Source organism: Eretmochelys imbricata, chromosome 1 (assembly GCF_965152235.1).
Source record: "Eretmochelys imbricata isolate rEreImb1 chromosome 1, rEreImb1.hap1, whole genome shotgun sequence".
Classification (NCBI taxonomy): domain Eukaryota; kingdom Metazoa; phylum Chordata; order Testudines; family Cheloniidae; genus Eretmochelys; species Eretmochelys imbricata.
Window position 1 is genome coordinate 3,495,620 of NC_135572.1, and position 72,089 is coordinate 3,567,708.

Sequence of the window (72,089 nt, forward strand, 5' to 3'; positions counted from 1 at the left end):
AAGAAGCGATGAAATGGATAAGACAGAGTCCGTCTGGGCAAAAATTACATTGGGGAAGAAAACTATTAGAGCGTCCCCTGGGATAGTGCTTGGGGTATGCTATAGACCGCCAGGATCTAATTTGGATATGGATAGAGCGCTTTTTAATGTTTTTAATAAAGTAAATACTAATGGAAACTGCGTGATCATAGGAGACTTTAACTTCCCAGATATAGACTGGAGGACGAGTGTTAGTAATAATAATAGGGCTCAGATTTTCCTAGATGTGATAGCTGATGGAGTCCTTCAGCAAGTAGTTGCTGAACCGACTAGAGGGGATGCCCTTATAGATTTGGTTTTGGTGAGTAGTGAGGACCTCATAGAAGAAATGGTTGTAGGGGATAATCTTGGCTCAAGTGATCATGAGCTAATTCAGTTCAAACTGAACGGAAGGATTAACAAAAATAAATCTGCAACTAGGGTTTTTGATTTCAAAAGGGCTGACTTTCAAAAATTAAGGAAATTAGTTAGGGAAGTGGATTTTACTGAAGAATTTATGGATCTAAAGGTAGAGGAGGCCTGGGATTATTTTAAATCAAAGCTGCAGAAGCTATCAGAAGCCTGCATCCCAAGAAAGGAGAAAAAATTCATAGGCAGGAGTTGTAGACCAAGCTGGATGAGCCAGCATCTCAGAGAGGTGATTAAGAAAAAGCAGAAAGCATACAGGGAGTGGAAGAAGGGAGGGATCAGCAAGGAAAGCTACCTTATTGAGGTCAGAACATGCAGGGATAAAGTGAGACAGGCTAAAAGTCAAATAGAGTTGGACCTTGCAAAGGGAATTAAAACCAATAGTAAAAGGTTCTATAGTCATATAAATAAGAAGAAAACAAAGAAAGAAGAAGTGGGGCCGCTAAATACTGAGGATAGAGTGGAGTTCAAGGATAATCTAGGCATGGCCTAATATCTAAACAAATACTTTGCCTCAGTCTTTAATAAGACTACAGAGGTCTCAGGGATAATGGTAGCATGACAAATGGGAATGAGGATATGGAGGTATACGTTACCATATTTGAGGTAGAAGTGAAACTCAGACAGCTTAATGGGACTAAATTGGGGGGCCCAGATAATCTTCATCCAAGAATATTAAAGGAATTGTCACATGAAATTGCAAGACCATTAGCAAGATTTTTTAATGAATCTGTAAACTCAGGGGTTGTACCGTATGATTGGAGAATTGCTAACATAGTTCCTATTTTTAAGAAAGGAAAAAAAAAGGGATCCGGGTAACTACAGGCCTGTTAGTTTGACATCTGTAGTATGGAAAAAAATTTGAAGGGGAAAGTAGTTAAGGACATTGAGGTCAATGGTAAATGGGACAAAATACAACATGGTTTTACAAAAGGTAGATTGTGCCAAACCAACCTGATCTTCTTCCTTGAGACAGTAACAGATTTTTTAGACAAAGGAAACGCAGTGGATCTAATTTAGCTAGATTTCAGTAAGGCATTTGATACGGTGCCACATGGGGAATTATTAGTTCAATAATACTAATTATTAGAGAGGGTCCTACTGAAAGGTGAACTGTCAGGCTGGAGGGAGGTTCCCAGTGGAGTTCCTCAGGGTTCGGTTTTGGGACCAATCTTATTTAATCTTTTTATTACTGACCTCGGCACAAAAAGTGAGTATACACTAATAATGTTTGTGTATGACACAAAGCTGGGAAGTATTGCCAATTCAGAGAAGGACCGGGATATCATACAGGAAGACCTGAATGACCTTGTAAACTGGAGTAATAGTAACAGGATGAAATTTAATAGTGAGAAGTGTAAGATCATGCATTTAGGGATTAATAACAAGACTTTTAGTTATAAGCTAGGGATGCATCATTTAGAAGTAACGGAGGAGGAGAAGCACCTTGGAATATTGGTTGATCATAGGAGGACTATGAACCGCCAGTGTGATATGGCCATGAAAAAAGCTCATGCGGTCTTGGGATGCATCAGGAGAGGTATTTTCAGTAGGGATAAGGAGGGTTTTGGTACCGTTATACAAGGCACTGGTGAGACCTCACCTGGAATACCGTGTGCAGTTCTGGTCTCCCATGTTTAAGAAGGATGAATTTAAACTGGAACAGCTACAGAGAGGGGATACTAGGATGATCCGAGGAATGGAAAACTTGTCTTACGAAAGAACACTCAAGGAGCTTGGCTTGTTTAGCCTAACTAAAGGAAGGTTGAGGGGAGATATGATTGCTCTCTATAAATATATTTGAGGGATAAATACTGGAGAGGGAGAGGAATTATTTAAGCTCACTACCAATGTGGACACAAGAACAAATGGATATAAACTGGTCATTGGGAAGTTTAGACTTGAAATTAGATGAAGGTTTCTAACCATCAGAGGAGTGAAGTTCTGGAACAGCCTTCCAAGGGAAGCAGTGGGGGCAAAAGATCTATCTGGCTTCAAGATTAAATTCAATAAGTTTATGGAGGAGATGGTATGATGGGATAACATGATTTTGGTAACTAATTGATCTTTAAATATTCATGGTAAATAAGCCTAATGGCCTGTAATGGGATGTTAGACGGGGTGGGATCTGAGTTACCCAGGAAAGAATTTTCTGTAGTATCTGGCTGGTGAATCTTGCCCACATGCTCAGGGTTCAGCTGATCACCATATTTGGGGTTGGGAAGGAATTTTCCTCCAGGGCAGATTGGAAGAGGCCCTGGAGGTTTTTTGCTTTCCTCTGTAGCATGGGGCACGGGTCACTTGCTGGAGGATTCTCTGCTCCTTGAAGTCTTTAAACTACAATTTGAGGACTTCAGTAGCTCAGACATAGGTGAGAGGTTTTTCGCAGGAGTGGGTGGGTGAGATTCTGTGGAGGCTTTTGGAGCCCTAATAGGATTTTAATTAAGTACCATGTTTTGTTTGCATTTTTTTTTTCACCTCTTCTCCAATATACACTGCACATGTCTGGGAAAATGCACATTCCTTCCACAGTTTAGCCTCCATAACATTATATTAGCCATATTAATTTTACACAAGGTGTAACTGCCTCCCCCGTGCCCACAGAGTTCTTATGCACACCCACCAAAGCGACAATCTGATCCCCCAGAGCCTCCCCAAGGCTTAGTGTTCTCATTCTGGCTCTGGGAGAAGAGTGGTGGTTGTTACTTGCTCCTGCAAACCCTGCCATTCTGCACTTTGAAACCCTTTTTTTTTTTCTTCCTTTCTTTCTCTCCACTCCCCCAGGACCAAGTCCCAACTCGTCTCTAAAGGTCATCTGTTAACTCTGCTTTTGACTTTAAACCCTGTTGTGCCAAATCATCTTTAACCACCCCTAACAAATTTACAAGCCTTCAGCAGCCCTTGCTGAAGCAGCACCAAACTTGAAAGATTCCTGGCAGCTTCCCATAATGCTGCCCTTACTTCAAACCTCTCACATGGGGACTGAAGTGCCTCCTTTCCCTGGAAGGCATCCAGTCTCCATGGGCATGGACCTTCTTCCACTACCCATATACCAAGGAGGGTGGGCTCCTCAGCCACCCCCATCCCTCTGGGTCCCCTGACACTTCCTCCATTTCCTTTTTAATCTCATCCCAGGTTGACCCCTGCAGTTGGTATGGACCCTGGTTCTTTCTTATCCATTTATCCAAGAAATCCTTTACCCTGGCTTGCCAGAACCCACAACTACCATCACGAGAGTTTGTGATACCCCCTCCAAGCAGCTGCACAGACTGTTGGGGAGGGGGACTTACAGGCTGCTACTCACCTATCAGATGTGATGTATCCAGGTCACAGCACCAAGATGTTAGGGGCTTGTTCTTTCACCCACTCACTTCCCTGGTCCTTCTCACATGAACAGAGAGCAACAATACCCCAAGTCCGAAGGTGCAAACAATTTGATGTTTATTGGGGTGAACTTCCAACAAGCATGATTCCAGTTTCCTTCCTTAGTGTCCCCCTTCCCAACTCTGATACCACAGAGCCTTACACCTGTGTCCCTTTTCCCATTCCTCCCCTTAGCAAAACGTGATTCCAATTTCCCCACCTCTATTCCCTGTTCCCATTACCTCCCCCCCAACTTCCTGACTGACTGCAGACTATATAGTAAAACTTGAGTTCTGCTTAGATATACCTTAACCAATCATTTTACTGAAATTTAACTAACCAATCCTAACATATTGTAACATGATTATTTAACCAATTATATTCCACCACCTTAATTAGTTTACACCCAGCAAAATTAATTATACAGCAGACAGGAACAATCACAGAAGCAGACAGAGATTATACAGACAAACAATAGGGAAATGGGGACTACAATGATAGAACAACACAGAAATGAGGATTTCACATCCCAGCTATTGATAAGTGAGTTCTTGCCAGACAGGATGCTATCAAACTAAGTTTCCTTTTACATCCTCTAGGCTCTTCCCTTTCTCTGGAGGTGATAGATCAGATCCCCTTTCTAACAGCCCAATAGCACCTTCTTTCAATGTGACTAGTTTGGAATGTGAGGAGGTGTCCGGTCGCTTCCCAGCTTATGGCTGCCTCTGCTGCTTAGCCAAAGGCCTTAGCCTAAGCACAGGGCCTCAGACTGTCACAGTGAGAGGAGGCCCTTACACTGGCAGACAGTGATTTTGATTCTCTCTTTTATACCTCTAGAACTAGCTAAGTGATAAGAATACACCTACATTCTTAGAGTCTAGGCCTTTACAGACAGGCCTGAATATTTATATCCTAACATCCTGTAAAACACAGGTCATTACATTTTACCCAGTTACCCCTGTATTGAGCCCAAAGACTTGTGTTTAACTAAGGACTGGTCTTCATTAGGATTTTACAGCATAAAACTATAAAACCACAGGGTAATCGAACCTAGCCCCCTGCTGAGATGCAGGATTTGTTGTTTGTAAGCCATCCAACACAGTAGGTTATCGAGCCTCCTTTTGACACCCTGCAATGAAGGCGTTTCCAAAACCTCCGGAGGCATCTGTTCCATATTCCTCCTGTTCTTACTGTTAGGAAGTTTTTTCCTGAGATTTTATCTACATCTGCTCTTCCGTCGTTTGAACCTATTGCCTGTTGTCCTGCCCTCTATGACCACAGAGAACAATTTTTCTCCATCTTTTTTATAGCAGCCTTTCAAGTATCTGAAGACCGCTGCCACGTCCCCCCTCAATCTCCTCTTTCCCATTCTAAACATACCCAGTTCCTTCAGCCTTTGCTCTTCTGGCTTGCATTCCATCCCTTTGATCGTCCTTGTCACTCACCTCTGGATCCTTTCCAGTTTCTCTACATGCTTCCTATACACTGGTGACCAGAACTGGGCACCATGCTTCAACTGAGGCCTGACCAGCTCCAAGCAGAGCAGTGCTATCACCTCCTGCGACTTGCATGCTCTGCCTCTGCTAGTGCAAAAGAAAATTGCATTCGCTTTTTGTGCAACAGAAAACAATCCACACCCATCACAGATGTATCCATATCAACCTAATCCCAGGGTAGACAGCATGAGGTCAACGGGAGAATACTTCCATCGACCTAGCTACCACCCCTTGGGGATGTGGATGAACTACGCTAATGGGAGAACCCCTGCCGGCACTGTGAGTCCTGTTTACACAGAAGTGCTACGGCAGAGCTACTGTAGTGTTTTAAACGTAGACAGGCCTTCAAGCAGATCTTCCAGAAAAGCATCCTCTCTGGATCTGCTGGCATGCGGAGTTGGAGAATCCACCACTTCCTTTTGCAGTTTGTTCCAATTGTTAATCATCCTCAGTGCTAAAAATTTGGCCCTTATTTCCAGCTGGAATTTGTCTGGCTTCAGCTTCCAGCCATTGGGTCTTGCTCTGCCGTTCTTGTCTAGATTACAGAGCCCGTTAGTACCCGCAGTTTTCTCCCCATGAAAGTCTCTGTTTGATCGTATTTTTCACAAGATAAGTAGATGAAGATCTTTAACTCTCTCTCGCTCTGTGAGGCATTTTCTACAGTCTCCAATCATTTGTGTGACTCTTTTCTGAACCCTCTCCAAGTTTTCAACATCCTTTTTGAAATGTGGACCCCAGAATTGGATGCAGACATTTTAACCAATGCCACATGCAGAGGTAAAGTTGTTCCCAGGTTTCCAACTCACACCTACCCTCTGTATGCATCCATGGATTGCATCAGCCCTTTTGTCCCCAGCACCACACAGGAAGCTCATGATGAGTTGGCTGTCCACAATGACCCCTGAATACTTTTCAGGGTCCCTGCGCTCCATAATACAGTGCCCTAGTCTGTTGGTCAGGCCTGTATTCTCTGCTCCGAGAGGATAACTTTGCATTTGACTGTGTCAAGGTTCCTTCCACACTCTGAACGCTAGGGTACAGATGTGGGGACCTGCATGAAAAACCTCCTAAGCTTATCTTTACCAGCTTAGGTCAAAACTTCCCCAAGGTACAAAATATTCCACCCTTTGTCCTTGGATTGGCCGCTACCACCACCAAACAAATACTGGTTACTGGGGAAGAGCTGTTTGGAAACGTCTTTCCCCTCAAATACTTCCCAAAACCTTGCACCCCACTTCCTGGACAAGGTTTGGTAAAAAGCCTCATCAATTTGCCTAGGTGACTACAGACCCAGACCCTTGGATCTTAAGAACAATGAACAATCCTCCCAACACTTGCACCCCCCCCTTTCCTGGGAAATGTTGGATAAAAAGCCTCACCAATTTGCATAGGTGACCACAGACCCAAACCCTTGGATCTGAGAACAATGAAAAAGCATTCAGTTTTCTTACAAGAAGACTTTTAATAGAAATAGAAGTCAAGAAATCCCTTCTGTAAAATCAGGATGGTAGATACCTTACAGGGTAATTAGATTCAAAACATAGAGAATCCCTCTAGGCAAAACCTTAAGTTACAAAAAAGACACATAGACAGAAATAGTTATTCTATTCAGCACAATTCTTTTCTCAGCCATTTAAAGAAATCATAATCTAACACGTACCTAGCTAGATTACTTACTAAAAGTTCTAAGACTCCATTCCTGGTCTATCCCCGACAAAGACAGACTATAGACAGACACACAGACCCTTTGTTTCTCTCCCTCCTCCCAGCTTTTGAAAGTATCTTGTCTCCTCATTGGTCATTTTGGTCAGGTGCCAGCGAGGTTACCTTTAGCTTCGTAACCCTTTACAGGTGAGAGGAGTTTTCCCCTGACCAGGAGGGATTTCAAAGGGGTTTACCCTTCCCTTTATATTTATGACAACTGTATTAAAACATTTTGTTTCCATGGGCCCAGCTCACCAAAGGCTCCAGATCAATCAGTGTGCCCCTGGGCTGCTCATTGTAAACACTCTGCCAGTCTTTGGATCGTCTGCAGATGTTATCTGCAGTGATTTTCCTTCCACATCATTGATGAAAATTTTGAATAGTATTAGACCTAGAAATTATATCTGCAGAAAACCACGTAAAACAACCCCATTCACTGACAATAGCCCATCGACAACTGCTTTCTGAGATCTCTCAATTAGCCAGTTTTTAGTTCCTTTTACACCTGCACTACTGATATTGAAAAGTGTTCATATTTTAATCTGAATATTTTCCCCTACGAAATCAAATGTCACAGAGAAATCAAAGGTTATTGCATCTGTGCGGTTCCCTTGATCAGCCAAACATGAACTCTCATAAAAGGGTGAAATCAGCAGCATTTGAGAAGATGTGTTTTCCATAAACCATGTTGCTGACTGGCATTAATTATATTCCTATGCTATTTTTTAATTACTCCAATACGATCTTTTCCATTGTTTCCTAACCTTCCCAAATATATTTTTTTAAAATGTTCCCTTCATATTTTTAATTGTTTACATTTATATACAGAAGTGTCCTGTGTTTGTCTTTTTTTTTTTTTGTCTTGGTTTTGGTTCTGCTGCTCTTTGATTGCATAATCGTTCAGAATGAGATTTGTGGTTGATCGTTCAGTTCGTAACTCTAAGGTTCAACGGTAGACGTGGTGCATGTTGTGTCTCATATTAACATTATGTCTCCATCCAGGCATTTGTCCTGTGACCATCATCCTAGACCCTAGGCACATAAAGGAAGTCAAGGGGATGCATGGTATATGGAGGATTTCTCCCCTGCTCCATGTCAGATTCTAACACAACTGAATTCACCAACCCCTCCACATTCATCCTTCTGGACACTGCGCATGTCTGGATCTCGATCCCCTTCTGCACCATGTATGTCATAGCCATTTTGGGGAACTTCACCATCCTGTTCATTGTGAAGATGGAACTGAGCCTCCATGGCCCCATGTACTATTTCCTCTGCATGCTGGCTGTCACCGACCTGGTCCTGTCCACGTCTACCCTGCCCAAAATGTTGGCAATCTTCTGGTTCAATTCCAAGGAGATCAATTTCAGTGCCTGCCTCACCCAGATGTACTTCATTCACTGCTTTGTAGTGATGGAGTCTGGGATCTTTGTGGCCATGGCTTTGGATCGCTATGTGGCCGTCTGCCATCCCCTGAGGCATTCCACCATCCTGACAAACCATGTGGTGGCCAAGATTGGCCTGGCCATAGTGCTGCGTGGAAGCATGCTCGTACTGCCCTATCCCTTCCTGGCGAGTCAATGGCCATATTGCAGAACCAACATCATCCCCCACTCATACTGTGAGCACATAGCCGTGGTAAAGCTGGCCTGCACTGACATCCGCATCAGTAGTTACTATGGCCTCTTCGTGGCATTTTTGATGACCTGTCTAGATGTATTTTGTATCACCATGTCCTATACCCAGATCCTCAGGGCCATCTTCAGCCTCCCCACCAAGGACACCCGGCTGAAGACTTTTGGGACCTGCAGCTCCCACCTCTGTGTCATCTTAATCTTTTACATCCCATCTCTCTTCTCCTTCCTAATGCACCAGTTTGGGCACAATTTGGCCCTGCATTTCCACATGATCATTGCCAATCTGTACCTCCTCGTGCCCCCCATGCTAAACCCCATCATCTATGGGGTGAGCACCAAACAGATCCGGGACAGGCTTCTCCAGCTCTTTACTCATAAATGGACTTAAAGATTTTTCTCCTTGTGCTTTGACTCTCAGACTGAGCTCCACTGACTGGTGACATGGTGCCAGACTCTCTTCCCTGCATCACTGACTGGACAGCCAAAGAGACATTAAATCCTTTCCTGAGCTTACTGTGCTCTGTCAGCATGACAAACTGAGGAATTTGTCTATGTGCAACTCATAGGGTTTCCACCTTATAACTGCTGGTAATTGGAATATTGAGACCCCGCCTCTTAACCTGCCTCTTCCACCAAGGTCTCCCCTGCCCCACCTCCTCCCTCAGTGCCCCTTCATCTGAGCCACCTAGTCCATCAGTAGCCTAGGGACTCACTCCTCTCCTCCCCTATCACTCTGGATCATCTCCACCTCCCTCCCCACCCAGGCTTGGCTCCCTCTGCTCCGGGTCTGAGACAGGCACTCCTGCAGCCAGACAAGGAGCCTTTCTGCAGTTAGGAGACAGCCCAGGATGATCAGGGGTGGCATGAGTTAATGACCCAAGGCCTCCCTCACACTGCAGTAACTGGACCCTACCAGATCCCCTTTTTGACCAGACTTTCTGGTTGAAAACTGGGTACATGGCAACCCTAAATGACACCCAGACACAGAAGACAAAAACCTGACTGTCTCCATTAAACCCAGATGGGTGGAAACTATGTTAACTCATGTATGATTGAATGAACTCTCTGTATCCTTGTGTCTTTGGGCTTTTCCCATACTCTTCACTCAAACAACTTGTGGAAAGGGGCAGGAGGCTGGGGCGGAGGCATCTGTCTGTAAATAGGTTGGTCATTTAAGACTCTCAGCACCTAACCAGATCTCGCCAAGACCGAAGAAGGGAATAACTGCATTCTAGATAAAAGCCAGTTTTCTACAGCATCTCTGCAGAGGGGAGGGCGTGGAAGGAATGGAACCTCCCCAGAAAAGGGGACAGAGAGAGGAGGGATTGGGTCCAGCCCTTTAAAAACACAAAGACTGGGTGAGCCAGAAGAAGCTGGGGCAGGAGAGAGGCACAAGGGCAGCAGAGGGGACTCTTGGGTTGCAGGGCTCTGGCTGCAGTACAGAGACAGGCTCCATCTGAAGGAGAAGCCAGGAGTTCCAGGAGGTGGCCGCTGGAGACCCCAGAATTGCTCTGACTAAATCCCAAAGAACGCTCCAGGGTGGTGAAGGGACAGATGCAGGGAAGGGCATGCAGATGTTCTATTCTGTTTAACTAGATCTGGGTATCTCCTGTGCTTTTTCAAGTAGAGGAATTGTTTTAGCAACCCCTTTTGGAAGGCCTGGGTGTGTTTGCTTTAACGATCCTGCGCCCTGAAAGAGAGAAACTGGAAACAGAGTGTGCCCAAGCGGGAGCTCTGGGAAGGGTGTGCTGAAGCAACTGGAGAGTCTGGGGAAGTTGAGCCAAAACTAGTCTCAGGGTCTTGGTGTGCAGGTCTCAGGTCCCAGACGCAGGTGTTAGAGGGGAAGCTGCACCCCGAGAGTGGGCCTAGAAGCCCAGAGCCAGAGGCAGGGCCTGAACACTGCTTCGACTCCAGTGTTGGGGACCCAAACCCAGCCACCTGGTGTGTGTCAATCTGCGGGAGCTTGTGCAGGGCTGTGACAACAAACCTGGAGCTGCTGCTCGGGTGCTAGGGGACTATGAGTGGAAGTGGAGATGGGCTGGGCGATCCCAAACTTGAGGGGAGGTGTCCACAAAATGCTCTATTCACCCACATGTGGCCCACTCTCCGCTGCCCTCGGTGTTTCCCCGCACGCTCTGATTCCCGGACTGATCCAACCAGGTTGCCCTGAAGTAAATGTTCCCTGAACCAGGCAGTGACAGTTTGGGTTCAGGAAGGTCGTTTGTCTCTCCCTTGGAAACTCATAGAATCATAGAATCATAGAATATCAGGGTTGGAAGGGACCCCTGAAGGTCATCTAGTCCAACCCCCTGCTCGAAGCAGGACCAATTCCCAGTTAAATCATCCCAGCCAGGGCTTTGTCAAGCCTGACCTTAAAAACTTCCAAGGAAGGAGATTCCACCACCTCCCTAGGCAACGCATTCCAGTGTTTCACCACCCTCTTAGTGAAAAAGTTTTTCCTAATATCCAATCTAAACCTCCCCCACTGCAACTTGAAGCCATTACTCCTCGTTCTGTCATCTGCTACCATTGAGAACAGTCTAGAGCCATCCTCTTTGGAACCCCCTTTCAGGTAGTTGAAAGCAGCTATCAAATCCCCCCTCATTCTTCTCTTCTGCAGGCTAAACAATCCCAGCTCCCTCAGCCTCTCCTCATAAGTCATGTGTTCTAGACCCCTAATCATTTTTGTTGCCCTTCGCTGGACTCTCTCCAATTTATCCACATCCTTCTTGTAGTGTGGGGCCCAAAACTGGACACAGTACTCCAGATGAGGCCTCACCAATGTCGAATAGAGGGGGACGATCACGTCCCTCGATCTGCTCGCTATGCCCCTACGTATACATCCCAAAATGCCATTGGCCTTCTTGGCAACAAGGGCACACTGCTGACTCATATCCAGCTTCTCGTCCACTGTCACCCCTAGGTCCTTTTCCGCAGAACTGCTGCCTAGCCATTCGGTCCCTAGTCTGTAGCGGTGCATTGGATTCTTCCGTCCTAAGTGCAGGACCCTGCACTTATCCTTATTGAACCTCATCAGATTTCTTTTGGCCCAATCCTCCAATTTGTCTAGGTCCTTCTGTATCCTATCCCTCCCCTCCAGCGTATCTACCACTCCTCCCAGTTTAGTATCGTCCGCAAATTTGCTGAGAGTGCAATCCACACCATCCTCCAGATCATTTATGAAGATATTGAACAAAACCGGCCCCAGGACCGACCCCTGGGGCACTCCACTTGACACCGGCTGCCAACTAGACATGGAGCCATTGATCACTACCCGTTGAGCCCGACAATCTAGCCAGCTTTCTACCCACCCTATAGTGCATTCATCCAGCCCATACTTCCTTAACTTGCTGACAAGAATACTGTGGGAGACCGTGTCAAAAGCTTTGCTAAAGTCAAGAAACAATACATCCACTGCTTTCCCTTCATCCACAGAACCAGTAATCTCATGATAAAAGGCGATTAGATTAGTCAGGCATGACCTTCCCTTGGTGAATCCATGCTGGCTGTTCCTGATCACTTTCCTTTCATGCAAGTACTTCAAGATTGATTCTTTGAGGACCTGCTCCATGATTTTTCCAGGGACTGAGGTGAGGCTGACTGGCCTGTAGTTCCCAGGATCCTCCTTCTTCCCTTTTTTAAAGATTGGCACTACATTAGCCTTTTTCCAGTCATCCGGGACTTCCCCGGTTCGCCACGAGTTTTCAAAGATAATGGCCAATGGCTCTGCAATCACAGCCGCCAATTCCTTCAGCACTCTCGGATGCAACTCATCCGGCCCCATGGACTTGTGCACGTCCAGCTTTTCTAAATAGTCCCTAACCACCTCTATCTCCACAGAGGGTTGGCCATCTCTTCCCCATTTTGTGATGCCCAGCGTAGCAGTCTGGGAGCTGTCCTTGTTAGTGAAAACAGAGGCAAAAAAAGCATTGAGTACATTAGCTTTTTCCACATCCTCTGTCACTAGGTTGCCTCCCTCATTCAGTAAGGGTCCCACACTTTCCTTGGCTTTCTTCTTGTTGCCAACATACCTGAAGAAACCCTTCTTGTTACTCTTGACATCTCTCGCTAGCTGCAGCTCCAGGTGCGATTTGGCCCTCCTGATTTCATTCCTACATGCCCGAGCAATATTTTTATACTCTTCCCTGGTCATATGTCCATCCTTCCACTTCTTGTAAGCTTCTTTTTTATGTTTAAGATCCGCTAGGATTTCACCGTTAAGCCAAGCCGGACGCTTGGCTTAACTCTCTCTCCCCATGCATTTTGGTCCATCTCTCCCCTTTCCTCTGTAACTCACCCCCCACGCCCTCCCCGCTCCTTCTCTCTGATACTTCTACTGTGCATCCTGTCTCGAGGATTCCCCTGTAACCCCATATTCCTCAGTGTGCGGGAAGGAAGGGTGTCTTGGCCCTTCTTTGAACAGAGTCGGGGAGTGTTGGGATACCTTAGGGTTAAGTAAAGACCTAGGAAGCTGCTTGTATGCTGATATGGCATTAGGGAATAAGACACAAGCAAGCAGCGTTTCTTTGTTTGATAAATAAGTTGTCATCTTTTCCCCTTCACTGTTGCTTGTTGAGAATTGATAAGCCTTGCAGCTGCATAAGAAATGTAGCTGTCCAATGAATACCCTTTGTGTAAAGAAGTGTTCTCTCCCCCTCCCTTCCTTTCCCAGCTACATAACAAGCTCAGGGACATGGCTCCTTCCTCCCTCCCCTGAGAACTGCTGATTAAGGGAATTTTTAGCAACAAATTATTGCAAAGAAATGTATTTTCAAGGTAAACATGCCTGTATGACGTGTAATTCTGTGAACAATAGATGGGGTGGGTATACTAATAGTGTGGGTGTTTCTATTACTAACGGATGTAGGTGTGTACATACTAACCTAAACAAAAAGAGTGTGCTGTAACTAATCCAGTGCTTACTCGACAATTGGGTCGGGGGAACAAGTACCGCAATAAAGAAGCCCGTACTCAGATCTGCCTCTGGGTCAACCTGCTCCTTCTTCTAACAGAAAGTGAGGGGGAGACTTTCAGGGGGTCACGTATTGTGTGTGTGATGGGTAGTGGGGAAAACACTCTTTCATTTTCCTTTGCTCCGTACCTCGACTTGCTTTTCTCCTGTGGTACAGACGAAAATGTAGTCTTTTCCAGGACATGGATGTATGTCATATAAAAATACAAAATTAGATGTCAGAGAGCTCTTATTCTACAGATATATTGCTGTAATTTCTCTACCCCAAAGCAACACCCTGGCACCCCTATATTCACCAACGTTATGTATTTGCAACAAATCTTGCACAAAATATGTCATGTAAGGTGTCAATGGAAAAGTTATGGTTTGTATCGTATTTTATGCGTGTCTATTTTCTGTATCTGAACTTATGAATATTGTCTATGTACCTGTATTTCAGATGTGTTTTCTCTTGTGGTAACTCTGACAAGGTAGTTTATACCCAGTCTAGCCAGCACATTGTGAATAGACTATTCAAGTTGATGGCCCATCAAAGAACACAGGGAGCCATGAAGAAGCTTATCCACACCTGAAGGCCTTTCCTGGGGACATTCTAGCCAGAATATGGGTAATGGCTCCTGCTATGACTCATCAAAGCATGTAAGGACATGTGACCAGCTCATGTGACACTGGACTCCATCTTGTGTCTGGTACTTTTCCACTAACCATGCTGGGGGCGTTGTTTGGGATAAAGAAGTTGAAAAAGACTTAAGACTGGGGAGGTGATTGGAGAAATCCCAGCCTGGGTATGGAAGACTGGTGAAGTGCTTGTACCATGAGGGTGAGACCCTGCTTGATTCAAATCCTGTCTCATTCATAGAACTCAGATTGCGATTTTGCTTTATTTCTTAGGTAATCTACTTTGATCCGTACACTTATTACATACAATCCATTAAAATCTATATTTCTGTAGTTAATAAATCTGTTTTATATTTACATAAAACAGAGAGTTGTTTGAAGTGTAAAGGGAAATCTGTTCAGGAAAAGGGGCTAGTGCATTGTCCTCTCCAAATTGAGGGACAGATGGACTGTGTAATAAACTTACACTGGTCAGGCTTCCGACCAGGGTAAGACAATGCAGCTCTGCGGTCCTTAGCTGGGGGGAACTAGCTGGAACCTCTCTATTGTTAGCACACGAGTGGCTGCGTGTGACCCTGCAGGTGAATGTTTGTGTGAATGGAGTACCTGGAATGGTTTGCAGCTTGTCACATTATCACAGCGTGAGAGGAGGCCCAGATTGGTATGCCAGAGGGATCAGCGGTACCTCAGTTCCAGGTTACATCCCAGGGAAGTCCATCAGAGTGGCACAGTGAGCAGTGTGAAATGCACAGCTTGTTGTTCTGAGTGAGACTGGCACTTCATGCACTGGTGTAGAGATTTTAAGTGAGACATTAAGTATGGTGGCTGGAGATCACTCAAAGAGGTTATCAATTTATTTTCCATTTGCTTATTTTGGAAAAGGGAAGTAGGGACAGAAACGGAGCAAGATGGGTGAAAACAGTGAAACAATTGTGAATTTGGAGGTATTCAGGTTGCAGGCAGTAGAAAAAGAACATAGAAGAATTTTGGAGCTAAAGGAGGCAGAGGCCGCCAGAGAGGAAGCTGAACCCAGAAGGGCTATGGAACTAAAGCGAAAAGAAACTGAGGAGAAAGAGGGAAAGCGGAAACACCTATTGGACTTGCTGGAAAATCAGAACCAGAACTTTGCCACTCCACTGAATCCCACCTCTCTAAAAATCAACAAATAGGGACAGCCGTGTCTTGCATACAATGAGGCAGGTGATGTTCCTGATTACTTCACTAGGTTTGAGAGGCAGTGTGTGATTCATAATCTTCATGATGACCAGAAGTTGCTGATTTTGGTAAAGGTCTGGATATATTCAATAGAAGAGCAATTAAGAATGCTTTCTATTATTGCAAATTCAAAGAAATAGTTTTGAAACAATTTCAGATACCCCTGAAAAATATAGAGTGAAATTTAGAAATCCTAACAGGGGTGCTGGAATAAGTAATGTGGAATATGTAAACAATATGAACGATTTGATGGGAAAGTGGTTAATAGGCAAAGGTGTTACAAGCTCTGAAGGAATGTTTGAACTTGTTGCTCAGGAGAATTCCTTGAACATAAGTAAAGATGATGTAAAACAATGTTTATGGGACAAAAAGGGGAAAACCGTGGATGGGAAGGCTTCTTTAGATGATGCCTTTAAGCAAACACAGTTCCCCATATCACCTGGGGAATGAATGCCCCATGCTGGGAGGAAGCAGGTAGCCCATCTGAATGCTGTGACCTTGAGCACAGAAGCCTCTCAGACACCTGTCACTTCTCATACTGGGTTTGTAAAACTAGCTTCTGCACCACCAGGCATGAAGCACATCAAGGGTATTAGTATTAATGGCAGGGAACACCTTGGTGGGAAGATACAGGGGCAGAAATTTCTTTGGTTAGACGGAGAATAGTGCAAGAGGGTGACATTACTTACAGGACAGATTTGTGAGCTTTCATGAGTAGGATGTTACACAATCTTTGTGCCTTTGGCTAAAGAGCACATAGAAACTGATAGTTTAGAAGCTGTATTATCAGTGGGAGTAATACACCATAACCCTATTGATATGCTAATTGGCAATGATTTCTTCTGTGTAGTTCCAGGTGTTAAGGCATCAGCCTGCAGCAAGAAGGAACACTCTGCTGGGACCCCAGAGGGAAAGAGTAAAGTCCCAGGAACGGCTGAGGGAATGGGAGAAAGTCTTCTTGATTTCTCTGCAGCAGGGAGAAGCTGCATGTTTCCAGAGGTGGGGGTTGTTGAGATCAGCTCCTAACCTGCAGCTGAAGGCAGCATCTCCTCAGAGAGGGAGGCATGTGTAATGCCTGCCAGGGAGAAAAATGTCCAGATTGCAGCTTAGTGAGGGACAAGCCTCATGCTCAAGAGCACAGGAAGATGTTTCCCGGAGGGGAGCTCAGAGAAGGGTGATGGAATTGTATAAACCACTGCGGGTATATAAGGGTTCCTTTAACAATGAAGCAGGAGGCAACACCACCTCACAAAGGGAAAGAGTGAAGTGCCTGCCAGTGAAACAACTGTCCAGGCTGTTAGCTGTGAGACCATCACAGATGAACAGAGGATAGATCCCACTCTAGAAAGCATAGTTGTATGGGTCCTAGAAAGGGGTACAGAGGAGAAAACTGGGGCAGGAATAATGGGAGTACAGGAATGTCTCCTCACTGGTCACATGGGGCAGGATGCTCAGGACAGAATGTCTGGTTCAGCATCTGTGCAGTCATGCACCCAACTAGTAGGTAAGGCTTTGAGAGGGAACTGTGTAACTGACCTCCCAGAGGGAAGCAGTCACACAACTGACTGCTCAGGGGTAGAGTGATGGGTGATGGAGAATACCCAATGTTAGAATATAGATATCTAGGACTGCCTGTAAAGGCCTATACTTTAAGAAATTGGTTGTATTTTTATCACTTAGCTAGTTACAGGGGTATAAAACAAAGAATCAAAATCACAAGTACACCTGTATATGGACCTTCTCTCCCTGTGACAGTCTGAGGCCTTGTTCTTAGTCTAAGTCCTTTGGCTAAGCAGCAGAGGCAGCCATAAGCTGAGAAGTGACCAGTCACCTCCTCACATTCCAAACCAGTCACATTGAAATAAAGTGGTATTGGGCTGTTAGGAAGACGAACCTGTCCTGATAATGCCTATCGCCTCCAGAGAAAGAAAAAGATCTTAAGATGGTTAAAGAAAACTTAGTTTGATATCATCCTGTCTGGCAAGAAATCACTTATCAATGGCCTCCCTCTGGATTCACACGTACCCATCTCTTGCTGAGGAGGTCACATGCTCAACAAACACAGCACAATGGGTGCATGATGGGATAGAGAATAGGTCTGTGATCCTTTCCACTATGCACAGACAATAAACATCCCAGGGCCCTTGCCATAGGAGATGACTGTACTCCAGAATCATGGGCCCAAATGTCCTTCTTTCATGTGCCTCCCCAGCTGATGGCCTCCACCCCTAAGGTGGTTGCATTTCAGTGGCACAATGGATCCTTCAGGATGAAAGGTGTTAGTAGGTGGACAAGACAAGGCCAAATTCTGAGGCCCTGGCCTGTAGTTTGCTCAGGACTCACGAAGGCAAAATTCTTCTTGGAATTAGAACCGAGTAAACAACTCAAGAGCCAGCTGTGTGTTAATGCACAGAGACTGTCACCACCTCCTTTTTCATTTCAGGATTCTGGCTGTTAGTGGGGCAGGGCAGCGGGGCTGTTACCAAACTTTTATTTGCTGGAAAGCATGGAGGTGCTAGGGCTCCTCACTGGAACAATTCTAAGAATATTTCAGCATGGGCAAGACATCTTCTCTCCTAGCTTCATTCGAGAAGTTGGCTGAACTGTTATGCCTGCAACTTTCAAAAACCAATTCAGCTGGAGCAAACACAGAGCGTGGGAAATTTCAGTTCAAACGGTTAAAGTTTGGCAAACTTATAAGCAACTGAAAATGAGGTCTCTTAATAGAAGGTGTCAGACAGCCTTAACTCACTGTGGTGTTACCAGAACCACCTACAATGGCCAATCCATTTGTGAATCCTTTTCGTCTAAGCTCTTTGCTCCAATAATGTCTGTGGCAAGGAGTTCCACAGGCCAAATATGGATTATGTTAATTTTCTTTTCTCAATGTTATTTGTTCAGACTTTCAATGTACTTGAATGTTCCTTTGTTCATGTTTTCTGAGACACAGGAAATATATGCCTGATCTACTTTCTTTATCGATAGATTCATAGGGTAGAAGGCCAGAAGTGACCATTAGATCATCCAGTCTGAATTCCTGTATGACACAGGCCACTAAATTCCATGCAGTTACCCCAGTATTGAGCTCCATAACTTGTGTTTGATTAAGGCCTGGTCAACTCTAGGATTTTACATCATAGAATCATAGAGCCACAGGGTGAGAAGGGTCCGCAGTGGTCATCTAGTCTAACCCCTGCTGAGATGCAGGATTTGTTGGGTCGAAACCATCCAGGACAGATGGCTCCAGCCTCCTTTGGAAAACGTCCAGCGAAGGGGCTTGCACAACCGACCTAGGTGACTGTTCCATTGTCCTCTTGCTCTTACAGTTAGGAAGTTTATCCTGAGATTTCATCTAAATTTTCTGTGCTATAGTTTGAACCCTTTGCCTCTTGTCCTGCCCTCTGTGGAAAGACAGAACAACTTTCCCCCATCTTTTTTTATGGCAGCCATTCAAGTATTTGAAGACCGCTGGCATGTCCCCCCTTAATCTCCTGTTTTCCAAACTAAACAAACCCAGTTCCTTCAAACATAGCCAGTTCCTTTGTTTGTATGGCTTGTATTGCATTCCTTACATCACCTACTGTGACTTGCATGTTATGCCTCCGCTAATGTAACTTAACTTTGCATTTGCCTTTTTTTAAACAGCAAAATAATCCACACCACTGAGAAAAGTAGCTATATCAACCTAACCCTGGTGTAGACAGCATGAGGTGACGGGAAGAATCCTTCCATTGACCTAGCTACCTCCCCTCAGGGAGGTGGATTATCTATGCAGATGGGAGATCCCCTGCTGTCGGTGTAAGTAGTATCTACAGAGAAGCGCTACGGCAGCCCCGCTGTAGCGTTTTAAGTATAGACAAGCCCTCAAGCAGATCTTACAGAAAAGCATCCTGTCTGGATCTGCAGACATGAGGAGGTTAAGAATCCACCCCTTCCCTTCTCAGTTTGTTCCAATGATTAATCACCATCAGTGCTAAACATTTGGCCCTTATTTCCATCTGGAATTTGTCTGGCTTCATCTTCCAGCCATTGGGACTTGCTCTGCCTTTCTCCACTAGATTACAGAGCTGGTTATTACTATTTAATAGAAATAAATGAAACTCTATAAGACTCTCACTCTCTGGAATTTTATCCAGCCTCTAATAATTTTTTGGCTCTTTTCTGCACGTTCTTCAATTCTCAACATCCTTTTTGAAATGTGGACCTCAGAATTGGTCACAGTCAGTTTCACCAATGCCATGTGTAGAGGTAAAATCCTTCTCCTGCTCCAACTCACCTTTCCCCTATTTATGCAGCCAAGGATCGCATCAGCCCTTTTGGCCACAGCATTGCACTGGGAGTTCAGGAAGAGTTAGTTGTCCACAATGACCCCTAAATCCTTTTCTGAGTCCCTGCATTCCATAATACAGTGTCCTAGTCTGTGGGTCAGTCCTGCACTCCCTGTTCTGAGAGAATCACTTTGCATTTCACTGCATTAAAACATTTTGTTTCCATGTGCTCACGAAAGCTCATGCTCAAATAAATTTGTTAGTCTACAAGGTGCCACAAGTACTCCCTTTCTTTTTTACTATTAAGGCACGCCAAACCAGACAGACAGAGAGGACTTCGGTCTTACCCCACTGGTTAACCATAAGTCACACGAGCAATTCCCTTAGGCACTCCAGTTTCCCAGTATCACCACCAGCACTGCTCCTTATGGGGATGACTGGGAATCAACTACATACAGCAATGGCAAAGTTCTTGGTTCACTATTGTAGCAGTGATGGAATAAACTGCAGCTTCAAATCAAGTCTCTGGAGAACATCCATTGCTTGGATGGGTCATTCAGTCCTTTGTTCAGAGCTTCAGTGTAGAAAAGATCCTCCAGAGGTAAGAAGCAGGATTAGAGACAAAATGGCGGGGTTTCCAGGGCCATTTATATCCTCTGCCATGTGGAAGGACACCCCTTTGTTCATACTGTGGAAAATCACAGCCACAAGATGGAGTTTGGAGTCACATGGGCAAGTCACATGTCCATGCATGACTCAGTTCTTTACAGGGAGAGCAGCCATTGCTCACATGCTACCTTGAACATTCCCAGGAGGACTTCTCATGTGGATTGGAGTCTTCCAAGGTCCATTGTTATTTAAATGTTTCTTGATTGGGCACTTAATCTGAAGAGTCCCTTTTCAATAAGATTGCCAAATGCTTCATTGGTGGGACTTAGAATCAAACTCATTAAGATACAAGTACATAGCCAATATTTATAGCTTCAAATACAAACATGATTCATGCATACAGATAGCATAATCATAACCAGCAAATCATAACCTTTTCATAGACATCTCACTTGACAACCTTTGTACAATATTCGCTGGCAAAATATAACAGTGGGTTGTAACAATGATCTATACGGTCACAGTTCATGTCAATAACGTCATATAGGCATCTGAAAATTCTTTTTGTTTTGGGCACTGCTGCAAATGAGCAGATGTTTCCATGGAGATGCTATCAATGACTCCCAGGTCTTTTCACTGAGTTATTTTCTAGTTGTGATGTTTCCCCCGGCACATGTCTTGGTATAGATTTTTTCCACTCCCAGTTTTGAGCAACTAGGTCAATGGGGAACTCCCTACAGCAGTGGTTCTCAAACTAGGGCTGCCGTTTGTTCAGGGAAAGCACCTGTCATACCGAGCTGGTTTGTTAACCTGCCGCATTCGCAGGTTCAGACAATCGTGGCTCCCACTGGCCACGTTTTGCTGCTCCAGGCCAATAGGGTCTTCAGGAACGGTGGCCAGCACATCCCTCGAGCTGTGCCGCTTCCTGCAGACCCCATTGTCCAGCCATTCCCAAAGGTGGGGGATATTCCAATACTTAGATTTACCAAACCAGCCTTTCATAGCTTCTGCCATGTAGAGGGAACTTCATTGTCCCAAACAAAGATCCCAGCATAGTGAGTGGAGATGTTCAGGCACAAGATGGAGTCCAGTGTCACAGGAGCTGGTCACATGCCCTTGCATGTTTCAATGAGTCATAACAGGGGCCATTTCCTATTCTAGCTAGAACATCTCCAGAAAATCCCATCAGGCGTGGATGAGCTTCTTCCATGGCCCACTGTAATCATTGACGTGCCATCAACTTGAATAGTCCATTCACATTGTGCTGGCTAGACTGGATGTAAACTACCTTGTGGAAGTTACCATAGAAGCAAACACATTTGAAATACAGGTACATAGTCAGTCATAGAATCATAGAAGATTAGGATTGGAAGAGGCTCAGGAGGTCATTTAGTCCAACCCCCTGCTCAAAGTAGGACCAATCCCCAACTAAATCATCCCAGCAAGGGCTTTGTCAAGCCTGAGCTTAAAAACTTCTAAGGAAGGAGATTCCACCACCTCCCTAGGTAACGCATTCCAGTGTTTCACCACCCTCCTAGTGAAAAAGTTTTTCCTAATATCCAGCCTAAGCCTCCCACACTGCAACTTGAGACCATTACTCCTTCTTCTGTCATCTGCTACGAATGAGAACAGTCTAGATCCATCCTCTTTGAAACCCCCTTTCAGGTACTTGAAAGCAGCTATTAAATCCCCCCTCATTCTTCTCTTCTGCAGACTAAACAATCCCAGTTCCCTCAGCCTCTCCTCATAAGTCATGTGCTCCAGTCCCCTAATCATTTTTGTTGCCCTCCGCTGGACGTTTTCCAATTTTTCCACATCCTTCTTGTAGCATGGGGCCCAAAACTGGACACAGTACTCCAGATGAGGCCTCACCAATGTTGAATAGAGAAGAACGATCACGTCCCTCGATCTGCTAGCAATGCCCCTACTTATACATCCCAAAATGCCATTGGCCTTCTTGGCAACAACGGCACACTGTTGACTCATATCCAGCTTCTCATCCACTGTAACCCCTAGGTCCTTTTCTGCAGAACTGCTGCCGAGCCATTTGGTCCCTAGTCTGTAACAGTGCATGGGATTCTTCCGTCCTAAGTGCAGGACTCTGCACTTGTCCTTGTTGAACCTCATCAGATTTCTTTTGGCCCAATCCTCTAATTTGTCTAGGGCCCTCTGTATCCTCTCCCTACCCTCCAGCATATCTACCTCTCCTCCCAGTTTAGTGTCATCTGCAAACTTGCTGAGGCTGCAATTCACGCCATCCTCCAGGTCATTTATGAAGATATTGAACAAAACCGGCCCAAGGACCGACCCTTGGTGCACTCCACTGGATACTGGCTGCCAGCTGGACATGGAGCCATTGATCACTACCTGTTGAGCCCGACAACGTAGCCAACTTCCTATCCACCTTATAGTCCATTAATCCAGCCCATACTTCTTTAACTTGGTGGCAAGACGACTGTGGGAGATCGTGTCAAAAGCTTTGCTAAAGTCAAGGAACAACACGTCCACTGCTTTCCCCTCATCCACAGAACCAGTTACCAAGTTCGTAACTTCAGCTACAAAATGAGACATAAATACAGATAGGATAATCAACTTCAGCAAACCATAACTTTTCCATTGACACCTTACATGACACACTGTGTACAAGCTTGGTTGCAATTATATAACAGTGGTGAATTTGGGGTTTCCAGGGTGTTTCTTTGGGGTACAATGTGTCAGAGCAATATATCTATAGAACTACAGCTCTCTGAGAACTAATTTTGTATTTTAATGTAAGACATAGACCCATGTTCTGAAAAAGACTACATTCTGCTCTGTAGCACAGGAGGAAAGAAAGCCGAGATACAGAGCAAAGGAAAATGAAAGAGTGTTTTCCCTGCTACCCATCACATGTGCAATACCTGACACCCTGAAAATGTCCCTCTAAGTCCTTGTTTAGTGAGAGTCACCTGCACTTTCTGTTAGTCAGACCTCACCCTCACACACATTACTGGGTCAACAGATACTTTTCCACAGTATCTGCGGAGCTATTCTGGTCTGGTCAGTCATCATCATCATCTTCATGGAAGATCCCAAAGGAATGTAGCCTCCTTGCAAACTGAGCACTGTCCAGATCAATCTCTGGAAAGGTGTTCAAGATGGTCAGGTTGTATGTTCGCACAGTGGCAGTCTTCTTGTGCGACTAAAGTTTGGCACAAACATGATCACTGGCCTTGTAGTGGCATTTCTCAGTATGCCCACTTCAGAATTCCTGGTCTTTCACTCTCGTAATGTGTCCCCTGCTTGAAAGCTGCCAAAACTGACACAGCTGATGAGGGCACTTGCTGGATTCAACATATGCTGACTCCTGATCTTGTGCTACCCCTTGATATGGACCAGCTGCTGGAGATCACGAGCAAACAGAATGTTAGGATTCATTGAAAAAGAGATAGAGAATAAGGTGAAGAATATCTCATTGCACTTTTATAAATCCATGGTACACCCACATCTTGAATACTGCGTACAGATGTGGTCCCCTCATCTCAAGAAAGATATACTGGCACCAGAAAAGTTTCAGAAAAGGGCAACTAAAATTATTAGGCATTTGGAACGGGTCTGTCAAGGTTCCTTCCCCACTCTGAACTCTAGGGTAGAGATGTGGGGACCTGCATGAAAACCTCCTAAGCATACTTTTACCAGCTTAGGTTAAAACTTCCCCAAGGTACAAATTAATTTTACCCTTTGCCCTTGGAATTTCCACTGCCACCACCAAACTTTAACTGGGTTTACTGGGAAATGTAGTTTGGACACGTCTTTCCCCCCAAACTCCTCCCAACCCTTGCATCCCACTTCCTGGGGAAGGTTTGGTAAAAATCCTCACCAATTTGCATAGGTGACCACAGATCCAAACCCTTGGATCTGAGAACAATGAAAAAGCATTCAGTTTTCTTACAAGAAGACTTTTAATAGAAGTAAAGGAATCACCTCTGGAAAATCAGGATGGTGAATACCTTACAGGGTAATTAGATTCAAAACATAGAGAATCCCTCTAGGCAAAACCTTAAGTTACAAAAAAGACACACAGACAGGAATAGCCATTCTATTCAGCACAGCTCTTTTCTCAGCCATTTAAAGAAATCATAATCTAACACATACCTAGCTAGATTACTTACTAAAAGTTCTAAGACTCCATTCCTGTTCTGTCCCCAGCAAAAGCAGCATACAGACAGACACAGACCCTTTTCAGAGTAACAGCCGTGTTAGTCTGTATTCGCAAAAAGAAAAAGAGTACTTGTGGCACCTTAGAGACTATCCAATTTATTTGATTTATTTGTTTTTCTCCCTCCTCCCAGCTTTTGAAAGTATCTTGTCTCCTCATTGGTCATTTTGGTCAGGTGCCAGCGAGGTTACCTTTAGCTTCTTAACCCTTTACAGGTGAGAGGAGTTTTCCTCTGGCCAGGAGGGATTTTAAAGGGGTTTACCCTTCCCTTTATATTTATGACAGGGTCCCATATGAGGAGAGATGAAAGAGGCTAAGACTTTTCAGCTTGGAAAAGAGGAGACTAAGGGGGAATATGATAGAAGTCTATAAAATCAAGAGTGGTGTGGAGAAAGTGAATAAAGAAAAGTTATTTATTTGTTCCCATAATATAAGAACTAGGGGCCACCTGTGGCGGTTCAATGATGAGACAGAACACAGCTTTATGCAAGCAAGCAGGCTGGTCAGCTGAGATGGGCTGTTCTGCCCCCAGCTTTCCACCTTCCCCTTTTATTATATTTCTCCCCCCTATGCATTACATACTTCTACAGCAAAAGGATACACAAAGGAATGTATGACGTTGATTAATATACTTATATACCATCTTTTATCTACTACAATCCTGGTTCTCAGGCCTTGAGCCCAGGCTAAGAAAGCTTCCCACGGTCACTGTCTTTTAATCAACTTCTCATGGTTCATACAAAACAGTCAGGGTGTGCCCTGCCTGTTTCCAGGTGGAATAACTAAACATGAACCCTACAGCCACCAAATGAAATTAATGGGTAGCAGGTTTAAAACAAATAAAAAGAAGTCCTTCTTCACTCAGCGCACAGTCAACCTGTGGAACTCCTTGCCTGAGGAGGTTGTGAAGGCTAGGACTATAACAGGGTTTAAAAGAGAACTGGATAAATTCATGGAGGTTAAGTCCATGAATGGTTATTAGCCAGGATGGGTAAGGAATGGTGTTCCTAGCCTCTGTTTGTCAGAGGGTGGAGACGAATGGCAGGAGAGAGATCACTTGATCCTTACCTTTTACGTTCACTACCTGTGGGGCACCTGGCATTGGCTGCTGTCAGTAGACACAAAAAGAAAAGGAGTACTAGTGGCACCTTAGAGACTAACAAATTTATTTGAGCATAAGCTTTCATGAGCTACAGCTCACTTCATTGGATGCATTCAGTGGAAAATACAGTGGGGAGATTTATATACACAGAGAACATGAAACAATGGGTGTTACAGTACACACTGTAATGAGAGTGATCACTTAAGGTGAGCTATTACCAGCAGGAGAGCGGGTGGGGGGGAATATTTTGTAGTGATAATCAAGGTGGGCCATTTCCAGCAGTTGACAAGAATGTCTGAGGAACAGTGCAGGGCGGGTGTGGGATGGGAATAAACATGGGGAAATAGTTTTACTTTGTGTAATGACCCATCCACTCCCAGTCTTTATTCAAGCCTAAGTTAATTTTATCCAGTTTGCAAATTAATTCCAATTCAGCAGTCTCTCCTTGGAGTCTGTTTTTAAAGTTTTTTGTTGAAGAATTGCCACTTTTAGGTCTGTAATTGAGTGACCAAAGAGATTGAAGTGTTCTCCGACTGGTTTTTGAATGTTATAATTCTTGACGTCTGATTTGTGTCCATTTATTCTTTTACGCAGAGGCTGTCCAGTTTGGCCAATGTACATGGCAGTGGGGCATTGCTGGCACATGATGGCATATATCACATTGGTAGATGTGCAGGTGAATGAGCCTCTGATAGTGTGGCTGATGTGATTAGGCCCTGTGATGGTGTCCCCTGTATAGATATCTGGACACAGTTGGCAACAGGCCTTGTTGCAAGGATAGGTTCCTGGGTTAGTGGTTCTGTTGTGTGGTGTGTGGTTGCTGGTGAGTATTTGCTTCAGGCTGGGGGGCTGTCTGTAAGCAAGGACTGGCCTGTCTCCCAAGATTTGTGAGAGTGATGGGTCGTCCTTCAGGATAGGTTTTAGATCCTTGATGATGTGTTGGAGAGGTTTTAGTTGGGGGCTGAAGGTGATGGCTAGTTGCTTTCTGTTATTATCTTTGTTGGGCCTGTCCTGTAGTAGGTAACTTCTGGGTATTCTTCTGGCTCTGTCAGTTTGTTTCTTCACTTCCGCAGGTGGGTATTGTAGTTGTAAGAACGCTTGATAGAGATCTTGTAGGTGTTTGTCTCTGTCTGAGGGGTTGGAGCAAATGCGGTTGTATTGTAGAGCTTGGCTGTAGACCATGGATCGTGTGGTGTGGTCTGGATGAAATCTGGAGGCATGTAGTTAGGAATAGCGGTCAGCAGGTTTCCGGTATAGGGTGGTGTTTATGTGACCATCGCTTATTACCACCGTAGTGTCCAGGAAGTGGATCTCTTGTGTGGACTGGTCAAGACTGAGGTTGATGGTGGTATGGAAATTAAATCTGTCAGTAGACAGGATACTGGGCAGGATGGACATTTGGTTAGACCCAGTATGGCCGTTCTTAAGTTCACTGAAAATGTCAGCCCAGAGTTCCTCAGCCTTCCTCAGCCCCCACATTTTGCTTCCATCAATGGGATCTGGGGTACCCGTTGTTCTGTAGATCTGCAGCTTTGTAGCATGCCTGCTGCCGCGAAATGCCCATGACTGCAGAAGGGAACAGGTCAGCAGCTGCTACTCTGCGAATGCCCACATCTTTTGAGAAGCCTCCAGCCCTGTCTATGAAGCTGCCACCTGCCCAGCAATCCCTCCAGAGAAGTTAATACCTAAGCCAGTTGCAGTTTGCAATACCATAGCTTCATGGAAATGGCCAGTGTAATTTTACCGGGATTAATAACCAGAGTAATGGGCACTGCCTTCATGCCCAGCCAGATCAACTCTCAGATGCAGCAATTCACAGCGCTACACCTGCAATTGCCACTGAAATTGATGGAATAACAGCCTCTTAAGCATTTGTAACTGGCAAGTATGATTTTATACCCATTACAAGTTGCAGAGAGAGGGAGGCTTTTCTTAGGAACACTTTCCAAGGGAGAGACAAATCATCTCCCTGACCCAAAACCCGCACTGTCTGGTTCAGGAAACATTTCCTTCAGGGATTATGGCTGGATCAGTCTGGAAACCAGAGCACGCAGGGAAACACTGAGGGCAGAGGAGAGCTGGCCACATTTTGGGTGAAGATAACATCTTGTGGACACCTCCCTGCCCAGTCCCACTCCCCTTCCACACACAGTCCACTAGCATCCATGGAGAAGCTCCAGGTTTGGTGTCACAGCCTCACTTAAGATCCTCACCCACCAGGCAGGTGTGGTTGGGTCCCACACACTGGACCCATGTGCTTTTCAGTCAGAATAGCGTTCAGCAGCAGTCTGGCTCTGCGTTTCTACACCCACTCTTGGGGTGGAGCTTCCATTCTAGCACCTCCCTCTGGAAGTGGAGACCTGCATACCAAGGCCCTGAGACTAGTTTTGGCCCAGCTCCCCCAGACTCTCCAATTGCTTCAGCACACCCTTCACAGAGCTCCCACTTGGGCTCATTCTGTTTCCAGTTTCTCTCTTTTGCGGAAAATGATTCCTAAAGCAAACACACCCAGGCTTTGCAAAAGGGGTTGCTAAAACAATTCCTCTACTTTAGACAGCACAGGAGATACCCAGATCCAGGTAAACAAAACACCTGTGTGCCATTCTTTGCCTCTGTGTCCTTACCACCCTGCAGCATTCTTTGAGATTTTGTTAGAGTTCTCTGGGGTGTCCAGGGGCCACCTCCTGAAACTCATGGCTTCTTCTCCCACTGGAGACTGTCTCTCTGCTTCATCCATAGCCCTGCAACCAAAGAGTCCCCTCTGCCACCTGTGTGCCTCTCCCCTGCCCCAGCTTCTTCTGGTTCATCCAGTCTCTGTGTTTTTAAAGGGCTGGACCAACAACTTTTCTTTGTGTTCCCTCTTCTGAGGAGGATTCACTCCTTCCACGCCAACCCCTCTTCAGAAAAGTTGGGGGAAATTGGCTTTATGTAGAATGCAGTTTCTCCCTTCTTTAGTCCTGGTGAAATCTGCTTAGGTGCTGAAAGTCTTTAATGACCAATCTATGCATAGATAGCTGCCTCTGCCCCAGCCTCCTGTCCCTGACTATGAGGAGCATGAGGGGAGAGAACAGTAAAAGCCCAAAGACATAAGGATGAAGACAGCTCATACAATCAAATGTGAGTTAATAGGGTTTCCACCCATGTGGGTTTTGCCCAGACAGTCACATTTTTGTCTTCTGTGTTTCGGTGCCATTAAGGGTTTCCAGGTATCCAGTTTTCAACCAGAAATTCTGGTCAAAAAGGGGACCTGGCAGTATCCGGTTTCTGCAGGGCAGAGAGAGGCATCAGGTCATGGCAGCCCCTGCTCATCCTTGGCCACCTCCTTTTCCAGATAAGGTGCCACGTACGTGTGTAAATACCTGGATAATGGCAGATGTGCCATTTATCTCCCTCCCTATAAGCTACCGAAGCCACCTCGGCCTCTGCCCAGCATCCTGCCTTCTCAGCTAACGCAGGAGCTGATCCTTCTGCCTTTCTCAGCTGTTGTCCTTCTAGATACAAAGCTGATCCTTTGCCTGGACCCCAAGTCCTGGTTCAGGACAAATGGGTCCCAGCCCATAACCATTTCATGGATCCTGCCTGCTACAGGTTCCTGGCCAGGAGGAACAAAAGGGATCTGAAAGCTAAAGAAATAAGTCACACAATGGTCTCTTCCCTCAGGACTTTGTAATCAAGCTTCAGGGCCCACAAGCTGTATGATGCACAATCTCACCCACCTGCCAATCAACCCTGCTCCCAACCCTCAGCTGCTTTTATACGGCTTCTTGGCTTCCCTCCCCACTCCCGACTGGCTCGGTGAGCCCAGCACTGCGTGCTTCCTGCACTCGCTGCAGGCTCCTTGTCAGGCTGCAGCAGATCCTGTCTCAGCCCCAGAGCAGAGGGAACTCAGCTGGTGGGGGAGACTCAGCGAGTGACGGGTGGAGAAGAGGAGCAAGCGAGAGGGTCAGCGCCTTGCGGGGAAAAGCGCAGAAGTGGGTGGAGCCTTGAGATGAGATGCGGAGCAGAAGCTGGGCATTGGAGGAAGAGGCAGGGCAGGGGGCAGGACCTCAGGGGTCCAGTTACCATAAATTAGAAAGGTGGCAACCTTATGAGTTAGTGAGTTGTACACAGACCGATTCCCCAGTTTGTCACGCTGACAATGCACACTAAGATCAGGAAATTATTTAATGTCTCTCACTGACCATTAAGTGATTCAGGGAAGAGGGCCCAGCACCAGCTCACCACCCAGATCTGCATGGAACTTGGTCTGAGAGCCAAAGCACGAAGAGAAAAATTTAGCCTCTTTATGAGTAATGAGCCGGAGAAGCCTGTCCCGGATCTGTTTGATCCTCACCCCGTAGATAATAGGGTTTATCATGGGGGGCACCAGGAGGTACATATTGGCAATGAGAATGTGGAAATTCAGGGGCAAATTGAGGCCAAAATGGTACATGAGGAAAGAGAAGAGACCAGGGATGTAAAAGGCTAAGATGGCAGAGAGGTGGGAGCTGCAGCTTCCAAAAATCTTGAGCCGGGCATCCTTCGTGGGGAGGCTGAAGATGGCCCTGAGGATCTGGGTATAGGACACGGTGATAAAAATCACATCCAGACCCATCACACAGAATACCACAAAGAGGCCGTAGTAACTACTGAAGCTGGTGTCGGCGCAGGCCAGCTTCACCACAGCCAAGTGTTCGCAGTGCGTGTGGGGGATGATGTTGGTTCTGCAATATGGCCACCGCCTCGCCAGGAGGATCGAGGGCAGTGTGAGCATGCCACCGCGCAGCACCACGGCCAGGCCGATCTTGGACACCACGGGATTTGTCAGGATGGTGGAATGCCTCAGGGGATGGCAGATGGCCACATAGCGATGCAAAGCCATGGCCACAAAGATCCCAGACTCCACCACAAAAAAGCAGTGAAGGAAGTACATCTGGGTGAGGCAGGCACTGAAATCTATTTCCCTGGAATTGAACCAGAAGATGCTCAGCGTTTTGGGGAGGATGGACGTAGACAGGACCAGGTCGGTGACGGCCAGCATGCAGAGGAAATAGTACATGGGCCCATGCAGGCTAGGCTCTGTCTTTACAATGAACAGGATGGTGAAGTTCCCAAAAATGGCTACGACGTACATGGTGGAGAAGGGGATGGAGATCCAGACGTGGGCCACCTCCAGGCCAGGAATGCCCTGGAGGATGAAGGTGGAGGGGTTGGTGAAGTGAGTTGTGTTGGAATCTGACATGGAGTAGGGGAGAAGGTGTCCAACTCTGAGGCAGAACGGTGTCCTCTGCGTGTAGCGTACGTTCACCTGACATCCTGTATGTGCCCAGGCTCTAGGGTGATGGTCGCAGTACAAATGCCTGGTGGAGAGACAATGTGAATATGAGACACTACATGCACTACTGGGGGCTGTTCTCATGGGGAAAGCGGACTGGTTGCTCTTCACACACTGAAAATGACATTTTCATTATTCAGAGAAATGAATTATGAAACACTGACCCTACTGATGCCAATTCCATATTTTATGGTCCTCCATGCATCAGTAATTCCTACACATCATGGTGTGGGAATCCTTAATAGGCACCAACAGGAAACCGGACTGTGGGTACTGGCTATCCATAATTGTTCCTTAATGCAATGAATCCCAGGCTAGACAGCCCATGCTGTAGGGAGTTCCCTATTCAGCCGGTGGCTCAAAATCTGAGATAGATAAAAACAATCTTGGCCAAGACATGTACCAGGGGTAAATATACCAGCTAGAACACACCTCAGGGAAAAGACCTGGGCGTCCATGGAAACACTTGTTCATTTGCAGTAGTGGCCAAAAGAGAGACAATGTTCACATACCTAAGCAATGGGATGGAGAATAACCTGCTCTGGGCATATGCTCAGTTGTGGTCACTCAGTCTCTATAAAGGATAGAGCAGATAGAAAGGGGATTTTAAGGACAAGACAGGCTGTAAGAATGGGGGAGGCTGCCATATGTAGACAGCCTGAAAAATCTGGGATTGTTTAGTTTCAAGAAGAGACAACTAAGGGGGCATATGAAAGAGGAGAGGAAAATAAACAGTGGATCTGATTACATTCAAATGGACAAACAGAGAACAGTTCCCAACCAGTAATATCGATAGACACTTAGTGCTTCAAAGGGGCTAATTCCCCAAAGATGAGGCAAACTGATTGGGAAGAAAAAAATAGACAGAAAACTGGGAAGGAAATATGGGAATTCTATTGGAAGAGTTTATTACATAACTAGAAAGCCACAATTCCACAGTCACGGAAGTGAATAACTTTTGCTAAAACCCTGTACAGTTAACTACAATACCCACCTGGGGAAGTGAAGGAACCGATTGACAGAGCCAGAAGAGTTCCCAGAAGTCGCCTACTACAAGAAAGGCCACTAGCTGTCACCTTCAGTCCCCAACTAAAACCTCTCTAGCTCATCATCAAGGATCTACAGCCTATCTTTAAGGACAATCCCTCACTTTCACAGACCTTGGGAGACAGGCCAGTCCTTGCTTACAGGCAGCCCCACAACTTGAAGCAAATACTCACCAGCAACCACACACCACAAAACACAAACACGAACCCGGGAACCTATCCCCGCAACAAACCCCGTTGCCAACTCTGTCCACATATCTATTCAAGGGACACCATCACAGGGCAGAATCACATCAGCCACACTATCAGAGGCTCATTCACCTGCACATCTACCAATGTGATATATGCCATCATGTGCCAGCAATGCCCCTCTGCCATGAACATTGGCCAAACCAGACAGTCTCTATGCAAAAGAATAAATGGACACAAATCAGATGTGAAGAATTATAACATTCAAAAACAGCTTCAATCTCCCTGGTCACTCAATAACAGACTTAAAAGTGGCAATTCTTCAAAAAAAAAACAACCCTTCAAAAACAAACTCCACCGAGAAACTGAATAACTGGAATTAACTTGCAAGCTGGACACCATCAAATTAGGCCGGAATAAAGACTGGGAGTAGCTGGGTCTCTACAAAAACTAATTTCCACATATTAATTTCCCTGTACTGTTACTCACACCTTCTTGTCAACTGTTTAAAATGGGCCACCCTGATTACATTGGCCTCATTACTACTACAAAAGTGATTTTTCCGCCCTTGCTATTCCACTGTTGAGAATAGCCCACTTCCACTATAATTGAATTGTCTCGTTAGCACTGACCCCGCACTTGGTAAGGCAACTCCCATCTTTTCATGTACTGTGTATATATACCGGCCTACTGTATTTCCCACTCCATGCATCTGATGTCTGAACATATAACACTGATAAAAGAAAACTGTTTACGTAATCCATAGTTGGCCTGTGGAACTCCTTGCCACAGACATTACTGGGGCAAGGAGCTTAGCTGAAAGGGATTTACAAATGGATGGGCTGTTGCAGGTGGTACTGGTGTCACCACGCTTAGGTAAGGCTGTCTGACACCTTCCATTAGGAAACCGCATTTTCAGTTGCTGAGAAGTTTACCAAACTTGAAGCATTTGGACTGAAATTTCCCATACTGGGTGTCTGCTTCCAGCTGAATTTGTTTTTTCAAAGTTTCAGACCTAACAGTTCAGCTGCCTTCTCGAATGAAGCTAGGAGAGAAGATGTCTTGCCCAGGTTGAAAAATTCTTATATTTTTTCCAGTATGGACCATTAGAACCTCCGTGCTTTACAGCAGATAAAAGTTAGGTAATAGCCTCCCCTCCCCACCCCCGCCCCCAGCCACCAACAGCCAGAGCTCTGAGATGCAAGAGGAGGAGGTGACAGTCTCTCTGCATGAACACACAGCTGGCTCCTGAGGCTTTTAGTCAGTTCTTACTCGAAGAAAAGTTTTGCCTGAGTGAGTAAGCAACAGGACAGGGCCTCAGAATTTGGCCTTTGTATTGTAACATCTACTAACACCTTTCATCCTGAAGGAGTCACTGTGCCAATCAAATGCAGCTGCCTTGGAGCTGGAGGCCATCAGCAAAAAGGGACATTTTGAGCCATGATACTGGAGCAAACTCATTCCTTGTGAAAAGTGCCCTGGGATGTTTAATGGCTGGGCAGAGCAGAAAGGACCCCAGACGTGTTCTCTATCCCACCGTGCCCATGTTGCTGCACTGGGCTTGTCGAGCAGGTGAGCTCTTCAGCAAGAGATGGTACCTGTGAATTCTGAGACGGAAGTGTCTTCCCCAGGAATCCCCGTCAGGTATCTATGTCCCACACATCTCTCACCCCAGCATCTGCAGCAACATCTCACGCTGAGAGCCGATACAGTGGTGTGCGCTGGTTATAACAGAGCTCTGTGCAATCCCAGGGGGATTCGCTCAGCCTCTAGTGGCGAAGCGGCATCTCAGTGTAAACAGGCTGGACACAGGAGACACTCGAGCCAATCACTCTCTTTCCATCTCTGCGCTTCTGCGCTCTTCATCCAGCTTTAGGAGTAAACAGTAATTAAGGGACCTTCCCAAAGGGAGACGAGAACTTTTAGTCTCTGTGCTGAGTCAGAGAGGAATTGGCTGCTCTGTGAGTCGTTGAATATTTAAAAAATATAGTAAATGATTTAAGAAAATTAGGAATAATACCTAGGTCTCTTCCAACCCTAATCTCCTTTGATTCTATGATTCTATGGCCTTGTGGATGCTCAGCACCTGTGAAAGCCAGGATGCTCTGGGTTCCTAAACATCCATGGATGCGCACCTAGCCCAGGATCCTGGCTCTGACAGTGGCTGGCTCCGGACACTTCGAGTAAGGTGTGAGTGACTAGGCAGATGTAGGATATTCTGCTCTCCCCCTTATAATTCTTCTTAAGCTCTAAAACAGATCTGGAGATCTGGTTCAAAAAAGAACTAAATAGTTCATGGAGGATACGTCCATCCCTCGCTATTAGCCAGGAGGGCCTGGATGGTGTCCCTAGTCTCTGTTTGCCAGAAGCTGGGAATGGGCAACAGGGGATGGATCACTTGGTGATTCCCTGTCTGTTCATTCCCTCTGGGGCACCTGGCACTGGCCACTGTGGGAAGACAGGACACTGGGCAAGATGGACCTTGGTCTGGCCCAGTCTGGCCGTTCTTATGAAAAAGACACCTGAGAAGAGACACGAGCTCTTTCTACAAGCACATGGGGCTGTTGCTAAGGGCTCAGAGAGCAGTATTTCTTATACGTAACTATCACCATACCATGCAGCACATTTCATTAAAGGATCTTCAAAATATTTAGCAAAGGAAAGTCACTTTGAACCTATCCCCGTTATACAGATAGGTAAACTGAAGCAAAGGAGATGTGACCTTGCCAAGGTCACACAGAGAACGATAGAGAGAGCCCAGGAGTCCTCACTTGCCTACAGTAGCCACTGTCTCTCCATCCAGACTGAGCACATGAAAAAAAGGAAATGGACTCACGCTTTAGAGGGGCCTGTTCTTTGGGTGGATGTGATGGATTTCCCTGGGGCGCAACCTTGAACCTGGGTACCACTGACCACTCTCACATACCAGTCTGGGATCCATCTCATACTGTGATGCTGTGACAAGCTGCAGTTCTCTCCAGCTCTTGCACTTACACAACCATACACAGACAGGGACACACCCAACTGCAGTTACATGACTGCTTTCACTAGCCACCCATGAACCAACAATAGAGAGGCTCCTGCCAATTTACCCCAGTTTTCCAGCCTAGGACCCCAGAGCCTTACCATCTTGCTCTGGTCAGAACCCTAACCAGTGTAAGTTTATTACCCAGTCTGCCCTCCCTCAATGTGGAGAGGACAATGTACAAGCCACTAAACCTGAACATAATTCTATTTTGCATTTCAAACATTCATGTGTTGCACAACATTGTTGTGTTACCTGCATGTGTTATTGCACAGTTCTGTGTACCTTTTAACACTTTGTAGATCAGCCTAGTGATATCAAAAGTCAGGAAGTGTGCCTTCTCTGAGTGGCTACAAACGGCTCTTTTTATCTGTGCAGCATTGTTAACTATTGTGCTTTTCCCCACTGATGATAACTCAATGCAGATATTCATCAACGCCATGAGGTGGTGTGCCTCAGTCTCCCCTTCCACACAGCAGACCAGGTTCATTATGGTTTCCCTTCTATGACAAGCTTTGAGCCTATTTACAGGTGTTAGCTGAGAATTAGTAGCCCCATAGGGCTTCTTGTTTACTATACCTAGCATACCTAAAAGCTTTTCAGACAAATCATGCATATTACACCTTATACTAAAGTGGGGGTGCATGGCTGGGGAGCTGGGAAATTGGCTGCAGCTTCCATGGTTGGTCCGTGAATGGCTTAGGTAAAGCTCTCAGGTAACTCAGTTCGGTATATGGTGTCACCTCCTGAGGGGTTGGGTGACAACAGGGACCAGAGGGACTGTCTTGACATCACCAGCAGAGCAGAGGGAGAGGCCAACCCAGCTGAGTAGTTAGGGGGCATGTTGGTTCCAACAGCTTTCAGGCTCCACCCCGGGGGTACAGCCCATCACAATCTCCACCCCGCCCCACCAGCTGGGCTCCCTCTCTTCTAGGGCTGGGCTGGGAGTTGATGCAGCCTAACAAGGAGCCTACTTGTGGATAGGAGGCAGCCATGGTTAATGACCCAATGTCTTCCTACACCCTGCCGGATCCCTTAAAGCAACCCAGCCTTGGGCTTTTTCTGAGACAGTCAAGTCAAATATGATGAGGATCGCTGGAAAATTTTGTTCATCTTATATAAAATTCTATCAATCCCAAAGGATAGGACACATTATCCCCTAGGTCAATGAATATTTCAGATATTACCCAAATACACGCTGACAGCCAATTCTTATTAAATAAATTAAGATTTCTTTAAAGAGAGAGAGAGTATTGGTTAAAATATCATTATACATACAGACATGTATCGAGTTCTTAAGTCCATTTCATGATAGAGATAGTGAGCTTTAGTGTTGCAAAGAGTTCATTCAGAATTAGTTCATAGGTTGCTGTCCAATATCAGAGTGATCCAGAATAGAAGGGGAGACCTGAGTCTTGTGGCTCAAGCTTCCCCTGATGAAGCTTAAGCAGTTTTGAGATGATAGGATCAGGGTTCAAGAATTCTTTTAGAGACCATTGTCAGGCTATGATAGTGAAGAAGAGTTGCTTTCAAGTAGAATTACCTATTTCCTATGTATACACAGGTAACTATTTCCATTCATCAGCAATTCATAAGCAGTTTACTACAAACTTCAAAGAGAATTGTAGACAATGAAATTATTACACCCAAGTTTCATTTAAATGTTAGTATTTCCTTTTGATCTTTGAAGCGACAGATATAGCAACAGACAGGAACCATCTGTATACGTGGTTAACATCTAACAAGACTAAGTAAATGTGTTCAGTTAATATTATCTCTAATTCTCTAACAATACAGATTTGCATTTCAAAGCTCTAGTCCATTTACCACAGCTCTGTTAACTATTTAAAAGGAATGGCCCTAATTGCCATTTACATACTTCTATAATATGTCTTTAAAGGTTGAATTTGGATCAATCATCCTGCTAGAGCCAGGACGGAGGCATCTGTCTATAAATAGGTTCATCATTAAAGACTATCAGCACCTAACAAGATCTCGCCCAGACAGAAGAAAGGAGTAACTGCATTTTAGATAAAACCAATTTCCTCCAACTTCTCTGCAGAAGGGAGGGCGTGGAAGGAATGGAACCTCCCCAGAAGAGGAAACAGAGAGACCAGGTGTTGGTCCACCCCTTTAAAAACAGAGAGACTGGATGAGTCAGAAGAAACTGGGGCAGGAGAGAGGCACAAGGATTGCAGACGGGACTCTTTGGCAGCAGGGTTATGGCTGCAGCAGAGAGACAGTTTCCAGCTGCATGAGAAGTTACTGGTTGCAGGAGGAGGCCCCTGGACAGCTTAAAGGGCTCTACTCAAATCCCAAAGAATGCTCCCGGGTGTTGTATTGTGTTTATCTAGATCTGGGTGTCTCTTCTTCTGTCTAAAGGAGAGGAATTGTTTTAGCAACTCCTTTTTCAAAGCCTGGGTCTGTTTCCTTTAACAATCCTGTGCCCCAAAGAGAGAAACTGGAAACAGAGTGAGCCCAAGGGTGAGCTCTGGAAAGGGTGTTCTGAAGGAATTGGAGAGTCTGGGGGAGCCAGGCTGAAAGTAGACTCAGGGCCTTGGTGTGAAGGTCTCCACTCCCAAAGGGAGGTGCTGGAACAGAAGCTGCACCCCAAGTGTGGGCCTAGAAACCCAGAGCCAGAGCAGGGCCTGAACATGGCTCAGACTCAGGAAAGCTTAAAAGCACACACGGGTGCAGCATGTGGGTTCCAAACACAGCTGCCTGATGGGTGTCCAGCCACAGGAGTTTGAGCAGGGTTGTGATGGGTTGAATCACAGAAACTCCCTGGGAGCTGCCACCTGATGTGCCAAGACTACTTCTCCTCCTTCTTTCCTGCCCAGTCAGCGTAGGACTTCAGTGCCCTGCCTGGTTTGAGCCAGACCCGCTAGCCTGCTGCAAACCCAGACCCAGCTCTGAACCACTTTCCCTGGTTCAGCTGTAGGCTTAACTGTTAGCAATTTAAGAAGTGTTCCTGCCTTTAACACTCAGATGCCCAACTCCCAATGGGGTCCAAACCCTAAATAAATCCGTTTTACCCTGTATAAACTCAAAAATTGTTCGACCTCTATAACACTGAAAGAGAGATATGCACAGCTGTTTGCCCCCGCCCCTCCGCAAGTATTAATACATACTCTGGGTTAATTAATAAGTAAAAAGTGATTTTATTAAATACAGAAAGTAGGATTTAAGTGGTTGCAAGTAGTAACTGACAGAACAAAGTGAATTACCAAGCAAAATAAAATAAAACATGCAAGTCTGTGTCTAATCAAACTGAATACAGATAAAAACCTCACCAGTTCCAGTAAGCTGTCTTTTACAGACTAGTCTCCTTCTAGTCTGGGTCCAGCAAACACTCCTGCCCCCTGTAGTTACTGTCCTTTGTTCCAGTTTCTTTCAGGTATCCTTGGGGGTAAAGCCAGCTGAAGACAAAATGGAGGGGTCTCCCATGGGCTTAAATAGCATTTCTCTTGTGGGTGGAGACCCCCTCCTCTCTCCTATGCAAAGTCCAACTCCAAGATGGAGTTCTGGAGTCACCTGGGCAAGTCACATGCCCATGCGTGACACACAGTTTTTACAGGCAGCAGCCATTGCCCACGTGACATCTTGAATGTCTCCAGGAAGACTTCTTATGTGGACTGGAACCTTCCAAGATGCATTGTTCCTTAAGTGCTTCTTGATTGGGCACTTAACTTTGTGAATTCCTTTCTCCAGGAACTGACCAAATGCTCTACTAAGGTTATTTAGAAATCAAGCCAGGAGACGGCCAATATTCATAACTTTGAATACAAAAATGATACAGGCATACAAATAGGATTAATAGATTCAGTAGATCATAACCTTTACAGAGATATGTAACATGACATATGTAGCATAGAACATTATGTTATATATATTCATAAGCATATTTCCATAAAGCCTTATAGGGGGCACCGTCACACGGACTGTGACAGCAAACCTGGAGCTGCTACATAGATGCTAGGTGACTGTGAGTGGAAGGAGAGTGGGACTGGGTGATCACAAACCTGCGGAAAGGTATCCACAATATGTTCTCTTCACCCAAATATGGCACCTGTACCTTTGGTGTTTCCCGGAGTGCTCTGGTTATCAGACTGATCCAGCTGGGCTCCCTGAAGGAAATGTTTCCTGAACCAGGCATTGCCAGCTTGGGGTCAAGGAGCGGGTTTGTCTCTCCACTGGAAAGTGCTCCCCAAAATGGAAGAGGCCTGGTGCCCCTGTCCTAGTGAGTTTCATCCCATCTCTCTCTCCATGCAGTTGGGTCAATCTCTCCCTTTCCTTGTGCAAATCACCCACTCACACACCTCCTTTCGCTTTGCCATTTCTAATGTCCCTCCCACCTTAGGTGCCAGTTACAAACGCTCTAGGGGCTGTTATTCCATAGACTTCAGTGGCAATTGCAGGTGTAGCACTATGAATTGCTGCATCTGAGATCTGATCTGGCTGGGCATGGAGCAGTGCGCATTAATCTGGTTATTAATCCAGGTAAAACAAAGTCCCTGTCAATTACAATCCAGTAGCCTGCAGCTACAAAATGCAACCAGCTCAGTATTAACCTGTCTGGAGGGATTGCTGGGCAGGTGGCAGCTTCATAGACAGGGCTGGAGGCTGCTCAAAAGATGTGGGCACTCGCACAGCAGCAACTGCTCCCTGTTCCCTTCTGCAGCCTTTGTGGGGATGTCATGGCAGCAGGCTTGCTACAATGGGTACCCCAGCAGGAAGCGAAATGTGGGGGCTGAGGAAGGCTGAGGAACTCCAGGATGACAGTTTCAGTGCTCCTGGTCTCTGTGATGCTACACCCCATATTCTTTATAGACATATGGTTATGTTATGAATATGGCATAACTAAGATATGCTTTATGTGAGATAGCTCATGTAAGATATCATTGGAAAGGTTATGATTTACTGAATGTGATTATACTATTTGTATGCATGCATCATTTCTGCATACAAAGTTAAGAATATTGACCCTCTAACACTTACATCTGTGTGTATATTTCTGAAACACCCACCACACAATAAGCAATCAGCCTTAATGGACCATTAGAAAAAGACAATTTGTCTTTGAAGATGTGGATCTGCCATCTGCCTGGAATTCCTTCCTGTGGATATTGCAAATAAACCTGGTTTCCTAGTTGCTTTGACACAGCAAGATCAGGTGATAAGATCACCTGATACAAAATACCACCTTGGACACTGTTGGTACTTTTCCTCTATAGGGGGATGGGGATAAACCAAAGGTTTCCCACCTTAGGTAAATCATTTTTAAGGCTGGGGAGGGGGTTAATCTGGACTATCCTCCATTTCCTACCCAAGAAGAAAAACTGTTGTAAGAACTGAAGGAACAAAGGAAGTAACCTGAGGTGCAAGGTAGGGGTGAATCCAAACACAGACAGAAATCCAGTCTGTAAGAAGAAATAACTGGAACTCTAAGCCACAGAAACTCTGCAACTTGCCTAAAATAACATTTAGGGTGAGAAATGCTGGGCAAATCCTCTCACACAGAGAATACTTCAGTTAGCCTCTGTAGCTGGGTGTAGCCCTGCCTGTGTGTGTGCTGGAATAGGCTGGAGAGCCTAATTCTGCAAAACAGGGAGAGAGAATCCAGGCTGGTGGAGCAGAAGGGGCTCAGTGAAACCCCAGTACATCCGGTGGCAGCCCAGAATGGGGGACCAACCCGTCACAGTCTCCAATAGCTGCTCTGTATCAAGGGGCAGCACAAGATCAGGCGTGAGGATATATTGAACCCAGAACCACCCCCATAAGCTCTGTCATTTTTTGGCAGCTTTCTTGCTGGGGACACATGACTAGAAGAAATGACCAGTAAATTCTGAAGTGGGCATAGCAAGAAATGCCACTGCGTGGCCAGTGATCACGTGGGTGCCAAAACTTCAGTAGCACAACAGGACTGCCAGTGCGCAAATACACAGCCAGACCCCCTTACGCACCTTCCCATTGACAGATCCAGACAGTGCTCGGTTTGGAAGGAGGCTACGTTCCTTTGGGATTTGCCATGTTGATAAGGAATGAGGGGAGGAATGGCTCCCCAGACACTGTGGCGATACATCTGTTGATCCAGTTATGTGTGTGAGGCTGAGGTCGCACAAATGCAGGTGACATTCACGAAACAAGGAAAGTGAAAGGGACATTTTCGGGGATCACATATTGCACATGTGATGGGTAGCAGGAAAAACACTCTTTCATTTTCCTTTGCTCTGTACCTCAACTTGCTTTTCTCCTGTAGTACAGAGGAGAACGTCGTCTTTTTCAGTACACGGTTGTATGTCTTATATAAAAATACAAAATTAGATCTCAGGGAGCTCTAATTTGATAGATATATTGTTGTGACACTCTGTACCCCAAAGCAACACCCTGGCACCTCCATATTAACCACTGTTATATAATTGCAACAATTCTTCTACAAAATATGTCACCTCAGGTGTCTATGGAAAAGTTATGGTTTGCTGAGTATGACTATCCTCTTTGTATCCATGTCTCATTATTGTATCTGAAGTTATGAATATTGATTATCTGCCTCTATTTCAAACCTGTTTGCTCCTGTGGTAGTTCCCACAAGGTAGTTTACGTCCAGTCTAGCCAGCACATTGTGACTAGACTATTCAAGTGGATGGCCCAACAGTGAAGACAAGGGTCCATGGAAAAAGTTTATCCCCACCTGATGGACTTTCCTGTGGACGTTCTAGCCAGGGTATGGGTTAGGCCCCGGCTATGACTCACTGAAGCATGAAAATTCATCTGACACTGGACTCCGTCCTGTGCCTGTACTTTTCCAGTACTGTGCTGGGATCTTTCTTTGGGACAATGAAGTTCCCTCCACATGGCAGAAGCTATAAAAGGGAGAAGTGACATCACCACTTGGCCTCACTCCCCCGCCCCCCGCCACAACTCAACACCTGAAAACACGATTAGAGGAAAAATTCTTTGAGGAGGGGCTCCCAGGCTGGCAAGGAGAAATCAAGGCACGTGTGTGGAATATTGGTGAACTGTTTGTACCATCAGGGTAAGACAATTCTTGAGTCAAATCCTGTCCAGTTTAGAGAACTCAGATTGTGATTTTGTAGATCCTACTGAATAGATAGTTGTTCGTTACTATGCTAATGAACCATCACACCAAGGGGAGAAGGTAATTCCTTGGGCTGGTAAGACACACAAAACAGGTGTGAAAGGGCTGCTTGGAGAAGACACACCTCTTAGCCCAGAGAGCACAGATCACAAACCGCTAGGAAAGCGGGAGAGGGCAAGGTCCCAGTGCTGGGAATCGAGATCAAAGAGAAAGACGGAGAGAGGGATGTTGGTGGATTTTTTGCATGGGCATAACCCTGAGATTGGGAAGCAGCTCCACAGAGGGCTAGCCAACATGCAAAGTCCCCTTACATTATCATCTCACCAGATCCCGGCATAACAAGACCCCAAAGATTACCTTTAACTGAGATCCCTATTAAAGGGGACACTGAGGGGAAAAGAAAACCAGTAACTAAACACATGTGAATGTTAAGGGCGGAGTTGAAAGGCACAATGAGTATTGAACGAACAAACTGTCCAAGCAGAAGGCATGGTTACAGTAGGCAAGTCAGGACTCCTGGGTTGTGTCATTCTCTGTGTGACTTTGGCAAGGTCACATCTCTTTTGCCTCAGTTTACCTATCTGTATAACGGGAATATCTTCAAAGTGACTTTCTTTTGCTAAGTATTTTGAAGATCCTTCAATGAAGGTGCTGCACGGTATGGTGATAGTTACTGATGAGAATTACTGGTCTCTGAGCCCTTAGCGACAGCCCCATGTGCCTGCAGAAAGTGCTTGTGTCTCCCCTCACGAATCTTTCTTATAAGAACGGCCATACTGGGCTAGACCAAAGGTCCGTCTAGCCCAGTATCATGTCTTCCAACAGTGGCCAATGCCAGGTGCCCCAAAGGGAATAAACAGAACAGTTAATCACCAAGTGATCCATCCCCCATTACCCATTCCCAGCTTCTGGCAAAGAGAGACTAGGGACACCATCCCAATCCATCCTGGCTAATAGCTCCATGAACTTTCCTGGTTCTGGTTCTGGTTCAGATTACTGTTTACTCCTAAAGCTGGATGAAGAGCGCAGAGCACAGAGATGGAAAGAGAGTGATTGGCTCCTGTGTCCAGCCTGTTTACATTGAGATGCTGCTTTGCCACTAGAGGCTGAGTGAATTACCTTGGGATTGCACAGAGCTCTGTTATAACCAGCACACACCACTGTATCGGCTCTCGGCGTGAGATGTTGCTGCAGATGCTGGGGTGAGAGAGGTGTGAGACATGGGTACGTGACGGGGATTCCCGGGGAAGACACTTCTGTCTCAGAATTCACAGGTACCATCTCTTCCTGAAGAGCTCACCTGTTCGACAAGCCCAGTGCAGCAACATGGGCACGGTGGGATAGAGAACACGTCTGGGGTCCTTTCTGCTCTGCCCAGCCATTAAACATCCCAGGGCACTTTTCACAAAGAATGAGTTTGCTCCAATATCATGGGCCAAAATGTCCCTTTTTGCTGATGGCCTCCAGCCCCAAGACAGCTGGATTTCAGTGGCACGGTGGATCCTTCAGGAGGACAGATGTTAGTAGATGGACAATACAAAGGCCAAATTTTGAGGCCCTGGCCCGTAGTTTAATCAGGCCCCACTGAGGCTAAGCTTTTCTTGGTGTAAGAACTGAATCTAAACCTCAGGAGCCAGCTGTGTGTTCATGCACAGAGTCTGTCACCTCCTGCTCTTACATCTCAGGGCTCTGGCTGTTAATGGCTGGGGGGGTGGGGAGGGGAGGCTATTTCCCGACTTATCTGCTGTAAAACACAGAGGTTCTAACGGTTCTCACTGGAACAATTACAAGAATTTTTTCAACCTGGGCAAGACATCTTCTCTCCTAGCTTCATTCGAGAAGGCAGCTGAACTGTTAGGTCTGAAACTTTGAAAGAACAAATTCAGCTGGAAGCAGACACCCAGCATGGGAAATTTCAGTCCAAACACTTCAAGTTCTACTTTCTTTTTTGATAGATTCATAGGCTATAAGACCAGAAGGGACCATTTGACCATCCAGCCTGACCTGCTGTATAACACAGGCCATTACAGTTCACACAGTTATCCCTGTATTGAGCTCCACCTTTCTGTAGTTAATAGACTTATTTTTATGCTTTGCCTTTACCAGTCAGTTTGTCTAAAGTGCTTGCAGGATAGGAGGGAAGGGATAGCCTACAGAGGGACCTAGAGAAATTAGAGGATTGGGCCAAAAGAAATCTGATGAGGTTCAATAAGGACAAGTGCAGAGTCCTGCACTTAGGACGGAAGAATCCCATGCATCGCTACAGACTAGGGACCGAATGGCTCGGCAGCAGTTCTGCAGAAAAGGACCTAGGGGTTACAGTGGACGAGAAGGTGGATAAAAGTCAACAGTGTGCCCTTGTTGTCAAGAAGGCTAACAGCATTTTGGGTTGTATAAGTACGAGCATTGCCAGCAGATTGAGGGATGTGATCATTCATAGAATCATAGAATATCAGGTGTCAAGGTTCCTTCCCCACTCTGAACTCTAGATGTGGGGACCTGCATGAAAGACCCCCTAAGCTTATTTTTACCAGCTTAGGTTAAAAACTTGCCCAAGGTACAAACTTTGCCTTGTCCTTGAACCGTATGGTGCCACCACCAAGCTTTTTAAACAAAGAACAGGGAAAGAGCCCACTTGGAGACGTCTTCCCCCAAAATATCCCCCCAAGCCCTACATCCCCTTTCCTGGGGAAGGCTTGATAAGAATCGTCACCAATTGGTACAGGTGAACACAGACCCAAACCCTTGGATCTTAAGAACAAAGAAAAATCTATCAGATTCTTCAAAGAAGAATTTTAATTAAAGAAAAGGTAAAAGAATCACCTCTGTAAAATCAGGATGGTAAATACCTTACAAAATAATGAGATTCAAAACATAGAGAATCCCTCTAGGCAAAATGTTAGCTTACAAAAAGACACAAAAACAGCAATATACATTCCATCCAGCACAGCTTATTTTACCTTTAAACCATTAAACATTAAAGGAAATCTAACGCATTTCTAGCTAGATTACTTACTAACTTTACAGGAGTTGTAAGGCTGCATTCCTGATCTGTTCCCAGCAAAAGTATCACACAGACAGACAAACCCTTTGTTCACCCCCTTCCTCCAGATTTGAAAGTTTCTTGTCTCCTCATTGGTCATTTGGGGTCAAGTGCCAGCAAGGTCACCTTAGCTTCTTAACCCTTTACAGGTGAAAGGGTTCTGCTTCTGGCCAGGAGGGATTGTGTAGCACTGCACACAGAAAGGTGGTTACCCTTCCCTTTTTATTATGTCATCAGGGTTGGAAGGGACCTCAGGAGGTCATCTAGTCCAACCCCCTGCTCAAAGCAGGACCAATCCCCAACTAAATCATTCCATCCAGGATTTTTCAAGCCTGACCTTAAAAACCTCTAAGGAAGAAGATTCCACCACCTCCTTAGGGAACCCATTCCAGTGCTTCACCACCCTCCTAGTAAACTATTGTTTCCTAATATCCAACCTAAGCCTCCCCTACTGCAACTTGAGACCATTACTCCTTGTTCTGTCATCTGGTACCACTGAGAACATTCCCCTCTATTTGGCATTGGTGAGGCCTCATCTGGAGTATTGTGTCCAGTTTTGGGCCCCACACTACAAGAAGGATGTGGAAAAATTGGAAAGAGTCCAGCAGAGGGCAGCAAAAATGATTAGGGGGCTGGAACACATGACTTCTGAGGAGAGGCTGAGGGAACTGGAATTGTTTAGTCTGCAGAAGAGAAGAATGAGGGGGGATTTGATAGCTGTTTTCAACTCCCTGAAAGGGGGTTCCGAAGAGGATGGATCTAGACTGTTCTCAGTGGTAGCAGATGACAGAACAAGGAGTAAGGGTCTCAAGTTGCCGTGGGGGAGGTCTAGGTTCCCCTCCATGCTGCATAGTTAACTAGGTGGTGAGAGAAGGTTTACTCTCTGCAGAGATACAGGTGTGATGAACACCTGGCTCTTTGAGTCCTGGGCCCCATTTCCATGAGTCTGAGAAGACAATGGCCACTCCAATTGTCCAGTCATTTGTTACCTAGCAACTAACAACCATGGATGCCCCTCCCCCCCGCAGGAGGCCAATCATGTTTGATCAGCTGGAGAACAAAGGACTGAGGAGGGGCCAGGTGGGAGTTGTTAAGTGTGTGCTGCTGGGAGCAGCAGACTCTCCTGAACTGGGACTGAAGAGGGGTCAGAGGGCTCTGGGCTGACCAAAATGGACCATGCTGTAGCTTTCTGTTCTCTCTGCTCCCTCCAAGGGCTTTCTACCCTGTGTTCCAGGCACCGAATAAACCCGACTGCTGTTCACAGTGCTGGCTGAACGTCACTGCAGAGCCTGAAGTGGGGAGTGCATTGCTTCCTTAGCGTGTTCGAGTCTCTCTCAGGTGTCCAACCCAGGTGGACTGGCTGAGGGGAGCTCACAGTGGAAAGCGGGGGGCTGAAGGCTCCGAGGTTCAGTCCCAGGAGGCAGTGAAGCCAAGTGGCTGACCATAGTGGGATAATGTGACCTTAAGGGGGCTGCCACACTGTTCCAGGGGCTGTTCTGGAGCTGTTCAAGAGCACCAGACCTGTGGATCCATGACAGCATGAAGCTGCTTTATTGATGTCCTCACTGAGTCATTGACTGATTGGCCCTCTCAGCCTTGGATCAGGAAAGGCTCAAGCTGGGGGATTTTGCTTTCAGGTCCTCAGAGGCCAGTTCTCAGGGGGAACCCTGCATGCAGGCCTGGAACTCAGCATCCCCCCATAGCCAGTCCTGCCTTTTCCCTAGCGGGCTCCAGACAGCTCCCAAAATCGCATCCCCCCACTCCTGAGCTCCCAGGGGAGGGCATCTCACTCCCTTTGGGTTGCTGAGCAGACTCTGGGTCTGCCTTGTCTTCCCCTCCCTCCCAACTGAATGCACCTCTCTGAGCTAGTCACACAGGGAGCCCCAGGGACCTAGGTAAGCTCCGTTGGGGTTACATTTGCTTTGCCCACGGATAGCACCTTCCACCCACAGTTCTGAAATGCTCTATGCACCTTCATGGTGCTACGCTCCCACTGTGATGCGGGAAAGCATGAGAATCTCCTTTTTCATGGCAGAGGAAACCGAGGCACACACAGGGAACTCGTGATTTTTGAGGGGTCTCCATTTGGGGGGCAGTACTTGAGATACTTTCAATGGTGATCTTTTCAGAAACGGCTGAGCAGCCACCCTCTGATGAGGAGTCCTGGGGGCGTGTGTGTGTGAAGTTCTGCATTCGAAGCCAGAGACATCCCACATGATTAGTCACTTTTGAAAATCTTGGCTGGAATAACTTGCCCCCAGTCAGCCAAGGAGAGAGCCCAGCTCTATGCTGCTTTGGGTATTTTGACTTCTCAGGGTGTAACAATGCGGCCTCTGGTGAGATACAACTGAGAGTATCAATTCAGGACAAATTGTTTAGAGCAGGGCAGTTACAGCCCAAGGCTGTGTGGCCTTTATTACTAAGGCAAACCAAACCAGCCAAACAGAGAGGACTTCCGTCTCACCACACTGGCAAACCATAAGTCATACAAGCAATTCCCTTATATACTCCAGTTTCCAAGTATCACCACCAGTGTCACTTCTTGTAGCGATGAATGGTTATGGAAACTGTCAAGGTTCCTTCCCCACTCTGAACTCTAGGGTACAGAGGTGGGGACCTGCATGAACCCCCCCCCCCCAAGCTTATTTTTACCAGCTTAGGTTAACTTCCCCAAGGTACAAACTATTTTACCTTTTGCCCTTGGACTTTATTGCTGCCACCACCAAGCGTGTAACAAATATATAACCGGGAAAGAGCCTGCCTGAAAACCTCTTTCCCCCAAAAATCCTCCCCAAACCCTGCAGCCCCTTTCCTGGGGAAGGCTAGATAAAAATCCTCACCAATTTGCATAAGTGAACACCGACCCAAACCCTTGGATCTTAAGAACAATGAAAAAGCAATCAGATTCTTAAAAGAAGAATTTTAATTGAAGAAAAAGTAAAAGAATCACCTCTGTAAAAGCAGGATGGTAAATACTTTACAGGGTAATCAGATTCAAAACAGAGAGAAACCCTCTGGGCAAAAAGTCAAAAAGACACAAACCCACAGGAATATCCATTCCATTCAGCACAGCTTATTTTCTCAGCCATTTAAAGGAATCAGTATCTAACTCATCTCTAGCTAGATTACTTACTAAGTTCTAAGACTCCATTCCTGTTCTGTCCCCGACAAAAGCATCACACAGACAGAGAGAACCTTTTTTTCTTCCCCCCCTCTAGCTTTGAAAGTATCTTGTCTCCTCATTGGTCATTTTGGTCAGGTGCCAGTGAGGTTATCCTAGCTTCTTAACCCTTTACAGGTGAAAGGGTTTTTTCCTCTGGCCAGAAGGGATTTAAAGGTGTTTACCCTTCCCTTTATATTTATGATAAAAACCAATACTCCAGGAAAAGAAAAAGGTTCTCCCGATCTCAAAGGACCAAACCCCAGACCCAGGTCACTATACAAGTCAGATCTTACTGACAAATCACACTGTTGACAATCCTTTAGAATCTAAAATCCAAAGGTTTATTCATAAAACGAAAGAAATATAGATGAGGGCTAGAATTGGTTAAATGGAATCAATGACACACCGTAATGGCAAAGTTCTTGGTTCAGGCTTGTAGCAGTGATCAAATAAACGGCAGGTTCAAATCAAGTCTCTGGAGTACATCCACAGCTAGGTGGGTCATTCAGTCCTTAGTTCAGAGCTTCAGTTTGTAGCAAAGTCCCTCCAGAAGGAACACGCCGGACTGAAGACCATACAGAGATGATGATGCTGCCTTTTATTGTCCTTTTGCCATGTGGCCTGTGCTTTCTTTGTCCCAACCGCAAGCCACCCAGCACGTGACGTGGAAAAATCGTAGAGTTCTGTCCATAGGCAGGTCCCTGCATGCCTTGATGAGTCCCAAGGTGTAGCTGCCTTTTTTCAATTGGTTGCCATTGATCATGACACAGAAATAAACTCACTGCATCTAACACAAAGCAGAGGAGCAATGCCAGTTCATGGCCAGAGCAATGTGCCGGGGGCCAGAACTCCTGGTTCCTACTCTCAGCTCTGGCACCGACTCATTGTGTTCTCTTGGGTAAATCACTTTACCCCTGCATGGCTCAGTCCATCCATGACATGGGGATAATGCTGCCTAGCAGCCTAGCTAAAGAGCTTCTAGATGTAGTGATCAAAAGCATCATGCAGAGCGTACGTTAGACTGAGCTTCAGCCCCTGGGCAATGGGTGCCCTGTAGTTCCAGATAGGGTGCCGTGTACATGTATAAATACCCGTCTAATGGCAGATGTGCCATTTATCCTCCTCCCTGTGAGCTACCGCAGCCACCCCGGCCTCTGGCCAGCATCCCGCCTTCCCAGCTAACACAGGGAGGAGACTATCCTTCTGCCTCTCTCAGCTATTGTCCACCTAGCTTCACACCTGATCCCTTGTCCTGCCCCCGAGGCCTGGCTCAGGGCAAAGGGCTCCCAGTCCTTACCCTGCCAGCTAGAGGCCCCCAGCCAGGAGGAACAAGGGGGAGCTGAAAGCTAAAGAGATAAGCCACACAATGGTCTCTTCCCTCGGGACTTTGGAGCTGAGCTTTAGGGCCCTCAAGCTGCATGATGCACAGTCTCGACCGCCTGCTTCAGTTGCTTTTATGCGTCTTCCTGTCTTCCCTCTCCACTCCTGATTGTCCCGTCAGCCCCAGTACTGCATCCACTGCAGGCTACTTGTCAGGCAGAAGCAGCTCCCATCCCAGACCTGGAGCAGAGGGGGACCTGCTGAAGGTGGGCCATGGTACAGAGGTGGAGATGATGCAGTGAGTGGCTGGGGCTGGGGAGAAGAGCAGTGAGCATCAAGGGTGGGTCTTTGGAGGAAGAGGCAGAACAGTGGCAGGGCCTTGCTGGAAGAAGTGGAAAAGGGGCAGGGCCTTGAGGGAATAGGCGGGGCAGGGCACAGAGCCTCCGGGGTCCAGTTAAAAGCAATTAGAAATGTGGGCACCCTACGAGTTAATGAGTGGTACACAGACCGATTCCCCAGTCTCTCATGCTCACACAGCACACTAAGGCCAGGAAAAGATTCAATGTTACTCTGACTGTCCAGTCAGTGATTCAGGGAAGAGGGCCCAGCACCATATCACCAGCCAGCTCTGCATGCAGATGGTCTGAGAGCCAGAGTACCAGGGAAAATTTTAGATGTCTTTATGAATAAAGAGCTGGAGCAGCCTGTCCCGGATCTGTTTGGTCCTCACCCCGTAGATGATGGGGTTTAGCACGGGGGGCACCAGGAGATTCAAGTTGCCAATGAGAACACGGAAATGCAGGGCCACATGCTGGCCAGACCGGTACGCGAGGGAGGAGAAGACAGCTGGGATGTAAAAGACTAAGATGGAACAGAGATGGGAACTGCAGGTCCCCAAAGTCTTGAGTCGGGCATCCTTTGTGGGGAGGCTGAAGATGGCCCTGAGGATCTGGGTATAGGACAATGCAACTAAAAACATATCCAGACCCTTCACACAGAATAGCACAAAGAGGCCGTAGTAACTACTGATGCGGATATCAGCGCAAGCCAACTTCACCACGGCTATATGTGTGCAGTAGGTATCGGGGATGATGTTGGTTTCGCAATATGGCCACTGCCTCGCCAGCAAGGAACAGGGCAGTATGATCATGCCACCACGCAGCACCACAGCCAGGCCAATCTTGGCCACCACGGGGTTTGTCAAGATGGTGGAATGTCTCAGGGGATGGCAGATGGCCACGTAGCGATCAAAAGCCATGGCCACGAGAATCCCAGACTCCATCACTGAGAAGCCGTGAATGAAGTACATCTGGGTGAGGCAGGCACTGAAATTGATCTCCCTGGAATTGAACCAGAAGATGGTCAGCATTTTGGGCAGCATGGATGTAGACAGGACCAGGTTGCTGACTGCCAGCATGCAGAGGAAATGGTACATGGGGGCACGGAGGCTCAGTTCCCTCTTCACAACAAATAGAATGGTGAAGTTCCCCAAGGTGGCTATGGCATACATGGCACAGAAGGGGATGGAGAGCCAGGCATGAGCCCATTCCAGGCCAGGAATGCCCAGAAGGATGAAGGTGGAGGGGTTGGTGAAGTCGGTTGTGTTGGAATCTGACATGGAGTAGGAGAAAGTATCCAAATCTGATGCAGAACGGTGTCTCCTGCATGTACTGTACGTTCCTCTGACTTCCTGTATGTGCCCAGACTCTAGGGTGATGGTCGCAGTACAAATGCCTGGATGGAGAGACAATGTTAATATGAGACACTACATGCACTACTGGGGGCTGTTATGAAGGGCAAAGTAGATTGGTTACTCCTCACACATTGAAAAAATGTCATTTTCAGTATTCAGATAAATGAATTAAGAACAAGTGACCCTAATAATGCCAATTCCATATTTTATGGTGCTCCATGCGAAAATAATTCCCCTATGACATGGTCTGGGAAACCTTAATAGGCACCAGCAAGAAACACAAGTGTGGATACTGGTTATCCATCATTATTCCTTAAAGCAATGACACCCAGGCTAGAAAGTCCATGCTGTAGGGAGTTCCCCATTCACTTGGCTGCTCAAAATCTAAGATTGAAAAAGAAACAAAGCTTTGAGGAAACATGTACCAGAGGGAAACATTCCAACTAGAACTCACCTCATGGAAAAGACCTGAGGGTCATTGATAGCAACTCCTTGGAAACAGTTACTCATTCACAGCAGTGGCCAAAACAAAGACAAGGTTCGGATGCCTAAGGAACGGGATGGAGAATAACCTGCTATGGACACACACTCAGTTGTGGACACTCAGTCTCTATAAAGTGTATAGCAGATAGAAAGGGGATTTCTGAGACAGGCTATGAGAATGGGGGAGGCTGCCTTATGCCGACAGACTGAAAAGTCTGGAACTGTTGAGTTTAGAGAAGAGACAAAGAAGGGGGCATATGATTGAGGAGAGGAAAATAAAGAACAAACTGATTACATTCAAATGGACAAACCCAGCACACTTCCCAACTAGTATTATCTATAGACAATGTTTCAAAGGGGCTAATTCCCCAAAGGAGAGGCAAAATATCAATAAAAATGATTGGGAGGGAAAAATCAAGAAAAAAATTAGAATGAAAATTTGGAGTTCTTGAAGAAGAGTTTATCAGATTGGTAAAAATCCACCATTCCACTGTCAAGAAAGTAGAGTACTTTGGACAAAACCCCAGTTTACTGACCAAGTGAAGACAGCAATTAGGAGGGACGGGATTGGAAGCAATATATAACAAATGGGGAAGAGGGAAAATAGAGAGCAAATAATACAAATTGGAATGTATGAAAATTGATAAGGGATGCTAAAAACATCATGGAAAAATCCATGCATGGCAGGTTTAAGGATCACAAAAAGGAGGTTATGAAAGTGTATTAAGAACAAAAGAAATCCTAGAAAAGGTTTAGGCCAATTTTTTGAGGGACAAATGAAGTTTGTTAATTTTGCAGAAAAGGTAGAAATCTTCAAGATATAGTTGTGTTCTGCATTTGGAAAGAAGCAGAATGAGAAACATATATCACCTAAGATGAGTACCGTGCCCTGCACCTTTTTTCATACAGGTATACTACACCTATTCCAATTAGTGTTCCAGAATTCCCAGTGTAGTGGGCCCGAGAAGATTGGGTGCAGGTTGTCTAGTACACTGCGGGGGGGGGGGGCTTACTACATTACTTATAGGTTATAATTAGTGGCTGTTCTCTAGAAGGTTGTGCCCCCCTTGATCGTTTCCATATGCAATGTAACACACATATAGTTAACAATACACCAGCTGCTATGATAATCCACAGCAACACCGAGAGTCCTGACCACTGCAGTACAGTCCAACATCCTGGCCACCACCAAAAACACTGCTTCTCCTCCTTTGATAGGGTTAAAATTTTGTCAGCACCATCCTGTAGTGAGTATTGTAAGTGTGTCCAACTGTTGGCACTTGCAGCAAGTTGCTCTTGTAATCTTTGTGTACTTTTGTCCATATTGTGTGTCCATTGAATATCCACAGTGAAATTTGGTATTGTCCAAACCAATTCAACTACTTGGTACGGTATGGGGTAGTAGGTGCTGGTTCGATTGTTTACAATGATTAAGTCCACTGATCCATTGGTGCACCATAGTCCAGGTGGCAGTGTATAGAAGTTCATAATTTGGTCATACACTGGAAAGATTTTGTCTCCTAGTGTTATATTGCAGGATTGCATACATTCCCAACAGAATACACCGTACCCCTAAATGCCCCCCCTTTGCAATAGGCCATTGATCCTGCTCCTCCATAGTCATAGGAGAGGGGCACATTCATATTCCTCCTCTGGATATACAACTGCTTAATGTGATGACAGTCCAATTTACCCCATTCCATCCCCCCACCTATTCCCTAGTGGCTCCCAACGTGCTCCCCCTTCCCTACTTACTCCCATAGGGTTCAAGGGAACCACCTTATTTGCATTTCCTTCCCATGGTATCATAGTAACAATTACACAAGAACTGTCCCCACAGGTTGGGGATGTTATTTTCCAGGTAGATGGGTATGTTTTTGCAATTGTGGATAAATATGGGCTAGCCTCCCAATTTAATACTGAAGGCCATTGTTCTGACCAAGCATCTCTCATAATATTCATTAACATTATTAACTGAGCATTTGGAATACCTACGCACACTTCTCCCCATGTTAGTCTTCTGAAGCCATCCCCTACCCATGTCACCAGGTCCCCTGCCCAGTGAGTTAGCTGCAAGTTTACCTCGACTGTGTCCTCCACCCCTTGGCAACTGCTGATAGTTGCTGTGCCATTAACTGATTAATTTGTTGTTGAAATTTCACATTTTGGCTTACTAATTGTTTGGTTACGCACTCGTCCCCCAGATTCCATGTGCCCAGCACAGTGTTCCCCACTTCCCACGATCCCCTTTTCCGACGACGATTCCAGGTGTGTCCCCTCACCGACCCATTGAATTGTTGTTTCAGTCCTTTTATGTACATACTACCATTAGGATGGATTTGGTCCACCCACCATGCCTTGGGGCGTCCCATCCCTGGAATAGAGTGAAAGGACACGTCAAAAAGTGCTGGCTGCACCTGCTCCCACAATGGCACCCAGACATTTGCTCGTCGGGGAATATTCTCGGCTCCAGGCTGTGGCCACTTTAAATTTGGATTCTTCCAACTTGGCATCCATATCACCTGTAGGGTTACATCCTGTAAAATGGTTAACACATCATACACCCAGCGTCCCAAAGGGGATTTTACACCCAAATGTGGGGCCCTATTTTCCCCAGAGGGTTCATTTGCTCCAGGAGACCAGAGGGTTATATTCTTTGGACCCTCCGTAACAAACCACATAGCTGGGTAACTGTGTTTTCCACTATCGTTAATCATGGCAGCACCCAGGGAGTACCATGCGATATTTCCTGATAAATTTGATATTCTCCACCTGGTTGGGATTCCCCCATCTAATCCATAAACCATATACCGACACTGCCAAATTCCTGTTGGAGTATTAGTGGTACATCTTTCTATGGGGAGATTCTCATAGTCTTCATTAGCTTTATTACCACAGGTTGCATGTGTAGCCGTCCATGTGTTTCCTCCTTTTGACACTTCACATCGTGGGATCTGAATAGAATTTGTAAATGTGACAATTGTGATTAGCACTAGTAATTGTTCCATCCAGGGCCAGGGAATTGTCATCCTTTTCTCCTTTTTGAATTAACCTGTAATACACACATAACAAAATTTACATGTCCCCTTTCCCAATCCCCTGTTTGTACCTTTTTAATTGCGTTCAGTGAACCCACTCCCGTCCTCCATTCTCTGTACCCAGTAATAGTAGACTGGACCCTAATTGGTCAAGGACAAGACAGGGACCCTTCCATTTAGGAGCTGGGAATGGATGGTGTTGACCTGGAATCTTGTACATCACTAGATCTCCCACCATGGGTAGATTACGCTCCACAGGCAGGTCGTACCATGCTTTGACTCTTGCTGCTCCTTGCTTGTCTCACCAGGCCACCGCCTGCTTTACTTGTTTTACATGTTCGATTAAAGTTAAAATCCATTCTTGTGTTAAGCTGTGTGTAGTGACTTCCCCAGGTACTGGGGTAAGTAGATTTTCCCACCGTTCCATAGGCCTTCCCATGAGAGCTTCATATGGAGAAAATCCTGTGCCCTTTGATTCTCGGGCCCTTATTCTCATTAAGACAAAGGGCAGTAACTGTGACCATTTTTTTCCTCCCATTTCCACTCCCTTTCTTAGCTCACTTTTAATGGTGCGGTTCATGCGTTCCACCTGCCCCGCAGCCTGGGGGTGATAAGCAATATGGAACAACTGTGTGATTCCAGTGAGGGCTGATAGCTACCCTAACAGATTTGACCTGAAAGCAGCCTCTTGGTCTGAGTCAATCACCTTTGGGACCCCCCAGCAAGTGAATACCTCATTTACCAGTATTGCAGCAGTTACCCGGGCAGTTTGATACTTTGTGGGGAAAGCTTCCACGCACCGGCTGAAAGCATGCACCACCACCAACATGAATCGTTTTTTCCTGTGATCTGGTGGTAGGGGTCCTGTGTAATCAATCTGTATTCTTTCCCATGGTCCCCTTGGGGCTTGTCTCATTAATTCTCCCCTTAGCACCTTGTGAGGTGGGCTGTGCCTGGCACAGTCCAAACAACGTTCCAGATGTGATTTTAAATCAGCTGCCATTCCTGGCCACCAGCACAACCTTTTTAAAGTCCCCAGTGCCTCCCCAAACCCGGGGTGCCCCCCTGCCAAGCTTCCATGCACCCAGCTTAAGAAAGCTGTCCGACTTCCCTGGGGGCACAGCATGACTGGTCCCTCAGTTGTTAGGACACACCAAATCGCTTCCATTAGTTCCACCTTTGGCACATGCCTGGCCCCAAGTTTCATGGTGCCTTCCAGTCCTGGGTCAGATTCCTGCACCTCTCAAATTCGCCCTCCCCGATCTTCTTGTTAACACTGTGACAGGCACACTCTCTTCTGGCTCCCAGGGCCACGGGGGTGCCTCTGTTGCAGCCTGCTTGGCCTCTACATGGGCTAGATTATTCCCTTTGCTTAGGGGTCCTGTTTTCTTGGGTGTCTTTACCTTTACCACATTGATCCGTGTAAAACAGTGACTCAGCTCCTCCACTCGCTTCCACCAGGTAGCATGCTTGATTGTGGAGCCGTCTGTTGCCCTGAAATGATTATCCGCCCACCATCTCAGCATTAATGTGGCCCCACGAAATACATAATCTGAATCTACCACCACCCAACATTCTGGCTCAAATTTGGGATCCACTTCATTTAAAGCTGTTAGCAAGGCTGCCAGTTCTGCCTCCTGAGCTGACTTTGCTTCTAGTGAGAAACCAACGGTGCTGACTGTCTCATTGCCTCTGATTCCCACAACAGCTAAGCCTGCAGTTTTCCGTCCCCCTTGATACCTACAACTTCCATCCAAAAACCATATCAGTGTCCCCTCCTTTACCTGATTGGGGATAGCCGCCCGAAACACCTGATGTTGGGTGTTACCTGGGCTGGCTTCACATTGGTGTGGGGTGCCAGCCAGATGTAATCCAGCTACCAGGACTATGGGTTCCTTTAACACCTCTGCTTTAATGTTTTCTGCCTGTAGAGCCAGCAACCATTGGGCAGTACGCTGCCCACTCACTGGTCCCTGTAAGACAGTGTGCATATGTAACAGCCGCAGGGGTCATGATGAGATCAGATTATTACTTTCTGCATTCCCGGGAGGTACTTGAATTTCCCTGCCCCCCAGTAGGTGCACAAGACCTTTTCACACCATCCCTACTTCAGTTCCACAGCACTCAAAAGTCGAGAGGCAAAGGCCACAGGTCAGTCTTTTGCTCCCTACTCCTGTGTTAATGCACAACCTGGTAGTGTCCGATACCAAAGGGTACAGATGAAAGAATTTCTCCCCATCTGGGGAGGCCAGCACTGGAGCACTGGCCAGGTTTTCCTTTAGCACTCTCACTGCCTCAGAAAGAACAGGAGTACTTGTGGCACCTTAGAGACTGTCATAAATATAAGGGGAAGGGTAAACACCTTTGAAATTCCTCCTGGCCAGGGGAAAGCTCCTCTCACCTGTAAAGGGTTAAGAAGCTAAAGGTAACCTCGCTGGCACCTGACCAAAATGACCAATGAGGAGACAAGATACTTTCAAAAGCTGGGAGGAGGGAGAGAAACAAAGGGTCTGGGTCTGTCTGTGTGCTGCTTTTGCCAGGGACAGAACAGGAATGGAGTCTTAGAACTTTTAGTAAGTAATCTAGCTAGGTATGTGTTAGATTATGATTTCTTTAAAGGGCTGAGAAAAGAATTGTGCTGAATAGAATAACTATTTCTGTCTGTGTATCTTTTTTGTAACTTAAGGTTTTGCCTAGAGGGGTTCTCTATGTTTTCTAATCTAATTACCCTGTAAGATATCTACCATCCTGATTTTACAGGGGGGATTTCTTCATTTCTATTTACTTCTATTTTCTATTAAAAGTCTTCTTGTAAAAGACTGAATGCTTTTTCATTGTTCTCAGATCCAAGGGTTTGGGTCTGTGGTCACCTATGCAAATTGGTGAGGCTTTTTATCCAACATTTCCCAGGAAAGCGGGGGTGCAAGTGTTGGGAGGATTGTTCATTGTTCTTAAGATCCAAGGGTCTGGGTCTGTAGTCACCTAGGCAAATTGGTGAGGCTTTTTACCAAACCTTGTCCAGGAAGTGGGGTGCAGGGTTTTGGGAAGTATTTTGGGGGGAAAGACGCGTCCAAACAGCTCTTCCCCAGTAACCAGTATTAGTTTGGTGGTGGTAGCGGCCATTCCAAGGACCACGGGTGGAATACTTTGTACCTTGGGGAAGTTTTGACCTAAGCTGGTAAAGATAAGCTTAGGAGGTTTTTCATGCAGGTCCCCACATCTGTACCCTAGAGTTCAGAGTGGGGGAGGAACCTTGACATGGTGGCATAGTGGTGGGATTAACCTGAAATCATTTTGAGATCCAGTTGAGATTTTTTGAACTAGAAATACAGATTTTAAAAAGGAATTTTTTTTTCCTGTGGCTTTGAAGCAGCTTTGAAACTGAAAGCATCTTGGGTTTTCCCTGCTTTGTGGCCAAGCAGAGACAAAAGGGGATTATCTTGTGAATTGCAGGTTTTCTTTGCCTGGAGGCAGGGTACTTAACTCCTGCAGGGAAATTCACAGTCTTCCAACCCAGAGGTTTTTTTTTTTTCTTTTCTTCCTAAAAGTAAATAGGGGGTGTGTGTTCTACCCATTTGCTTTTTCTTTGGGCTGGGTAAGCAGGTTTCCAAGTAGTTTGGAGGTTTTTTGCTTTAAGTTGGGCCCAGAACAGAGACAAGGGAATTGTCTTTTTCTGTAGGCTGACAATCACTATCAGAGAATAGGTATTCTATTCCAGCACAGCAAAATTTTACAGCCAAGTTTTGTTTGTTTATTTCTAAACCTCGGGTGTAAAGTTAGTTAAAAACAGAGAGGTTAGAATGACCAAATCCTCAGCTCGACTACAGCTGGAATTAGCCAAATTTCAGGCTGAGGAAAGACAAAGGGAACATGAAAGACAGATAGAACTCATGCGGCTGAAGAAGGAACAAGAAAGGGAGGCAGAACAACACCAAGCGGCTGCTCACAGGAGAGCTATGGAAGCGAGGGACAAAGAACTGGAGGAGAAGGAAAAAGAGAGGAAGTATGTGGAGGAAATGGAGAAGATAAAGGCTCAGCAGAATATCCCAACAAACCCTAGTAATCCTTCTCCAAGTACCACTTCCCATCCCAGAAAGTTCCCCACCTACAAGGCAGGCGATGATACTGAGGCCTTCCTAGAAAACTTCGAAAGGGCCTGCCTTGGATACAACCTCTCTACTGACCAGTACATGGTAGAGCTGAGGCCGCAGCTCAGTGGACCCTTAGCTGAGGTGGCAGCTGAAATGCCTAAAGAACACATGAACAAGTATGAACTGTTTAAATCCAAGGCGAGAGTCAGAATGGGGATAACACCCGAGCAGTCTCGTCGGAGGTTCAGAGCCCTAAGGTGGAAACCAGACATGTCATTTACCCGACATGCCTACCACATTGTGAAACATTGGGATGCCTGGATATCAGGAGCAAGTGTTGAATCTCCAGTAAATTTGCCCTTCCTAATGCAAATGGAACAGTTCTTAGAGGGTGTTCCTGAGGAAATAGAAAGATACATCCTAGATGGGAAACCCAAAACTGTAATCGAGGCAGGAGAGATTGGAGCCAGATGGGTGGAGGTGGCAGAGAAGAAGAAAACTGGTCGCAGTTGGAGCGGAGACCAGAAGGGACCACCCCAGACCACACCCTATTACCGGGGGCCGCCCAAGGCCCCACCTACCTCCCAAAGAACCCTCCAGACCCCTTATTGTCCTGCCACCCCGTTCTCCAGCAACCCTCCTCGCCCCAGTGACCCGTCAGCTGGACGATGTTTTAAATGTAACGAGCTGGGGCATGTAAAGGCCAACTGCCCCAAGAACCCCAACAGATTACAGTTCATTGCACCGGAATCACACCAGAGGTCCACAGGCCCAGATACTTCCCAGATACCCTTAGAGCGGAGGGAAACTGTGAGTGTGGGCGGGAAGAAGGTCACCGCGTGGAGGGACACCGGAGCACAAGTGTCAGCTATCCATGCTTCCTTAGTGGACCCCAATTTAATCAACCCAGAGATCCAAGTGACGATTCAACCCTTCAAGTCCAACTCTTTCAATTTGCCTACAGCCAAGTTGCCTGTCCAGTACAAGGGCTGGTCAGGAATGTGGACTTTTGCAGTCTATGATGATTATCCCATCCCCATGCTGTTGGGGGAAGACTTGGCCAATCATGTGAAGCAGGCCAAGAGGGTGGGAACGGTCACCCGCAGCCAGGCTAAACAAGCCGTGAGGCCTAGCTCTGTTCCGGAAACTGCTATCAGGACCCAGTCAGAGGTGATGGACCTGGACCTTAGGCCAATGTCTGCAACAGCAGTAGTGGATCCAGTCCCAGAGACCCAGACGGAACCAGTCCCAGAACCGGAACCAGCCGAACAACCAACACCAGACCCTGTGTCAGCACTGAATCCAGTACTTGCAACCTCAACACCAGAGGGCCCCACTGAACCTGAACTGGCAGCAGCCGATAACCCTACACAAGAGGCTCAGCCGGAGCCTGAATCCCAACATAGTGCACCAGCGGAGAGCGGTTCACAGTCAACAGAAACAGCTCCATCCCCTATATTGCTTCCAGAGGGACCAAGCCTAGGTCCACAATCCAATGAGGGACTGATGTCTCCAGCATCAAGGGAACAGTTCCAGACCGAACAGGAAGCAGATGAAAGCCTCCAGAGAGCTTGGACAGCGGCACGGAGCAACCCACCGCCTCTCAGCTCTTCTAATCGATCCAGGTTTGTTGTAGAAAGAGGACTTTTATACAAGGAAACTCTTTCTGGTGGACACCAGGAAGACTGGCATCCTCAGAGACAGTTGGTAGTTCCAACTAAATACCGGGCCAAGCTCTTGAGCTTAGCCCACGATCACCCTAGTGGCCATGCTGGGGTGAACAGGACCAAAGACCGTTTGGGGGGGTCATTCCACTGGGAGGGAATGGGCAAGGATGTTTCTACCTATGTCCAGTCTTGTGAGGTGTGCCAAAGAGTGGGAAAACCCCAAGACCAGGTCAAAGCCCCTCTACAACCACTCCCCATCATTGAAGTTCCATTTCAGCGAGTAGCTGTGGATATTCTGGGTCCTTTTCCGAAAAAGACAGCCAGAGGAAAGCAGTACATACTGACTTTCATGGATTTTGCCACCCGATGGCCGGAAGCAGTAGCTCTAAGCAACACCAGGGCTAAAAGTGTATGCCAGGCACTAGCAGACATTTTTGCCAGGGTAGGTTGGCCCTCCGACATCCTCACAGATGCAGGGACTAATTTCCTGGCAGGAACTATGAAAAACCTTTGGGAAGCTCATGGGGTAAATCACTTGGTTGCCACTCCTTACCACCATCAAACAAATGGCATGGTGGAGAAGTTTAATGGAACTTTGGGGGCCATGATACGTAAATTCGTAAATGAGCACTCCAATGATTGGGACCTAGTGTTGCAGCAGTTGCTCTTTGCCTACAGAGCTGTACCACATCCCAGTTTAGGGTTTTCCCCATTTGAACTTGTATATGGCCGTGAGGTTAAGGGGCCATTGCAGTTGGTGAAGCAGCAATGGGAGGGATTTACACCTTCTCCAGGAACTAACATTCTGGACTTTGTAACCAACCTACAAAACACCCTCCGAACCTCTTTAGCCCTTGCTAAAGAAAACTTACAGGATGCTCAAAAAGAGCAAAAAGCCTGGTATGATAAACATGCCAGAGAGCGTTCCTTCAAAGTAGGAGACCAGGTCATGGTCTTAAGGGCGCTCCAGGCCCATAAAATGGAAGCATCGTGGGAAGGGCCATTCACGGTCCAGGAGCGCCTGGGAGCTGTTAATTATCTCATAGCATTCCCCACCTCCAACCGAAAGCCTAAGGTGTACCATATTAATTCTCTAAAGCCCTTTTATTCCAGAGAATTAAAGGTTTGTCAGTTTACAGCCCAGGGAGAAGATGATGCTGAGTGGCCTGAAGGTGTCTACTACGAAGGGAAATGTGCTGGTGGTGTGGAAGAGGTGAACCTCTCCATGACCCTTGGGCGTATGCAGCGACAGCAGATCCAGGAGCTGTGCACTAGCTACGCGCCAACGTTCTCAGCCACCCCAGGACTGACTGAACGCGCATACCACTCCATTGACACAGGTAATGCTCACCCAATTAGGGTCCAACCTTACCGGGTGTCTCCTCAAGCTAAAACTGCTATAGAACGGGAGATCCAGGATATGTTACAGATGGGTGTAATCCGCCCCTCTGAAAGTGCATGGGCATCTCCAGTGGTTCTAGTTCCCAAACCAGATGGGGAAATACGTTTTTGCGTGGACTACCGTAAGCTAAATGCTGTAACTCGCCCAGACAACTATCCAATGCCACGCACAGATGAACTGTTAGAGAAACTGGGACGGGCCCAGTTCATCTCTACCTTGGACTTAACAAAGGGGTACTGGCAGGTACCGCTAGATGAATCTGCCAAGGAAAGGTCAGCCTTCATCACACATCTCGGGCTGTATGAATTTAATGTACTCCCTTTCGGGCTGCGAAATGCACCCGCCACTTTCCAAAGACTTGTAGATGGTCTCCTAGCGGGATTAGGAGAATATGCAGTCGCCTACCTTGATGATGTGGCCATATTTTCGGATTCCTGGGCAGACCACCTGGAACATCTACAAAAAGTCCTTGAGCGCATAAGGGAGGCAGGACTAACTGTTAAGGCTAAGAAGTGTCAAATAGGCCTAAACAGAGTGACTTACCTTGGACACCAGGTGGGTCAAGGAACTATCAGCCCCCTACAGGCCAAAGTGGATGCTATCCAAAAGTGGCCTGTCCCAAAGTCAAAGAAACAGGTTCAATCCTTCTTAGGCTTGGCTGGTTATTACAGACGATTTGTACCGCACTACAGCCAAATCGCTGCCCCACTGACAGACCTAACCAAAAAGAAACAGCCAAATGCTGTTCAGTGGACCGGAAAGTGTCAGAAGGCCTTTAACAAGCTTAAAGCGACACTCATGTCTGACCCTGTACTAAGGGCCCCAGACTTTGACAAACCGTTCCTAGTAACCACAGATGCATCCGAGCGTGGTGTGGGAGCAGTTTTAATGCAGAAAGGACCTGATCAAGAATTCCACCCTGTAGTGTTTCTCAGCAAAAAACTGTCTGAGAGGGAAAGCAACTGGTCAGTCACTGAAAAAGAATGTTATGCCATTGTCTACGCTCTGGAAAAGCTACGCCCATATGTTTGGGGACGGCGTTTCCACCTGCAAACCGACCATGCTGCACTGAAGTGGCTTCACACCGTCAAAGAAACTAACAAAAAACTTCTTCGGTGGAGTTTAGCTCTCCAAGATTTTGATTTCGACATCCAACACATCTCAGGAGCTTCTAACAAAGTGGCTGATGCACTCTCCCGTGAAAGTTTCCCAGAATCAACTGGTTAAAATCGTCCTTAAGATGTGGAAAATATTGTTAGTCTTTATGTACTTGGTAGTATATTTAGAGATGCATGTGTCTTATTAACTCTGTTTTTCCTAGAGCTCCAGGAAGAAATCCCAGCCAGTGTTTCACCCTAGCTGAGATTTGGGGGGCGTGTCATAAATATAAGGGGAAGGGTAAACACCTTTGAAATTCCTCCTGGCCAGGGGAAAGCTCCTCTCACCTGTAAAGGGTTAAGAAGCTAAAGGTAACCTCGCTGGCACCTGACCAAAATGACCAATGAGGAGACAAGATACTTTCAAAAGCTGGGAGGAGGGAGAGAAACAAAGGGTCTGGGTCTGTCTGTGTGCTGCTTTTGCCAGGGACAGAACAGGAATGGAGTCTTAGAACTTTTAGTAAGTAATCTAGCTAGGTATGTGTTAGATTATGATTTCTTTAAAGGGCTGAGAAAAGAATTGTGCTGAATAGAATAACTATTTCTGTCTGTGTATCTTTTTTGTAACTTAAGGTTTTGCCTAGAGGGGTTCTCTATGTTTTCTAATCTAATTACCCTGTAAGATATCTACCATCCTGATTTTACAGGGGGGATTTCTTCATTTCTATTTACTTCTATTTTCTATTAAAAGTCTTCTTGTAAAAGACTGAATGCTTTTTCATTGTTCTCAGATCCAAGGGTTTGGGTCTGTGGTCACCTATGCAAATTGGTGAGGCTTTTTATCCAACATTTCCCAGGAAAGCGGGGGTGCAAGTGTTGGGAGGATTGTTCATTGTTCTTAAGATCCAAGGGTCTGGGTCTGTAGTCACCTAGGCAAATTGGTGAGGCTTTTTACCAAACCTTGTCCAGGAAGTGGGGTGCAGGGTTTTGGGAAGTATTTTGGGGGGAAAGACGCGTCCAAACAGCTCTTCCCCAGTAACCAGTATTAGTTTGGTGGTGGTAGCGGCCATTCCAAGGACCACGGGTGGAATACTTTGTACCTTGGGGAAGTTTTGACCTAAGCTGGTAAAGATAAGCTTAGGAGGTTTTTCATGCAGGTCCCCACATCTGTACCCTAGAGTTCAGAGTGGGGGAGGAACCTTGACAGAGACTAACCAATTTATTTGAGCATAAGCTTTCGTGAGCTACAGCTCACTTCATCGGATGCATAAAGTGGAAAGTACAGTGAGGAGATTTTATATACACACTTTCCACTTTATGCATCCGATGAAGTGAGCTGTAGCTCACGAAAGCTTATGCTCAAATAAATTGGTTAGTCTCTAAGGTGCCACAAGTACTCCTTTTCTTTTTGCGAATACAGACTAACATGGCTGCTACTCTGATCACTGCCTCAGGACACTCTTCTGACCATTCCCAAGTTGAGGCTCGGGTTGGGTCAAATAGAGGCTGGGCTATTTCTGCATAATTGCCCACAAAATCCCTGCAAAATCCAGTTAGACCCAGAAAACTTTGCAAGCTTTTAACATCCGTAGGCAGTGGCAGGGACTGGATCAGTGGCACTTATCAATTTCCCTTCCCATCTGAGACACTTCCACTCCTAAGTAGGTCACTCTTGTCTGTCCCAGCTGAGCCTTTTTCCCATTGATCTTCAATCCTGTTCTTGCCAAAGCTTGCAGGACCTGCTCAGTTAGTTCCCTCTCTTCCTCCTCTGTCCCTGACATTAGCAACAGGTCGTCTACATATTGTGTGCACCTTGCTGAATCCACCCCCTCCAGAGCCTGTCTCATGTATCTGTGAAAAATTGCAGGGGATTCCCGATATCCCTGGGGTAGGACTGTCCAGGAGAATTGTCTGCTCTCCCATGTGAATGCTGACACAAGGTAGCTAGTGGCAGAGACCAAAACCCATTCGCTATGTCCAAAACAGTGAAAATTCAGAATTGGGGTCCAATACGGGCCAACATTTCAGGGTACGCTGCAACCACTGAGGCTGGTGAATTGGCCAGATCATTTAGTGCCCTGTAATCCACAGTGAGGCGCCAGGTACCGTTTGGCTTCCTCACAGGCCACACAGCAGCATTACAAGGGGATGCAACTGCCCGAATCAGCCCCCTCTGTTCCAATTCCCCAGTCGTTGCCCCCACCTCTGCCAACGCCTCCCGAGGAATAGGGTACTGTTTCTGTGGGGCAGGGTCCCCTCCCTCCATCAGTACCTCCATGCGGCCCCTCCCACAATCCAGGTTATCCTTCGCCCACACAGGGATGTGTTCCCACCCAGCCGGGGGTGGTGGGAGGGCATGTGCCGCCTTAATGGTCATAGTGGCTATCCCCATGGGAATGGTAAAGCCCTGACCGTCCTGCGTTTGCCCCAGTAAACACACCCAATTGGCTAAATCCAGTACGAGTCCCAGTTTGTGTAAATCTCCTGCCCCCAACAGATTAAGCATATCATTACAACCCCACATAATCACCCCTTCCCCCATGATTCCTTTTATTTGTCCCCGCCTCAGGGTTAACTGTGTCTCCCCTCCCGTTGCCCCTACAATTGTCACAGTCCCTTCTGAGGGTCTCCCCTGCCCCCATGTGGTTAAACTGATGGCTGCTCCAGTGTCTATCAAAAAATCCCTCATGGGACTCCCTTCGATTGCCCCCGGAGCGTGGGGCGACCAGATACATCACGTCCTAAACTGAGAACATGGACAGGATGCCTCCCAGGGCACCCCTAAGTTGCAGCACCCACCTCTGTCCCTCCCACTGGTTCATGGCGGGACCGGGGGTCCTGGCACCAAGGGTCCTGGCACCAAAGACATTCCTGTCTCCATGCAATATTGTGTGTCTGGCATTTCAGGCAGTCTCAGTCCCCTGGCCTCTGGGGCCACTTTCCCCCTGATCTGGTAAGATCGTGGGTAGTCGGTTTAGCCTTCAGTCTCTGGATCTGTTGCTCTATAGCTGCCCGCTCGTCCCTGACTACCCTCCCAAAGCCACGAACTCTCCCTCTACCTCCTCCTCTCCAGGCTGACCCACTCCTTTCCACCTTGTATTGATCCCCCGCAGTAATAGCATGGACTGGCTCTTCCCCCTGGCGCATCTGCCTCCACACATCTGCCTGTTCCAGAAACTGGGGTAGCTGATTGGGAGCAAGTTCAGGGTGCTGCAACCTTAAATGCCCCACGAACTGCGGATTGCTCAGCTCCAACCATTTCTCCAGCAATTCCAAACCCCTACCCTGCTCCATACCCCCACCAGGTCCCGGTGCCCCTGCCTGTGGCAGCACCCATGGACCATCCAGGGGATCCACCCAACACCGTGCCCATGCCTGTATGCGATTAAGTGTATCCCGCCCTGTTTCCCCAGGGATTCGCTTCATCTTATTCATCCTCGCAGTACGAGAGTACACCCCAAACAAGTGTTTTGCCACCTGTCCGGGGATTAGAAATGGGTGTGCCACTCCTGCCACATCGATTCCCAAGGTACCTCGTCCCAAAAGACTATGCCATAAGATCACCTGGTCCTCACGAGTTAGACCCTCCATCTCCCTGCCCACCTCCACTAGCCACAGCACAAACTGATCCCAATCATCCCGGGGTGCCTTTCCCAAACGGCCCAGTACTGCCTCCCGGTCCTTCAGGGCCAAGGGGCGGATTTCTGCCTGTTCTACTACTTGTGGGGCATGGTCCCCCCACCCCGCAACCGGGGCCACTATTCCTGCCTCCTGCAGTTCCTCCCGGGTAGCCTCTCTCGCAGGGGCGGTAACTGTGGATCGCCGGCTTACAACATCCACCGGCAGTGGTGGGTACAGTGTTTTTTCAGGGTAGGGTGGTGGAGGTGTCTCCTTCAGTTCCATTAGTGGGGCGGATGGTTTGGGGCCCCAAGTCCATTGCCCCCATGTTTACAATGATACAATTCCTCTTCTAAGTCTCCTACTCTCCCCAGCAGTTCGTCCCTCTCTCTCCGGATTGCCTCACAAGACTCCTCTGTCCGTGCAGCATCCCTTGCCTTCAAATCCGCTACCTCTACTGCTAACACAGATTTTTCTGTTAAAATCTGTTGCTGATCCACAATCCCCTCCAAATCCTTAATGTGTTGGAGGAGATCAGCTTCCCTTTTTACCCAGTATGCCATCTGGCATAAATATAAAGGGAAGGGTAAACCCCTTTAAAAACCCTCCTGGCCAGAGGAAAAATCCTCTCACCTGTAAAGGGTTAAGAAGCTAAAGGTAACCTCGCTGGCACCTGACCAAAATGACCAATGAGGAGACAAGATACTTTCAAAAGCTGGGAGGAGGGAGAAAAACAAAGGGTTGGGGTCTGTCTGTGTGATGCTTTTGCCGGAGACAGAACAGGAATGGAGTCTTAGAACTTAGTAAGTAATCTAGCTAGGTACGTGTTAGATTATGATTTCTTTAAATGGCTGAGAAAATAGCTGTGCTGAATAGAATGACTATCCCTGTCTGTGTGTCTTTTTTGTAACTTAAGGTTTTGCCTAGAGGGATTCCCTATGTTTTGAATCTAATTACCCTGTAAGGTATCTACCATCCTGATTTTACAGAGGTGATTCCTTTTTACTTCTATTAAAAGTCTTCTTGTAAGAAAACTGAATGCTTTTTCATTGTTCGAAGATCCAAGGGTTTGGGTCTGTGGTCACCTATGCAAATTGGTGAGGATTTTTACCAAACCTTTCCCAGAAAGTGGGGTGCAAGGGTTGGGAGGATTTTGGGGGGAAAGATGTGTCCAAACTACGTTTTCTCATGAACCCAGATAAAGTTTGGTGGTGGCAGTGGAAGTGCAGGGGTAAAATAGTTTGTACCTTGGGGAAGTTTTAACCTAAGCTGGTAAAAGTAAGCTTAGGAGGTTTTCACGCAGGTCCCCACAGCTGTACCCTAGAGTTCAGAGTGGGGAAGGAACCTTGACACCATCCTAGCACACAAACCTTGTAATACCATTTCCTATTTCCTACACTTCTTTCCCTTGGGGTCTCCCAAAACCTCTCCCATCTCCTTCTCAATCTCATCCCAGGTGAATCCCTGCACCTGGTATGGGCCCTTATTCTTTCTTATCTGTTTGTTCAAAAAATCCTTTACCCCAGCTTTCCAGAACCCACAACTACCATCACGAGAGTTCGCCATACCCCCTCCAAGCAGCTTCGCGGACTGTTGGGGAGGGGGACTTACAGGCTGCCACTCACCTATCCGATGTGATGTATCCAAGTCACGACACCAAGATGTTAGGGGACTTATTCCTTCACCCACTTACTTCCCTGGTCCTTCTTGCATGAACAGAGAGCAACAATACCCGAAGTTCAAATGTGCAAAAATTCGATGTTTATTGGGGTGAACTCCAGCAAGCTTAAATCCAAGTTCCTTTTTCCTTATTTTCGAATCCCAACTTACTTCCTGTTTGCCCCTAATTTATATTGTAATATTCTTAGCTATACCTTAACCAATCATTTTACTGAAATTTACCTAACCAATCCTAACATATTGTAACATGATTAGCTAACCACTTATATCCCACCACCTTGATTTGTTTGTACCCAGCAAAATTAATGATAAAGTAGACAGAAACAATCACAGTACCAGACAGAGACCATGCAAATAAACAATAGCAAAGTGGGCAAAACAATGCAGAAGTGAGGATTTCACAACTACATCTATAAAGACATAAGAGTTTCCCAGCTGTGTCTATTGGTAAGTGAGTTCTTACCAGACAGAAAACTATCAACCTAAATTTCCTTTTACATCTTCTAGGCTCTTCCCTTTCTCTGGAGGTGATAGATCGGATCCCCTTCCTAACAGACCCAGATTGACTAGTTTGGAATGTGAGGAGGTGACCGGTCGCTTCCCAGCTTACGGCTGCCTCTGCTGCTTAGCCAAAGGCCTTAGCCTAAGCACAGGGCCTCAGACTGTCTCAGTAAGAGAAGGACCTTACACGGGCAGACAGTGATTTTGATTCTTTCTTTTATACCTCTATAACTAGCTAAATGATAAATATATACCTACAAAAGATAAACTAATCCGCCTTGCCTGGTTTACCTATACTGGTTGCAATATTGGAGACTTGGATTAGGATGGGTTGGAGAAGATGGATTTCTGTCTGGCCTCTCTCAGTCCCAAGAGAGAACAACCACATAAACAAAGAGCACAAACAAAAGCCTCCCCTACCCCTCCAAGATTTGAAAGTATCTTGTCCCCTTCTTGGTCCTTTGGGTCAGGTGCCAGCCAGGTTAGCTGAGCTTCTTAACCCTTTACAATGAACAGGATGGTGCCTCTGGCCAGGATGGATTTCATAGCACTGTATACAGAAAGGTGGTTACCCTTCCCTTTATATTTATGACAGGAGCGGTCTTCAGATACTTAAAAGGCTGGGATAAGAAAGATGGAGGAATATTATTCTCTCTTGTCACAGAACACAGGACAATAGGCAATAGGTTCAAACTCCAGCATAGCAGATTTAGATTATATCTGAGAAAAAACTTCCTAACTTTAAGAACAGGAGGACAATGGAACAGACACCTTGGGAGGTTGTGGAAGCACCTTCGCTGGTGTAGCCAGACAGCCAGCCCCCCCTCTCAGACCAGCATTTCTGGGAACACAAGGGAGCCAAAACAACAGGGCACTTAACATCAATTCCAGCACAGCCTTTGAAGCGGTGAGAAGCACAGGTGTGCTGCTCCAGTGTGCCTCTGGGAACATATACAACGATTAGGCTCACAGCAGACAGAGAAGCTGTGACAGACATGGCTCTTAGCCCCTACTAAATAGCGTGATGCACACACCCCAACATCCTAGGTGGGAAAATATTTAACCTAATAAAAGGAATGTCCAGTAGTCGAAACTTATTGTTTCTCTCCCTTGCAAGTGTAAACTACTCTTGCGAGAGCTGGCTTCGCCCTGACAGACCAGCCCCAATTTGGCAGAAGAAAGGAGAAAGAGAATAAAGGAGTACAGAGGTATAAGTAGGGGACCTACAGCATCATGATTTTTGAGTGCTTTTCACTATCTATCTGCTGGTCAGATAAGTGACAGCCTCCCAAGGCTTCTGCAGCTAAGAGGCTCCCTAAGCCTTGTCCCTTATTCGTCTTTCCGTGGAATTGAGTGACCGATCCTGGCTTGGCACCGCTGGAATCGAGAGATGCAAGGAGGGTAAGAAGCACCCACACCTGATCTCCTATCTTTAGTGTACACATATTTTGAAATAGAGCTCTATACTTTGTTTTCTTTCTTTGGGATTGTGGCTTCAGTTTTGTAACTTGTTTGTGTGTGTAACATCTCTACATTTAAATAAGTAGGCACTAGCAATTTTGTAACCACATGATTAGAATCTAGTGTAATAAATTTTGGTAACCATTTGTGCATAAGCCTGACTTGTTTCTCTGGTTTACTGTAAAGCAGCCAACACAATTAAAGAACCTCAGCCGTTTTGGCTCTAAAGCCTGGCCATTAGGTGAGAGTACTAAGAGCCTAGCGTTGAGTTGTGCCGCCTCCAAGGGGCAAACGCTTGGGGCGCCTGTCAGTCAATCCTGGCTGCCCGCTGCGAAGGAGCTCTGAGCTCTAGCAGTTAAAGTCACGGGGGGGGAGAGGCTCTTAGTGCTGCCATTGGGGCACCTGTCCGTCAGTATTGACTGCCCGCTGCGAAGGAGCTCTGAGCTCTAGCAGTTAGAGTCACGGGTGTTTAGGACCTTGGGGCATCCATCAGCCTAGCCCGAGCTGCCCACCGCGAAGGGACAGTGCGTCCTAGCGGTTAAAGTCACGGATGGTATAAAACGGGCATAGCTGGCACCTCACCAAACATCCTTGGCCATCAGCTAACAGCTGGAGGTATCCCAAAGTGGTGGGACATCTCTCTGGGATGGTTTAGACACAACACATCCTGCATCTTGGCAGCGAGTCAGACTAGCTGACCCTTGCATTCCTTTCTAACCCCATGGGTCTATGATTTTATAATGTAAAATCCGAGAGTGGAACAGGTCTTAGTCACACACAAGTTATGAACCTTGAATCAGGGGTAACTGGGTAAAATTTAATGGCCTGTGTTATACAGGACGTCAGGCTGGACGATCAGATGGTCCCTTCTGACCTTAAATCATATGACTCTATCGACAAAGAGAATAAGCCAGGCAATTATATTTACTCTGTTTCACAACACATGAACAAGAGAACATTCAATTACACTGAAAATGTGACCCTCTACCACCGATAAAAGAAAATTGTTTACATAATCCATATTTGTCCTGTGGAACTCCTTGCCATTGACATTATTGGAGCAAAGAGCTTAGCTGAATGGGACTCACAAATGGATTGGCCATTGCAGATGATTCTGCTGGCACCCTTAGTTAAGGCTCTCTGACCCCTTCAATTAGGGGACCTCATTTTCTTTTGTTTATAAGTTTGCCAAACTTTAACGGTTTGGACTTATAATTGCAATGCTGGTTGTCTGTTTCTGGCTGAACTGTGTTTTGAAAGTTTCAGGCAGAACAATTCAGCTGACGACTTGAATGAAGCTAGGAGAGAAGATGTCTTGCCCAAGTTGAAAAATTCTCATAATTATTCCAGTGAGGTGCCTTTCCACCTCAATGCTTTGCAGCAGACAAAAGTCTGGTAACAGTCCATGCACCCCCACCCCTGTTAACAGCTACAGCCCTATATTGCAAGAGGAGGAGGTGACAGTCCCTGTGCATTAACACAGCTGACTCCCGAGGTCTTTACTCAGTTCTTACTCCAAGGGGAATTTTG

General features: G+C 46.4%; 3 protein-coding genes across 3 annotated transcripts; 1 reads left to right on the top strand and 2 right to left on the bottom strand.

Moving 5' to 3' along the window:
- The first annotated feature begins 8,102 nt into the window (after positions 1–8,102).
- LOC144278087 (olfactory receptor 52N2-like) lies at positions 8,103–9,035 on the top strand. Its single transcript, XM_077839260.1, has one exon. The coding sequence runs from the start codon at positions 8,103–8,105 to the stop codon at positions 9,033–9,035; it is 933 nt and encodes a 310-aa protein (XP_077695386.1).
- Positions 9,036–29,821: 20,786 nt separating this feature from the next.
- Positions 29,822–30,850, bottom strand: LOC144259528 (olfactory receptor 52R1-like). Its single transcript, XM_077807783.1, has one exon. The coding sequence runs from the start codon at positions 30,848–30,850 to the stop codon at positions 29,822–29,824; it is 1,029 nt and encodes a 342-aa protein (XP_077663909.1).
- Positions 30,851–50,498: 19,648 nt separating this feature from the next.
- Positions 50,499–51,446, bottom strand: LOC144278095 (olfactory receptor 52R1-like). Its single transcript, XM_077839270.1, has one exon. The coding sequence runs from the start codon at positions 51,444–51,446 to the stop codon at positions 50,499–50,501; it is 948 nt and encodes a 315-aa protein (XP_077695396.1).
- Positions 51,447–72,089: the final 20,643 nt, after the last annotated feature.

What these genes read in the sequence shown, in the direction of transcription:
- LOC144278095 (XM_077839270.1), bottom strand. Translation starts at nt 51,446, where the DNA reads ATGTCAGATTCCAACACAACCGACTTCACCAACCCCTCCACCTTCATC.
- LOC144278087 (XM_077839260.1), top strand. Translation starts at nt 8,103, where the DNA reads ATGTCAGATTCTAACACAACTGAATTCACCAACCCCTCCACATTCATC.
- LOC144259528 (XM_077807783.1), bottom strand. Translation starts at nt 30,850, where the DNA reads ATGTCAGATTCCAACACAACTCACTTCACCAACCCCTCCACCTTCATC.